Source organism: Hyperolius riggenbachi, chromosome 6 (genome assembly GCF_040937935.1).
Source record: "Hyperolius riggenbachi isolate aHypRig1 chromosome 6, aHypRig1.pri, whole genome shotgun sequence".
Lineage (NCBI taxonomy): Eukaryota > Metazoa > Chordata > Amphibia > Anura > Hyperoliidae > Hyperolius > Hyperolius riggenbachi.
In genome coordinates, this window is record NC_090651.1 from 343,407,683 (window position 1) to 343,479,771 (window position 72,089).

Consider the following 72,089-nt stretch of genomic DNA (forward strand, 5'->3'; position numbering starts at 1 on the left):
GCCTGCAAAGAGACTGGGGAGAATGTTCTTTCAATGGCGACCCATTGTTTAGTCGAGTTGGGGTTGCACCATTCGAAAAGTCTGCTGAGGACAGCCGCCTGGTGGTACGTCATCAAATCTGGGAGCCCCGCTCCCCCCTGAATTTTAGGGAGCTTAAGGATGCTATGGCGTAGTCGTGGGGTTTTATTGCCCCAGATAAATGCCGAAATCTTAGCTTGAAGAGATTTCAAAAATGGTTTGGTAAGAGCAATAGGGAGAACTTGGCAGACATATAAAAATTTTGGGAGTAGAGTCATCTTTACTGATGCTATCCGTCCAAACCATGACAGGTATGGTTTGTTCCCCCACGCAGCGATCTCAGCAGACAGTTTGGAGTGCAGGGGTTCAAAGTTTAATTTGAAAATAAGGTTAAGATCTCTAGGGATGTAAACCCCAAGGTATTTAATGGCCTGGCTGGCCCAGCGAAAAGGGAAGGATTTTTTACATTGGCCAAAAGAGTTTGGGGGCAGAGAGATATTCATTGCTTCTGATTTTTGAAAATTTATTTTGAAGTTGGATAGGATTTGGAATTCTTTAAAACGGTTCATAAGGGTGGGCAGAGAGATTGCTGGATTGGTTATGAAAAATAAAAGGTCGTCCGCAAAGGCTGCAACCTTGAACTCCCCCTGAGCAACCCTAACACCACCAATATCCGGGTCTTGCCTAATCATGTTCAGGAAAGGTTCCAGGGTGATTATGAAGAGGAGGGGGGATAGGGGGCACCCCTGCCTTGTGCCATTGGCAATCTCAAATGGGTCTGAGAGGAAGCCGTTAACCTTTACCCTTGCAGAGGGTTTGAAATAGAGAGAATGAAGCCAGTGTAGGAATTGAGGGCGAATCCCCAGGCCCCTAAGTACCGAAAACATGTAATCCCAGGCAATCCGATCAAAAGCTTTTTCCGCGTCTGTTGAAAGCAACATGCCTGGGATTCCATGTCTTCTGAGGTAGGCTATGAGCCCCACCGCTTTCATAGTGTTGTCTTTTCCTTCTCTGTCTGGGACAAAACCTGACTGATCTAGGTGTATTAGACTTGGAATGAATTCAATGAGACGGTTAGCTAAAATTTTTGCAAAAAGCTTTGCGTCCACATTGAGCAGTGATATGGGGCGGTAACTTGAACATTGCCCAGGATCCTTCCCCTCTTTAGGAATGACGGCTATGTGGGCACTCAGAAAGTGAATAGAAGGGTTAGTGTCTTGGTCTATGTCATTGAATGCATCAACAAAGCGTCTAGCTAGTATTCGTTTAAAGAGTTTGTAGTAGGCGACCGTGAAGCCGTCAGGGCCTGGGGATTTGCCTGGTTGCATAGTTTTTAGAGCACCCCAGAATTCCTCTTTAGTGATAGGGGCTTCCAGGCTGACTGCGTCTTCCTCAGAGAGCTTCTTTAAGCCAAACTTAGTAACAAAATCAGATAATATGGATTCCCTGTGAGGTGTGGTAAGAGAAGGGTTATAGGCAGGAGGGAGATTGTAAAGATCTTTGTAGTATTTACGAAATTCCTCTGCAATCTTGTCAGTTGAGTGAAGCTTACTTTGAGGCGTTGGGCAAATAACTTTAACTCGTGTCTGGGCTGACTGCTTACGAAGGGCCCTTGCAAGCAATCTCCCACATTTGTTGCCTGCTTCATAAAACACCTTTCTCGTCATCAAGAACTTACGTTTAGCAATAATATTAAGCTCGGAAAGTAATGAAGATCTGACTTGGGTAAGCTCTTGAAGGGTTTGGGCCGCTAACGTCTGCTTGTGGGCTGCCTCCAACTTCTTGATTTGAGACATAAATCCCTCTATTCTGGCATTTCGCTCCTTTTCAAGTCTGGAGCCCAGACTGATAAGGTGACCCCTCAGCACTGGTTTGTGGGCTTCCCATAAGACCATTTTGCTGGGTGCAGTGGCAGCGTTTAGATTAAAGTATGATTTGATTTCTTGCGCTATACCTGGCTGGTGTTCCAGATTAGTAAGGAGGTATGGGTTTAGATGCCAGTTCCACGAATTGTGAATTGTGTCTGGTAGTTGCAGAGTTAGGAAAATCGGATTGTGGTCAGTGAAAGTTTTGGCTCCTATCTCAGCAGATTTCAAGAGAGGAAGATCCCTTTGTTGCAAAAAGAAGTAGTCAATACGGGTGTGTTTATTATGTAAACCCGAGAAAAACGTGTAGTCTTTGACTGTGGGATGGGATAGCCTCCAGACATCTAACAGTGTCAGGTCATCCAACTTGTTTCTAATAAAACGCAAGTGTTTGTAAGGGATGGATGATGAGCCATTAGAAGTGTCAAGTAATGGCTCCAAAGAAATATTGAGGTCACCACCAACAATTAGAATGCCTTCCTGAAATTGTTGTAGATCGTTGAGTACTTTAGCAAGGAAGGAAGGTTGTTTCTGGTTGGGCGCATACAAGTTGGCTAAGGTGACACTTCTATTCCCAGCCTTCCCTTTAAGAAAAAGGAATCTTCCCTCTGGGTCTGCCTTGGTTTCACTGACCTCCAATTCCAGAGACTTGTGGACTATAATAGCCACTCCTTTCTTTTTGCCCTCAGGGGCTGTAGCATGGAAGATTTGTGTGTATCTATGATTCTTAATTGCGGGTATATAGTTTTGCTTAAGGTGGGTTTCCTGAAGGAAACCTATCTGCACCTTTTCTTTTTGGAGGAAGCCCAACAAGTGTGACCTCTTCTCAGGGGTATTCAGCCCATTTACATTGATAGACACAAATCTCCATTCCAGGGGGATTGGACGTGTAGCATCTATGTGGATTGGCATATGCTCAGACATATTCAATATCTCTTTAAGGACCTAGGGCCTCTACAGAGAGAAGTAAGAGGGAGGGGAGAGAGAAACAAAGAAGGAAAAATAAAAGAGTGAGAGGAGAGAGTAGCTAAGCTAGAGAGCTCAAGAAACGAGAAAAAGCCACCACACAGGGAAGTCCTAGAAGAAGATCCCTGTGGAGAATTTATGGAGGTATTTAGTGGTGTTGATCAATGTCAACTTGGGGGGAATTGAGGTCAGCAGAGGAGATTAAATGGGTCACAACAGGTTTGTACTCACTCCCCCCCGGCCACCTATATCACGAACTATAACAAAAGATTAATCAGACCAGGTTCCTCGTCCCAAGCCACCCCCAAGGACGGCAGGAACCCCTAAACAGGATCAACTTTTTAAACATATTAAACACATTATTTAGTAACCAACTTCGCTTTCAACAAAGTACACTCAGGGGAAATTAAGGCACTTGCATGAAGAGCATGAAGAACATATCAGCCTTTAATAGAGTCCGCCCCAGGAGAACGACCAGGGGGGGAGACGTCCCGCCATGTCCGACCCATAAAACTGGGCCAAGGGCAATTGGCGCGACATCCCCCCAGCCGTCGATCCCCCAACTTCCAACCCTCCTCCCCCACAACTCCAGGTGCTTTTTTTGTGATCCCAAGGGACGTAGAGTAAATGTTAAACTAAAACTTAAATATAACATTTGTGTGCTGACATATAATGATAATAACAAGCAAGGCCTGGCGTTTCTGCATACTACAGGCTGTCTTTTAGCCACATTACACTTAGAGAGGGTGAGGCTAGGGGGTCACATCAGAATCCCGTTCTGTGGCACTGACTTTCAACGGGGGGTCAATATGTGGGCGAGTGAGGGAGAGGGGGGCCCCCAAGGGGAGTCTTCTGCAAGAAAAAGAGGGGTAATTCAGGTATCTTAAGCAAGTCTAAGTTCACTTATCCATCTTGTGTCTTCTGCGTGTAGAACGGCATCGGGAGTCTTCAGAGGAGGAGGAGGAATTAGATTTAGATCTCTTGGGTGCCTGTGGGCTCACATTAGTACTTGCGAAGAAAGAGTCTCTTTCCTTGTAAATCTCTTCTGGCAGAAGGAAGTCTGCGTACCATTCTGGCACCTCCGGGCACTGGATTCCAAGAACCTGGCAGAAAGCATAGAGTTCATCCGGGAATCTAAGAGTTGCCGCTTTGTTGCCCACCGATGCCACAAGCGCAAAGGGGAACTTCCAGCGATATTGAATTTTCTTGTCCTGAAGGATCTTCAGCAGTGGTTTTAGTGCCCGTCTATTAGTTAAGGTAATCGGGGATAGGTCTTGATAAATCCCAACAGATGTTTCATTGAAGATTATGTCCTCTTGGTTTCTCGCAGCTCGCATTATGGATTCTTTGAGGGGGAAAGATTGCAGACAACAAATAACATCTCTGGGTGCGTCATTATCACTTCCCCTCGGTTTCAGGGCTCTGTGCGCTCTCACAAAATCTATGTGTTCCTCTTTAGGTTTCTCCAAGACTCCATTAAAGATGGCCGTCAGGGCTGGGACGATGTCGTTAGGTGAAACCGTCTCAGGCAGGCCTTTCACCCTAATGTTGCATCTCCTCCCCCTGTTGTCCAAGTCCTCAATCTGCCGGTTAGCTTCTATGAGTTTGGCGTTGTGCATACAAATAGCTCTGGCTGCTGCGTTTGAGGTTCGGGCCTGGTATCTGCTCTCTCTTTCCAGCCCGTCCACACGTCCCACAATGGCCGCCATCTCCTCCCTGATTTCTAGAGTGGCTGCAGCTAGCGCGGACTTAATCTCCGTTGCTAAGTCTCTCATGTCCCTTACCGTGAGGGAGCGGTTGAGAAGATCCTCTGTGGGGGGGTCCTCTGCTCGGGAGCTGGACTCGGAGCCTGGTCCCGGAGCGGGCGCCATCTTGGGTGTAGGCCGCGGTGCGCAGTGGACAGTCGGATCAGTTCCAGGTCAGCGTTCGGGTGGTCCGATGTGGGTAAAGCCAGCTCCAGGGGCTGTCCGGGGTGGCTAGAATTGCAAGTGTCTAGTCCGGTTGGTCTGTAGAGGCAGCGAAGGTGACCGTTGGGGGAGAGTCAGAGCGGAGCTCTAGCAATGTGCGTCCATTCTTCTACGGCGCTAAGCCACGCCCCCCCATTCTTACACTGTTAATGGCAGTGTGCTCAAACTTGGCACAGTTAGTCACTGGGTGATTGGGATTGATTGATTTTCAAGGGGATTATTTACATTGCTGCCCTTCATACACTCTTAAAGGGAAGGTCCAAGCAAAAAAAAAAAATGAGTTTCACTTACCTGGGGCTTCTACCAGCCCCATGCAGCCATCCTGTGCCCTCGTAGTAACTCACTGCTGCTCCAGTCCCCCGCTGGGAGCTTTCTGACCTCGGAGGTCAGGGCCGAATTGCGTACATTTTTACACATTCCCGCTAGTGCAGGAACATTAACGCATACATTTTTACGCGTTAGTGGTGCAACGCGTAAATTTTTGTTCCTGCACTAGCTGGAATGCGTAAAAATGTATGCAATGTGGCCCTGACCTCCGAGGTCAGAAAGCTGCCAGCGGGGGACTGGAGCAGCAGTGAGTGACTACAAGGGCACAGGATGGCTACATGGGGCTGGTAGAAGCCCCAGGTAAATAAAACTCATTTTTTTTTTTTGCTTGAACCTTCCCTTTAATGGCAGAGGACTCAAATCTGGTACAGTCAGTCACTGGGAGACTGGGGTTTAAATTCTCAAAAGGGGGCGGGCCACAAACAGCCAATCAGATTTGTTTCATTTCAGTGGGAAATTGCAACTGATTGATGCCAAGGACCCCAAAGCTCATAAACTTGGTCATTGAGTGACTATATGTCAAGGATAGAGACAGTGGGCGGAGCCAAAAACAACTAACTTTTTACATGGGAAAATATAAACCATTCTTACACTGTTAATGGCAGGGTTCTAAAACTTGACACAGTTGGTCACTGGGTGACTGGGATTGATATTCTAAAATGTGGGTGGAGCCTAGAACAGCCAATCAAAATTAATCTATTGATTTTCAAGGGGAATATTTACATTGCTACCATTCTTACACTGTTAATGGCAGAGTCCTCAAGCCTAAAACAGTCATTGGGTGACTGGGTCCAAATTCACTAAAGGGGGTGGAGCCATAAACAGCCAATCAGATTTGTTGGATTTATTTCAGCCATTCTGTTATTGGCTTGGTTCTCAAACTTGACACAGTTGGTCACTGAATGACTGGGATTGATACTCAGAAAAGTGGGTGGAGCCTACAACAGCCAATCAAAACTCACCTATTGATTTTCAAGGGGAATATTGAAACTGCTGCCATTCTTACAGTGTTAATGGCAGAGGCCTCAAACCTGCTAAAGTCAATCATTAAGTGACTGGGGTTCAAATGCACTAAAGGGGCGGAGCCACAAAAAAAACCAATCAGATTTCTTTTCTGGATAAAATGCTTCCATTCACACCATTTTGATGCCAAGAACCTGAAAGCTCAAAACTTGGTCATTGTGTGTCAAGATTACAAAAAGTGGGTGGAGTCAAAAACAGATTTCCCTGGGAAAACGTAAACTGCAGCCCTTCATCACTGTTAATGGCAGGGTTCTCAAACTTTGCACAGCTGGTTACTGGGTGGCTGGGATTAATATTCAGAAAAGTGGGTTGAGCCTAAAAAAGCTAATCAAAATTCACCTGTTGTTTTTCAAGGGGAATATTGAATTTGCTGCCATTCGTTAATGGCACAATACTCAAACCTGGTACAGTTGGTCATTGGGTCACTGGGGTTCAAATTCAGAAAAGGGGGCAGAGCCACAGCCATTTGTTTCATTTCACTGGGAAAATACAAATTATTGATGTCAAGGACCTCAAAGCTCAAAAAATTGGCAATTGAGTGACTGTGTGTCCAGGTTACAAAAAAAGTGGGTGGAGCCAAAAACAAATTTTACTGGGAATATATAAACTGCAGCCATTCTTACACTCTTAATGGCAGGGTTCTCAAACGTTGCCCAGATGATCATTGGGTGACTGATTAATATTCAGGAAAGTGGGTGGAGCCAAGCCAATCAAAATTCATTTGTTGATTTTCAAGGGGAATATTTAAATTGCTGCCATGTTTACACTGTTAATAGCAGATGTCTCAAACCTGCTACAGTTGGTCATTGGTTGGCTGGGGTTCAAATGCTAGGGAGGGGCAAAGCCACAAACAGCCAATCTGATTTGTTTAATTTCTATGGGAATATACAAATTATTGATGCCAAAGACCCCAAAGCTCACAAACTTCTGTTTGTGTGTTAGGGTTAGGAAAAGTGGATGAGGCCAACACCAGCTAAATACATACCCGGGCAACGCCGGGTCATCAGCTAGTAATGTATAATGCTCAGCTGCCACTCTACAGGACTGCCCCTCCCACCCACCGGCTCTCGGTCCCCCCAAGCTCCTGGGTCCCCCCACAATGGCTATTGTTACGCCCATGAAAACAAGTACATGGTAATGTAATGTGGGGCAGGCCCTAAGGATGGGGATTTGAATGCTAAAATTGTGGAAAGATGGCATGGTCAGGAGGGTGACCTACCTTCACTTGGATGATTAATGAATTATGTAATGGGGCAAACTTTTATTTAGCACAACATGTTTCGCTAGACACACCCATCTTCCTCAGGTTAAAGTCTTAATGTGTATATTATCAGGGATAAGTGCATACATGAAAAAAGCACCTGTAAAAAAGGGCGCAGGGGATTGCCGCTAGTAGAACATCGCTAAATTAGGGATATTCTACTGCTGGATTAGTAAAATATAGTTAATGTTTACCAATACTTTCCTATGGCTAAACCTAACCCTACTCTCACACAGAGCCCTCCCTCTACAGATGCCTAACCCCCACTGGTGATACCTAACCCTAAAACCCCCCTGGTGGTGCTTAATCCTATGCCCCCTCCCCCCCAATGGTGCTTAAAGTGAACCTCCAGACTAAAAATCTACTCAACATAACTGAAAAGGCTTGGTGTTTCTTCAACAGTTTCACAGCATCAGACCATTGTCTTTCTTATAGAAGTCTCATCTTTAGCTACATTTTTAGCTAAGCTCCGCCCCATCAAAGAAAACTGCCCAGGCTTTTTCCCCCTGATGCTGTGCAAAGCATGATGGGATTTACTATGTTGTTATTCACGTTGCCTAGCAACTGGGAGAGGTGATCAGAACACAGGAAAGTTGGAACTGTGTCTCATGCTCCCTGTCACCTTCTCTCAACCAAAAAGATGGCTGCCCCATGAAATCAAACATTTGCCTGTTCTTTTAAAACAGGGTGGGTAAGAGATTATATTACCTATCTATTTTATTTAACATAAATAATGTAACTTAATGACAGTATGTTTGTTTAGGCTGAAGTTCCTCTTTAAAATTACCATGGTGGTACTTAATCCTATGCTCCCCTCCCCCCCAATGGTGCTTAAGATTACCCTGGTGGTGATGCATTTACCTGCGGCAAAGAAGGGTACTCAGGAAGGCATAGTGTGCGCTCCGCACCTGCTGTGCAATGCCGCAATTTGCATATCTGCAAGCCCCTGGTGAAATTTAGCTTGTTTGCCGCTAATCGCTTTGCCGCATAGCGCGGCCAAAAGCTGTGTTTTGCGGGTTAGAAGCTACATTTTTACACCCAGAAGCACCTGATATTGGGCTCCACTGTGCGCCTAAATTTCTGTTCTTTGCTGCCAATTGCAGTTTTTATAATTGGTGCCTATGGCAGTGTTTTTTCCATAAGGGCCCCTGCATCCTTTTTCCCTGATTTGGGGCTAAGTACCTCTCCTTTGTTTCCTAATTGTTTTAGGATCAGAGCAATATGCATTATCATGATGAAAGATGTTTTCTCACATCCATGACAAATGTTCCCTGCTTGGTAGACATAACCTCTCCAAGTACTCATTTTTGTATCCCTATTACCTTCTGAAGTAAGAGTTTCATTCAAGGACAACTGACCTGAGATGAATATGGAGGCCGCCGTATTTGTTTCCCTTTAAACAATGCACATTGCCTGGCTGTCCTGCTGAGCCTCTGCCTCTAATACTTCTACCATAGACCCTGAACAAGCATGGAGATAAGATGTTTGACTTAAAGGGGAACTTCAGCCTAAACAAACATACTGTCATTAAGTTACATTAGTTATGTTAATTCAAATAGATTGGTAATATCATCTCTTACCCACCCTGTTTTAAAAGAACAGGCAAATGTTTGTGATTTCATGGGGGCAGCCATCTTTTTGGTTGAAAGGAGGTGACAGGGAGTTCCAACTATCCTGTATCCTGATCACCCCTCCCAGCTGTGCACGCTAGGCTTCAAATCTCGAAATTAAATAAAATGCGCCAAAACAGCAGAAGGAGAACAACAACATCAGAAATCCCATCATGCTTTGCACAGCAACAGGGGGAAAATGCCCGGGCAGTTTTCTTCTGTGCAGCTTAAAATGAGGCATGGGTAAGAAAAACAAAGTTCTGATGCTGTGAAATTGTTAAAGATACACCAAGCCTTTTCAGTGCTGCTGAGTAGATTTTTAGTCTGGAGGTTCACTTTAAAGAGGAACTGCAGTGAAAATAATGTAATTAAAAAAGTCCTTAATTTTTACAATAATTATGTATAAATGATTTAGTCAGTGTTTGCTTATTGTAAAATCATTCCTATCCCTGATTTACATTCTAAAATTTATCACATGGCGACATCTTTACTGCTGGCAGTTGATGACTGTGGAAGGAGATGCTGCTTTTTTGGCATTTGTAAACAGCTGTTATTTCCCACAATGCAACAAGGCTCCTATGGTGTGATGTCAGTACCATGGTCCTGACATCAAACTGTAGGAGGGGTTTCATCACATTATCAGCCATACAGCGCCCCCTGATGATCGGTTTGAGAAAAGGTGAAGATTTCTCGTGGGAAAGGGGGTATCAGCTATTGACTGGGATGAAGTTCAATCCTTGGTTACAGTTCCTCTTGAAATTTGACTGCATTTGCCACATGCTTGTTTCAGCTGTGTGATTCAGACAGTACTGAGGCATGAAAGATCAGCAGGATGCCAGGCAACTGGTATTGTTGATAAGTAAATACAGTAAATATATCATCCCCATACGCCTCTCAGATCAACCGCCCTGGAGTGTTCATAGCTAGAGAAAGGTACGATCGCAAGTGAATGTTTTAAACCGGCCTACAACATGTCAGCTGGGTGGGCTTTTAAACGGTGGCCAGGGGCGTAGCAATAGGGGTTGCAGAGGTAGCGACCGCATCGGGGCCCTTGAGCCAGAGGGGCCCCGAAGGGCCCTCCCTCAACTGCATTATTATCTCTCTATTGGTCCTGTGCTCATAATAATCACTTCTATAGATACTTTGAATATTGGTAATCCTTAACAAACTGTTACCCATCCCCTTTTTGCACCTGTGACACTGTAGTTGCCATTGGTAGATTTTGGTGCACTGTAATAATTGTTATGTATAGAGTGCTTGGGGGGCCCCATGTAAAACTTGCATCGGGGCCCACAGCTCCTTAGCTACGCCACTGACGGTGGCATTTTTAAGGGTGGAACAATCCAATGAACCAGAATAAGAATTCACTACATTGACTGACGGGGGCAGTACTTTAAAGTGTACCTGAGGCTTAAAGTGTACCCGAGGCGACATGTGACATGATGAGATAAACATGTGTATGTACAGTGCAAAACATATTAACCTTTTGGGGACCGACGTAGGTTGAATCAACATCAAGCAGGTGGTAGTACAGTTCTGACCGGACATTGATTCAACGTCCACGCTAAAGAACCGTCCCGACGCGATCGTGCGCACCGGAGAGGGGAGATTAAGCTGTCATATGACAGCTGGCATCTCCCCTCAGTGATCAGCAGCCATCGCATATGGCTGCTGATCATGTGATCACTACGATCACCGTTGGATCGTAGTGGTCACTTTGACAGCGGTGGCAGCAGGGGGGAAAAAAGAGGATCCACTCACCTCCCTGCTGTTCCAGCGACGATCGGCGCCCCCCTCTGCTCTGGCCGGCATCTCTGCTCCGTCTGACGTCAGCGCCGGGTCCCGACCCGACCTGAGCTTCATTTTGAGCGGAGATGTCGGCTGGAGAAGAAGGGGGCTACTTCGGCTCATTGCTGGAGTCTGGAAGGTGAGTGATTTCTGCTGGCGTAAGGGGGGACACTTGCCCCCATGTGGGGGGGGGACACTGCCCAGCCAGCCACAGACGGAATCTGCCCGCCTGACCCCCCCAAACGCACGCACCCCCCTCCACCACAAAATGCCCTGGTCCTTAAGGGGGGGTTAGGCGGCCGGTCACGAAGTGGTTAATAACCAGGCTGTTTTACCTGTTTTATCTTGCTGCCTGAAAGAGTTAATTTTAAGCATGGAAGTGACAGTTTCTGTCTTGTCAGTACCTTGTTGGGAATATAGTAAACATCACTGATAAGCAAATTACAGCCATAAAAGTTTTCCTGGCAGAATTCAATTTCTGATATCAGAGGGAGATAAAAAAAAAAAAGGTAAAAAGTTCATGTATTTTCATTTAGGTACACTTAACAGGCTGCCACTGAACAGAGGTTTAAAAAAAAAAAAACATTCATTGTACTTTGTAAATGCTTAAATTAAATGTTTAAATATAAAATAAATAAGACCATGGTATAGCTAAAAAAAAAAAAAGTAATTTTTGGGAGTAGGAGGATAAATACAATTGTTTATCTCATCAGTTTATTTTCGCCTCGGGCTCACTTTAACCTCTTGAGGACTGCGGTCTTAAACCCCCCTAGTGACCAGGCCATTTTTTGCTAATTGGGCCACTGCAGCTTTAAGGCCTCGCTGCAGGGCCGTACAATTCAGCACGAAAGTGATCCCCCCCTTTTCTGCCCACCAACAGAGATTTCTGTTGGTGGGCTGTGATTGCTCCCCCAACGTTTATTTATTCTTTAAAAAAATATTTATTTGTTTATTTTTCAATACATTTCTCTCTTTTTAAAAAAAAATGTAACCCTCCCTCCCCCCGGTCAGCCAATCAGCGTGATCGGCTTTCAGCCTATGACAGAGGATCACTTTTTTGCCGCCCAGGGGGACAGCCGTGTCACATGGCTGTCCTCAGTACAGCGCTGCCATAGATGACATCGCAGTCCGATGTAAATAGAAGGCGGTTTCGCTGTCTAACAGTCTCCTAGCAGTGATCGCTTCTGGGAGGCTGATGACTCAGCGGAGCTCGGTTATTCAAGCGATGCTGGTGCGATCCCCTTCAATCTTCGCCCCTAGCACTTCACGTCAATTGGCGTGGAGTGGTCCTGGGGCTGCCGCTTTTCTCACGCCCGATTGACGTTGAGCAGTCTTTAAGCAGTTAAAGTGAACCCAAGCCAAAGCTTGGGTTCAAAATCAGATACTTACCCTGAAAAGAGGGAAGCCTCGGTGGTTAGAAATCCTCCCCCCCGCCCCCCCCCGTTGCTGAGCGCAGCCTCCCTTCACATCGCAGCTCCTCTTCCGCATTCATGATCATGTAGTAGCCACACGAGCATGCCTGCGCATGCACAGTAGCACGGAGACCAATGGGGACAACGCAGTAGCGAGGGAAGCCTCAATATCATCCTGAAGTTCCTCTCTCTTGAAGTAAATATCTGATTTTGTACCCGAGCTCGGCTCGGATATACTTTAAAGGGAACCAGAGCTAAAGTAAAGAAAATATTCTATACATACCTGGGGCTTCCTGCAGCCCCATACGCGCTGATCGATCCCACGCCGCCATCCACCGCTGCCCGCATCTACGAGAACCGGCTCCCGTCAGTGACGTCATCGGAGCCGGGCTACGCTGGAGAAGTGCGCCCTCTACGCATATCTCCATACACTGCTGCAGAGATACGCAAAGAGCGCACCTCTGCTACGCTTAGACTGGCTCCGACTGACGGATCAGCGCGGAGCCGGTTCTCGTAGCTGCGGGCAGAGGTGGATGGCGGCGTGGGATCGATCAGCGCGTATGGGGCTGGAGGAAGCCCCAGGTATGTATAAAATCTAAACACTGTGAGATGTATATAGGTGGGTATGGACCAGACCCAACAAAATCTACTCAGATTCTTTTTATGAAAATATCTACAAAAAACTTTTATTGATTACTGTATCAAAACACAACCATTTAAAAATGTGAGCCTCCCAAACCTCCCACACCAAGCACCCACCCCACCTGACAAGCCCCTCCCCTGCAACCTACAATCTCCCTTACTCAAAAATAGCCTCAACTTAACCTATGATCAAAATTGCAGTGATGCATATGCATCTGCCCCACTGCAAGCCCACAGTCACCGGTATATCCGTCTGAGGTCAGACTCCCAATGTCCAATCAGCCTATGATCTTATCTGGTCCACACATTAATATTGGATCGTAAGACCGAATCCACGTGGAAAATATGAAAGTTCCAGTTGTAGACCAAACGGACAATTCAATGCAATAACATCAAGTATCATTGTGTTAGTTCATGTATTCCCAGTGTGAACACCATAGAAAGGAACATTGGGCTAGCAGATTGATATAAATTGTATAAAATCTTTTCTTTACTTTAGCTCTGGTTCTCTTTAAGGTAGAGGATCAGCAGTACACCCAGGCAATGTGTATTATTTAAAAGGAAGTAACCATGTCAACCTCCATATCCCTCTCACCTCGGGTTCCCTTTAAATCTTCAACCAGGGAATTCCCTAGTAACAGGTTGTTTAGTACAATAACAGTATGTATATATATATGCATAGTCTGTTATTGTACTAGCTACTGCTGCTAGGGGATTCCCTGGCTGGAGATCCATGGTTAATGAGGAATCACAGAGAATCATGCTCCTTCTAGGTTTTGCTGTGTTTGAGAGATGTGTTATGACAGCTATTAATGATTTATATAGCGCAGTAATATCCTCCGCCAGTCATTAGCCTGTGGAGATAGGGAAGAGTTTAATAAATTTCACTGTTTACGTTTTATAAGCTATCATAGAGACGAGGTACCTGGTGGATCGCTACCGTAGGAACACGCGCAGTAGGCATGTATGCATTTTCCACGTATCGACCTGCTTCATATATAAACTTTAGCCTTCAGCAAACAATCCAGACATAAAACTGCAGAGAGAATCTTTGAACAAACCCAACCTAATTATTTATGATTAGCAGAAGGAGAGGTGGCCCTCAGTCTGAAGCATGCTGGTGCTGGAGTGTCTTCTACATCTTAGTGTCTCGGAGTGGACTTCCCGTAGAGGTAGCAGACTGCGTGGTGGACTGAACTCTTCATCTTAAGGTTTGTATAGTTTTATTTTTATATTTAGTTAACTGTATCAAAAGAGCATTGATGTATTATCTCTCTTAACCACTTCAGCCTACAGCTTCGAAAATCTTATGCATCCGAGCAATGTTCACCTCCCATTCATTCGCTAATAACTTTATCGCTACTTATCAAAATTAATTGATCTATATCTCGTTTTTTCCACCACTAATTAGGCTTTCTTTAGGTAGTACATTTTGCTAAGAGCCACTTTACTGTAAATACATTTTAACAGGAAGTTTAAGATAGAAATGGAAAAAAATCATTATTTCTCAGTTTTTGGCCATTATAGTTTAAAATTAATACATGCTACAGTAATTAAAACCCATGCATTTTATGTGCCCATTTGTCCCGCTTATTACACCATTTAAATTACGTCCCTATCACAATTTATGGCGCCGATATTTTATTTAGAAATAAAGGTGCATTTTTTCAATTTGCGTCCATCACTATTTACAAGCTTATAATTTTAAAAAATTTAATAAGATACTCTCTTGACATGTATATTTAAAAAGTTCAGACCCTTAGGTAACTATTTATGTAGTTTTTTTTTTTTAATTGTAATTTTTTTATTTTATTTTTTAATACAAAAATGTATTTGGGTAATTTTAGTTTGGGAGGTAAATAGCCAATTTTAGATGTAATATAATGTATTTTTTTATTCAATACAGGTATGTGGGTGCAGTTTACTATTTGGCCACAAGATGGCCACATTCAAAAAATTCCTAGATGCGAACGATGTCTCATCTAGGAACTAAAATGAAGAGAAGAAGTTTCCTGGGGGCAGAAATACCACGCTCTCTGATGAGAAAGCGTCGGTATTTCTGCCGGGGACTTAGATCGGTGAATGGGAATTACATTCCCATTCACTGATCGGGGGGGCAGCGGGAGGCAGCGGGAGCGCGCACGGGCTCGCGCCCGATCGCGCGCACCACACGGCCGCAGCACCACTGCATATCTGGACAGATATATATGCGTCCAGATATGGCGAAGTGGTTAATTTTTGTTTTGTTTTGTATGGAAGATGTTGGTACTACACCATAAATAAAGAGATTAATAACTTCCTTAAACAATTTCTATTTTAAAACTCGATGTTCTTAAAAACATTGCTAGTAATAAACATTCTGTCATCAAGAACTTTGTTGGGAACACAATACTAATACTGGTACTAGTAGGTGCTCCCTTTGCCTTCAAAACAACCTCAGCTCTTTGCGGGTGGATTCCACAAGATGTTTGGCACATTCCTTCGAGATTCTGGTCCATGCTGACGTGATTACAGAGCAGCAGCCCTGACTCACTCCACTACAAAGCCATCTTGCACAATGAAGACAAAGAAAGGCCATGTGCCCTGAAAGAAGTGGTCAAGTCTATGCTCCCTCCAACCCCAGATCCACAGGTCCTAACAAGAGCCCAGATAAAATACACCACAGCCAAGAGCACAGAGGACTATGTAAATAAATGGAGGAGTGAAGTAAAACATGACAAAGGATAACCATATACCTGTCCCTACAGAGAGAATATAAAATCACCCCATACCTAGAAAATCTCCAAAACTCTCAAGAGAGGCAAATCCTGAGTGTCTACAGACTCAGAGTGCCCACAACCTCGAAATCAAGTCTGGGAGATACTGACAGACATACGAACACAGGAGGAGAGACTATGCCAACACTGTGAGCAGAGGATGGGATCCTCGAGATTGAGAATCACTTTCTGCTGCTCTGCCCCAAATATCCTGCAACCACTGAAAACATCTTTCAGTAAATGATGGAACTATTTACAGATTTTCATTATTTAAAGGATGAGAGAAAACTCCATATGCTACTGGGAGAAGAGGAATCCATAGTAACAATTGCTGCACACTATGTCAAAGCATGCCACACACTGAGAGAAGAAATCCATAGTGACAATTGCTGCACACTATGTCACAGTATGCCACAGACTGAGAGGAGCATAAATGAACTGTAAACTTAAAATTGTCCATGGACTGTATACCTTTTGTACCTCTATCCCACTCCTTCCCATGTCCCCTATTTCCCCTTGCTTTGGCAATGCCTGTATCTTGGTCATGTCAGTAAAGCTATTTTTGATTTGATTGCATCACACAGTTCCTGCAGGTTTGTCAGCGGCACATTCATGCTATCAGTCTCCTGTTCTATCACATTCCAATCCACCCACATACCAGCCTGGACAGCTGATACAAGGCAGGTTGGTTATATTGATTTCTGCAGTTATTGTCACAGCTAGGAGATCTTGGCATTCATTAGCCCACAGTCTTCACATGTCCACTGTTGGGGAACCTGCGCCTACTGCATGCAACCTCAGCTTTCTGTACTTGGCAGACAGGAGTGGAACCTGATGTGGTTTGATATGCTGGGCATTCTGGGAAGCTTTCCTGCTCACCACAATTGTCTGTGCAGAAAACTATGAGTTTTCTGCCTTGTGTGTTTCTGCATTTTCTGTACGTTTTACCACTTTGGTTGTGCGATTTTGTAGGTTTGCATTTGCATTTTTATTTTGTTCGCCTTGTGTGTTTCTGCTTTTTCTGTTTGGTTTATGATTTTCCATGGAGAAAACAAATTTTACATAATTGTAATTTTGCATTATAATTCGCAATTACAATGTGAAATTGTAATGCAAAATTTTGGGAAAACTCATAATGAATTTCATATGTAAACATAATGAGGAATCGTAATTTTCATCTAATTTAGTGCTAACTAGCGGTTAATAGTAAAGCCCCCATACATGCTTTCGTCACCAAAATTGTTAGTTACGTTAACCATTTCAGCCCGCTGGGATTTTTCATGTTATGCAACAGAGCAATTTTCACCTCCCATTTATTCGCCAATAACTTTATCACTAACTAGCTGATTGCCCAGCGATGCCCGGGTATGTATTTGGCTGGTGTTGGCTCCACCCACTTTTTCTAACCCTAACACACAATTGCTCAATAACCAAGTTTGTGAGCTTTGCCGTCTTTGGCATCAATAATTTGCATTGAAATGAAAAAATCTGATTGGCTGTTTGTGGCTCCACCCCCTTTTCTGAATTTGAACCCCAGTCACCCAATGACCAATTGTACCAGGTTTGTGGCCTGTGCCATTAACAGTGCAAGAATAGTAGCAATAAAATATTCCCCTTGAAAAGCAATAGGTGATGTTTGATTCACTTTTGTAGGCTCCACCCACTTTTCTGAATATTAATTCAAGTCACCCAGTGACTAACTGTGCAAAGTTTAAGAACCCTGCCATTAACAGTGTAAGAATGGCTGCAGTTTACATTTTCACAGTGAAATTTGTATTTGTCTCCACCCACTGATGACCCGGCATTGCTGGTGTATATATTTGACTGGTGTTGGCTCCTCCCACTTTTTCTAACCCTAAAGCACAAACACTCAATGACCAAGTTTGTGAGCTTTGGGGTCCTTGGTATCAATAATTTGTATATTCCCATAGAAATTAAATAAATCAGATTGGCTGTTTGTGGCTGCGCCCCTCTCCAGCATTTGAACCCCAATCACTCGACCAACTGTAGCAGGTTTGAGGCATCTGCTTTTAACATCATAAAAATGGCAGCAATTTAAATATTCCCCTTGAAAACAGGTGAATTTTGATTGGCTATTATAGGCTCCACCCACTTCCCTGAATATTAATCTCAATCACCCAGTGACCATCTGGGCAAAGTCTGAGATCCCTGCCATTAACAGTGTAAGAAGGGCTGCAGTTTCCATTTTCCCAATGAAATTTGTTTTTGGCTCCGCCCACTTTTTGTAACCTGGACACACAGTCACTCAATGACCAAGTTTGTGAGCTTTGGGGTCCTTGGCATCAATAATTTGCATTTTCCCATGAAATAAAACAAATCCGATTGACTGTTTGTGGCTCTGTCCCCTTTTCTGAATTTGAAGCCCAGTGACCCAATGACCAACTGTACCAGGTTTGAGGCTTGTGCCATTAACGGTGCAAGAATGGCAGCAATTTTAATATTTCCCTTGAAAATCAACAGGTGAATTTTGATTGGCTTTTTAGGCTCCACCCACTGTTCTGAATATTAATCCCAGTCACCCAGTAACCAGCTGTGCAAAGTTTGAGAACCCTGTCATTAGGAGTGAAGAAGGGATGCAGTTTACAATTTCCCAGAAAAATCTGTTTTTTGCTCCACCCACTTTTTGTAACCTTGACACACAGTCACTACGCAATGACCATGTTTATGAGCTTTTGGGTTCCTGGCATCAAAATTGTACTAATGGAAGCAGTTTATCCAGCAAGGAAATCTGGCTGTTTGTGGCTCCGCCCCTTTAGTGAATTTGAACCCCAGTCACTTAACGACCGACTGTAGCAGGTTTGAGGCCTCTGCAATTAACAGTGTAAGAATGGCAGCAGAGCAGTTTCAATATTCCCCTTGAAAATCAATAGGTGAATTTTGATTGGCTCTTGTAGGCTCCACCTACTTTTCTGAATATTAATCCCAGTCACCCAGTGGCCAACTGTGTCAAGTTTGAGAACCCTGCCATTAAAAGTGTAAGTTGCATTTTACCATTGAAATTAAACAAATCTGATTGTCTGTTTTTGGCCTGCTCGCTCCCTTTTCAGAATGTAAACCCCAATCTGCCAGTGACTGACTGTACCAGATTTGAGGCCTCTGCCATTAAGAGTGTATGAATGGCAGCAATGTAAATATTCCCCTTGAAAATCAAAAGGTGAATTTTGATTGGCTGCTGTAGGCTCCATCCACTTTCCTGAATATTAGTCCCAGTCACCCAGTGGCCAACTGTGTCAAGTTTGAGAACCCTGCCAATAACAGAATGGCTGAAATCAATCTAACAAATCTGATTGGCTGTTCGTCGCTTCACCCCCTTTAGTGAATTTGGATCCCAGTCACCCAATGACTGACTGTATCAAGTTTGAGGCCTCTGTCATTAACAGTGTAAGAATTGTAGCAATGTAAATATTCCCCTTGAAAATTAATTGGTGAATTTTGATTGGCTGTTCTAGGCTCCACCTACATTTCTGAAAATTAATCCCAGTCGCCCAGTGGCCAATTGTGTCAAGTTTGGGAACCCTGCCATGTAAATAATTAAGTTGTTGGTGCCGCCCACTTTTAATTTGTTGGTGCCAGTCACTCAATTATCAAGTTTATCAGCTTTGGGGTCTTTGGTATCAATACTTTGTATATTCCCATTGAAAAATAAACAAATCTGATTGGCTGTTTGTGGCTCCGCCCCCTTTTTGAATTTGAACCCTAGTCACCCAGTGACCAACTGTACCAGGTTTGAGGCATCTGCTATTAACAGTATAAAAATGGTAGCAGCTTAAATATTCCCTTTAAAAATCAAAAGGTGAATTTTTATTGGCTGTTGTAGGCTCCACCCACCTCCTAAACTCTTAATCTTATTCACCCAGAGACCAACTGTGCAAAGTTTGAGAACCCTGCCATTAACGGTGTAAGAATGGCTGCAGTTTATATTTTGCCAGTAAAATTTGTTTTTGGCTCTGCCCACTTTTTGTAAACTGAATACACAGTCAATGACAAGTTTGTGAGCTTTCAGGTTCCTGGCATAAAAAATGTGTGAATGGAAGCAATTTATCCACCAAGGAAATGTGATTGGCTGTTTGTAGCCCCGCCCCTTTAGTGAATTTGGACCCCAGTCACCCAATGACCGACTGTAGCAAATTTGAAGCCTCTGCCATTAACAGTGTAAGAATAGCAGCAGTTTAAATATTCCCCTAGAAAATCAATAGGTGAATTTTGATTGGCTGTTGTAGGCTCCACCCACTTTCTTGAATCTTAATCTCATTCACCCAGTGACCAAATGTGCCAAGTTTGAGAACCCTGCGATTAACAGTATAAGAATGGCTGCAATTTACAGTTTACATTTAAAATAAATTGCTGAAATTTGATTGGCTGTTTTATGATCCGGCCACTTTTCCTGGATTTGTAACCTCGGTCACCAAGTGACCAACTGTACCAAGTGTGGGGACTCTGGCTTGATTACTGTGAGAATGGCAGCCTTTTACATTTTTTCTATTGACAGGAATGGGTGAATTCTGATGTGCTGTTTTTAGCTCCACCCAGGTTTGCAGGGGGACACGAGACCCCCAGAACATATCATCCCAGGTAGTAAGGGATGCCAAGTTTTGTTCAAATCGGTCAAGGCATTTTCGAGTGATCGCGGCACATACACACATACATACATACATACATCTAATTTTATATATTTATTATAAGAATTATTTTTTTCTAAATGCATTTTAACACGAATATTAACCTATTTTGGTTCCTGGACGTAGAAACTACGTCCAGGAACCATGCGCGCTACCGCGCGCTCCCGGCCCGCGGTTCGTTAGCCAGGCAATCAGTGAATCGGGCTATGGTGCCCGATCACTGATTCCTCTCCCCCGCTGAAAAAGCGACAGCTTCTCTCGGAAGCTTCGCCTTTTCTGGATGTTACCTCCCCATGAGTCGCTCTAAGCGTGTGTTACGCTTAGAGTGACGTCATGTAAACAAACTCATGGCCGCCATCTTGTGGCCAAAAAGTAATACTACAACCAAAAGTAAAAAAAAATTAAAATCAACACACATTTACATTTTAAACCTATTGTTTACATCCCACCCTCCCAAAACTACCCAAATAAAATGTTTTATATATATAAAAAAAAAAAAAACCATTACAATACAAAAAAAAAATAAAAAAATATTTACCTAAGGGTCTAAACTTTTTAAATATCAATGTAAAGATGATATATTTCTATATTTTTTTTATTTTAAACTTGTAAATAGTGATAGATGCAAAACGGAAAAAATGCACCTTTATTTCCAAATAAAATATTGTCGCCATACATTGTGATAGGGACATAATTTTAACGGTGTAATAACCGGGACATATGGGCAAATACAATACGTGACTTTTAATTATGGAGGCATGTATTATTTTAAAACTATAATGGCTGAAAACTGAGAAATAATTATTTTTTCAGTTTTTTTCTTATTCTTCTTATTAAAATGCATTTACAGTACAGTGGCTCTTAGCAAAATGTACCCCCCAAAGAAAGCCTAATTGGTGGCGGAAAAAACAAGATATAGATCAGTTCATTGTGATAAGTTGTGATAAAGTTATAGGCTAATGAATGGGAGGTGAACATTTCTCAAGTGAAAACGACGGAACGCGAATGGGTTAAGAATTTTTTTTGAAAAAATTCATTATTTCTCAGTTTTCGGCCATTATAGCTTTAAAATAATACATGCTACCATTGTTAAAACCCATATATTTCATTTGCTCATTTGTCTCGGTTATTACACCGTTTACATTTTGTCCCTATCACAATGTATAGTGCCAATATTTTATTTGGAAATAAAGGTGCATTTTTTCAGTTTTGCGTCCATCACTATTTACAAGCTTATAATTTAAAAAAATGTTCATAATATACCCTCTTCACATGCATATTTAAAAAGTGCAGACCCTTAGGTAACTATTTATATTTTGTTTTTGTTTTTTTTTAAATTGTAATTTTCTTTTTTCATTTCATTTGGGTAATTTTTGGTGTGGGAAATAAATAGTTAATTTTAAATGTAATAATGTGGGTTTATTGTATAAAAAAATGTATGTAGATGTAGTATACTATTTGGCCACAAGATGGCCACAGTAAGATTTTTGTTTCTTAGCCCTGGAAGCGTACTCAGCGCGCATCAGCACAGCAGCAGCCGCCTGGATATGAGGATCACGTCCAGGTGGCATAAATGGTTAAAGTTGAAAAAGATAATGGATTTTGGAAATGCAAAGGAAAAAAAAATTTTAAACTGTAATTTTTCTGAAATTAAAAACCATTTTTCCTTTGGATTTTAAGATAGATTTTCTCAAAAACCACAAGGTCTTATTGAAAAGTTCTTTTTAGGCTTGTTTCCACTATTCCCTTTAACATACGTAGCTATTCTGGTGATGATAGCATGTACTGTATGGGGGCTTTGCTATTAACTGCTAAAGTCAAAACAAAATTATGCAAAATTACGAATGGATTATGCGAAAGCAATTGAATGTGATGACCACACAATTTAATATTCAATCAAGGAGTCTGGAACGCCATGGAGTATGCAGTAGTTAGATTACATTGATCCATCTGCACAGTGTATTGACAAAACAACATCTGTTCTGTGCTTCTGTTAGCCCAATATAGATAATTAGGGTCTGCTCAGAATAAAGACAGACCTAGACCTTTGTATTAATGAAGTAGAGGCAATCTTTCACCAGGGCTTGCAATGCACTACCGAGTTATCTAGGGACCTTTAAAAAAAAACGTCCCCTGGAGTGTACTTACCTCGGAAGAGGGAAGCCTCAGGGTTCCAATGAGGCTTCTCCCATCCCTGTAGGTGCATGCAATCCAGCGCTGGCTCCCCCGAAGCAACTTGCAATCCTGGCTCGACAAACCTGACAAGGCTTGCTATATTTACCTTCCCTGGCTCCAGCATGGGCGCTGTTGCAGGTCTCTCAGCATGGAGATAGACGAAAATAGCCAATCTCTGTCGGATCCGCTCTACTACGCAGGCGCAGGAGACTTGCGCCTGCGCAGTAGAGCGGACCGACAGCGATCGGCTAGTTCCACCTATCTCCAAGCGGAGAGCCGATACTGCGCCTGTGCTGGAACCGGGAAGGTAAATATTTACATCCCCGCTGTTCGGAGGGGCACAGTGAGACCGCCGTGGGACACAAGAGGGTGGGGGAAGCCTCAATAGGATCCAGAGGCTTCCCCCACCCAAGGAGAGTACCCCCCAGGGGACTTTCTCTCGTTACAGGTTTTCTTTAATGTTTTCCAGTTTGGTTGGTAAGAAACTAATTGTAGAGCATTGGGGCACCAACTGATGCCTTACAGCAACGAGTTGACTCACCAGATTTAATGAGCTCCTCGAGATAGCGGACTCAAACTCTTTCAATGCCTCAATGACTATTTCCAACGTACAAAACAGATAGATGAAGCTGTATGATTTCTGTCCTGATTAATTAAAAAAACTAACCATACTATTTATAATAAGGGTAGAGTTAATTAGCTATCATGCACACCTTTACACTTTCCCTTCGATGTTCCCCGTCTTCTCTTTGCTTTCCTCTCCTTGGAAGCTTGCATTTCCTTCCCTCCCTTTCCTGATATACTTTTCTTATCTCTAATCTTATGTAATATTTAATTAAAGAGGAACTGTAACCAAGGATTGTACTTCATCCCAATCAGTAGCTAAAACCCCTTTTCCCACAAGAAATATTTCCCTTTTCTCAAACAAATCATCGGGGGTCTCTGTATGGCTGATATTGTGGGGAAACCCCTCCTAAAGTGTGATGTCAGCACCTAGGTACTGACATCACACTGTGGGAGCCTTGTTGCATTGTGGGAAATAACAGCTGTTTCCAGCTGCCAAAAAAGGAGCATCTACTTCCACAGAGATCACCTTCCAGTAGTAAAGATGCCACCATGTGATACATTTCAGAATGTAAATCAGGGAGTGGACAGATTTTACAATAGGCAATTTAGACAAACACTGACTAAATCATAAATAAATAATTATTGTAAAAATTAAGCACCTTTTTCATTACATTATTTTCACTGCAGTTCCTCTTTAACTTCTTGCCGACCGCTCCACGCCAAATGGCGTGAACGCGCGGCAGCCCCAGGACCGCTCCATGCCGATTGGCGTGAACGGCTAGCAGGAGAGCGCGCACGTGTTAATCTCTGCTTGGAGGGCAGAGCTCAGCTCCGCCTTCAGTCTCCCAGTGTCTGACATGGCTGTCCCCCTGGGGGACACAGGAGCGATCGCTGTGATAGGCTGACTCTGGGTTGGAGGGAGGGGGAAAACAAAAATAAATAAAAAAATAAGAAAATGTAATAAAAAATAAGAAAATAAATATTTATAAAAAATAAATAAACAACCCTGCGGGCGATCTGACCCCAATAACAGAAAGCTCTGTTGGTGGGGAGAAAAGGGGGGCAGGGGGGGGGGGGGGGTTGTGATCACTTGTGTGCTGAGTTGTGCGGCCTTGCAGCGAGCCCTTAAAGCTGCAGTGGCCTAATTAGGGTAAAAAGGCCTGGTCTTTAGGTGGGTTTAACACCGCGGTCCTCAAGCGGTTAATTCTGATTGGAAAAAATGATGAGATTCTATGCCCAACACCAAGAGCGTGGTGATGAAGCCTATCAATATGGTTGGGCCTTCATAAGCCATTGCTAGACTCTGAACAACAACAAAAAATAACCCAATATAGATACTTATCATATTTCAAGCAATAGTTACAATAGCAATTCCATCATGTTCACTGTTATGCGCCCTGCAAGGGCCAATCTGCCACCCAATTTGCTGACTTATTGCTTGGACAAGGATCTTGATCTAAAATGGATGGAATGGATTGGTGGCATTGCAATTACGTTATTCCTGGAAACAGTGTGGTTCAAATTTTCAATTTCTATGCTGCTTTGATGGAGCACAAGTGTTGTTTTGTAATTACAATGCAAAAATAGATCAATAAAATTTTCCACTTCCTGCTCACTCCAGAGGAAGATGGTTGATAGACGGGGAAACTGGGGCTTGGCATAGAGGAACCTAATGTCTTAATGTTGGACATGTGGGAGGAGGGGGACTAGTTTAGACATGGGAGAGCAGGAGGTAAGGGTTAGGCACTGGAGTAGAGAAAGTTACGGCTATGAAGATAAAAGGAGGAGGTTAAGTTTATACACGGTAGAGGTGTTTTAAAGTGGACCAGAGAGAAAGCACCCTCATGTATTTCACCATATATATCAGTGGGAACATTAGAGAAAACACCTACCCTGCTCTCTGTTTCATCCTTCACTGCTCAGCCTGCTTGTTATCAGCCCTGATAAAATCCCAGACTGAGCATTCAGTTGGGCTTTGCTATAATGACTCAGCTATAACGGTTCCTGAGCAGAGCCAGAAGGGGGTAGGTTTGGGCTTGAAAAGACATCGGAGAACACAGACTCAGCTATAATAATTCCTGTGCAAAGCCAGACTCAATGCTCAGTCTGGGATTTTATCAGGGCTGATCAGAAGCAAGCTGAACAGAGAAGAATGAAATAGAGAGCAGGGTAGGTGTTTTCTCTAATGTTCCCACTGATATATATGGTAAAATACATGAGGGTGCTTCGTCTCTGGTTCACTTTAAGATTAGGCATTGAAAAGGATGAGTTTTGGTTTAGGCATTGGACAGGAGGTTAGGCATGGGAAAGGGAGAAGGTTAGATTAAAGTTAAACATGAGAGAGGGTAAGGTTAGAGTTAGGCATTGGAGAAGGAGAGGTTAGGGATAGTCATGGAGAGTGGAAGATTAGTGTTATGCAAGTCAGAGGGGAAGGTTGAGGTGAAGTATAAGAGAAAAGGAGATAAGGACTATGCATGGGAAAGTGGAAGGATTAGGTATGGAGACCAGTGTTAGGAATTAGATAATGAGAGTGATGCGGTAGGGGTGTCTCGGCACCCTGTAGGAAAAAGGTATAGGAGACAAAAGCGGGAGCCCAGTAGTGTAATATGTTGGTGTACAAGTAGATAGTGATAAATAAAAATGCTACTCACAAAGGAGGGTTGCAAGGGACAACCGACCGCAGAAAGCAGGTGGAGACCATAAACCCGACTTCACTCGGGGTAGTCCCAGCCAGGACATGGATGTGGCCGCTCTCTTAGGAAAAAACGGGGACAGGAGTCCACCATGGTGAGACCCACACAAGTTGTCTGTCGCCACCCCTCGGACACAGAGTGTGCGGGGGTAAAACACAATAGGGGGAAAGAGGCGCCCTGGTTGGATAAAAGCGTCTAAAAACAGCTTAAAATAAGTAAATAATATGAGGTAGATTACCTCAATGAGGAAATCTTTGTATTTAACAAAAGATTTTTTATTTAGCACAGGCACTGCATTTCGCGGGTCTGAGGAAGTGGGCTGATACACGCAAAACGCGTTGCCTGTGCTAAATAAAAAATATTTTGTTAAACACAAAGATTTTGTCATTGAGGTAAGCTACCTCATATTATTTTCTTATTTTAAGCTGTTTTTAGACGCTTTTACCCAACCAGGGTGCCTCTTTCCCCCAATTGTTCTTGGATAATGAGAGGATAAAGTTAGATATGGTGAGGAGGATGTTACCGTCAGTGGGAGAGGGAATAATTAGGGCTTAGTGTGGGAAAGGAGGAAGAATAACTTTGGCATGGAAGAGGGGGGGAGGTCAGTGTTAAGCTTAGGAGAGGGAAATATTAGAGCTAGGCATGAAAGAGGAGGTTAGGGTTAGGTATTGGAAAATGATTAGTTAGGACTAGCCATGGGGGAGGGGGAGGTTAGGGCTAAGCATGGGCGAGGGGGGAACTAGGGTTAAGCATGAGAGAGGGGGGTGTTTGGGTTATGCTGGGTACACACTATGAGATTTTCTGGTCGATTTACTGTCAGATCGATTATTTCCAACATGTTCGATTTGCTTTTCGATCGTTTTCCGAGCATTTTCCGATCGATTTCTGTGCACTTCAGTAGGAAATCGATTGGAAAATGCTCGGAAAACGATCGAAAAGCAAATCGAACATGTTGGAAATAATCGATCTGACAGTAAATCGACCATAAAATCTCATAGTGTGTACCCAGCATTAGGTATTGTAAAATGATTAGTTAGGGTTAGGCACAGGTAAGGGGGAGGTTAAGATTAGCCTCGGGAGATGGGAACCTTAGGGCTAAACATGGTAAATGGTAAATGTGTGAATATAGTAGAGAGGTAGGTTAAGGCTATGCATACAATAAGGGGATATCAGGGTTAGACCCAGGAGAGGGGAAGGTTAGGGCTAGACATGTAAAAGGGGAGACTAGAGCTATGAATAGAAGATAGGTAAGCTAAGGCGTAGGAGAAGTGAAGATCAGATTTAGTTATGGGAAAGGGGAGATGAGGGTTAAGCATGGGTGAGGGAATGATTAGGGTTAGGATTATGCGAGGGGAGAAGTTAGGAGTAGGCGTAAAGGGATACTGTAGGGGGGTCGGGGGAAAATGAGCTGAACTTACCCGGGGCTTCTAATGGTCCCCCGCAGACATCCTGTGTTGGCGCAGCCACTCCCCAATGCTCCGGCCCCGCCTCTGGTTCACTTCTGGAATTTCTGACTTTAAAGTAAGAAAACCACTGCGCCTGCGTTGCCGTGTCCTCGCTCCCGCTGATGTCACCAGGAGTGTACTGCGCAGACACAGACCATACTGGGCCTGCGCTGTGTGCTTTTGATGACATCAGCCGGATCGAGGACATGGCAATGCAGGCGCAGTGGTTTTCTGACTTTAAAGTCAGAAATTCCAGAAGTGAATCGAAGGCGGGGCCGGAGCATCGGAGAGCGGCTGCGCGGGCACAGGATGTCTGCGGGGGACCATTAGAAGCCCCTGGTAAGTTCAACTCATTTTCCCCTAACCCCACTACAGTATCCCTTTAAGTGAGTGGGAAGTAAGGGTTCTGAATTTCAGAGGGTGAGGTTTGGAATCAGCATAGAAGAGGTGAATATTAATGCTAGGCTTGTTAGAGTAGGAGGGTAGGTTTGGGTTTGGAAGATGGAGTTAGGTCTAAGTATGGCAGGGGTTAGGGAAGCTAGTCGTGCCAAAGGGGAAGGTTAGGTGTAGACATAAAAGAGAAGGTAGTCAGGTCTAGAAAAGGAAGAGAGGCAGGTTAGAGTTAGGCATGAGGGAAGTGGATGTTATTATTAAGCAAAGCTTGGTGTAATTTGCCTTCTTAAAACAGAAGGAAATTTGCAATAATTCAGCTATAAGTGAACATTTGTGGTTACCCACAATACACTACTACTGAATATGCAATTTATCCCTTTTCACCCTTAGTAAGCCAAGCAAGCATCCAGATCCGCTGGTGTATAGCAAGCCTATAGCTTTAAATTTTACACAGCCATATCAAACCCACATATGACAGCCTGTTTCAGACCTTTGGTCCTCATCAGTACATGGAAAGGATTGATGGCTGTATGAGATAGGGCTTGGACCAGTACAACAGAGTAACCAAGCAGCTCAGGGTGATCCAAAGTACTAAGAATGTATAGGGGGATAAAAGGGACCAAAAAGACCTTCTACTAAAAAAACGCACTGCTTGGTGTAATTTGCCTGCTTCTTCTGTTTTAAGAAGGCAAATTACACCAAGCTTTGCTTTTTTTTAGTAGGAGGGCTTTTTGGTTCCTTTTATCCCCCTATACATTCCTAGTAGTTTGGGTCACCCTGAGCTGCTTGGTTACTCTGTTATTGAGCAACATATGGAAGAGGGGAAGATTAGGTTTAACCTCTTGATGACCAGCTAACGCCGATTGGCTTAAACTGGTTGTCTGTGGGTATCCATGGAAACCGTTCCATGTCAGTTCACGGAGGGTGTCTCCGTGAACTGCCTGCGAGGCTCCGATTGCGGCTTGCAGGCGAAATGTAAACATGCGGGGAAGAAATCCCCGGTGTTTACAGTGCACGGCGCTGCAGCTGCAGCAGCGCCGTAAAGGAGATCGGCGATCCCCGGCCTCTGATAGGCTGGAGATCGCCGCCGTCTGATAGGCTGAAGCCTATCAGAGGCGGTACAGGACATAGCGCCGTCCTGTACCGCCTACAGAGCCAGGGAGAGGGAGGGAAAGAGAGGGAGGGGGGAATAGCGCTGCGGAGGGGGGCTTTGAGGAGCCCCTCCCGCAAGGCACAGCAGAGCGGCGGCAATCAGACCCCCCCAGCAGGACATCCCCCTAGTGGGGAAAAAAGGGGGGAAGTCTGATCGCCTTGCCTGCAATACGATCTGTGCTGGGGGTTGAAGAGCCCACTCAGCACAGATCAATAGGAAACCACTTGGTCGGCAAGTGGTTAAGAATGGTTGGAAATCAGATTAGGGTTAGATATGGAAGAGGGTTAGGGTAAGGCATGGTAGAGGGAATTATTAAGGCTAAGCATGCAAGAGCAGTAGGTTTGGTCCGAACATGGCAGAGAGGGCTTTTATGGTTAGGCTTGGGAGATGATAAGGTTAGGGTTATGCATGGGAGAGGGGGAGTTTAATGCTAGGCATGAGAGAGTGGAAAGTTAATGTTAGGTATAGGCATGGGAGAGGAGGGCATTAGGGCTAGGTGTTGGAGAGATGATGCATAATACGACACATGAAAGAGGGAGACTTTAGGTTTGGGGGTTTGGACTAAGCATGGGGGGGGGGGGGGGGTTATTATGATTAGTGTTGAGAGAGGGGAAGGTTAGTGTTAAGCATGGGAGAATGGCTTTTATGACAAGGCATGGAGAGTGGAAAGTTAAGGTTGGCATGGGAAAGGGGGAGGTTAGGAATAGGCATGGGAGAGGAGGGCATAAGGGCTAGGTATTGGAGAGAGGGCAAGCATGGAAAAGGAAGACTTTTAGGGCTATGCATGGGAGAAGGGAAATTAGGGTTAGGCATAGGGAAGGGAAGGACATTCACCAAGCATGGGAGATGATAAGATTATGTTAGGTCTAGGCATAGAAGGAGAGAAAGAAGATAAACATTGGGGAGGGGGAGATTAAGGCTAGACATGGAAGATGAGGAAGTGAAAGTTAGGTATGGAAGAGGAAGGGTTTAGGCTAAGAATTGGAGAAGAGGAGTGTAGAGCAGGGAATTGGGGGATGTTATACAGTAGTTAGGCATTGAGGTAGAGGAGATTAGCGTTACACAAGAGAGAGGCAGAAGTTAGGGTTAGGAATGGAAAAGGGGGAGTTTAGGGTTAGGCATAACAGTGGAAAAGGTTTGGGGAGTGGGGGAGGTTAGAAATAGGCATGGGAGAGAAAGAGATAAGGGGTAGGTAAGGCAGAGGAGGAGGATAGTGCTAGGCATGGGAGGCGGAAGTTGGGTTAGACATGGGAGAGAGAAAGGTTGAGTTCAGGCATCAGAGACGAGTAAATTAGAACTAGATCTTGGGAGGCAGAAGTTCGGTTTTATGTATTGAGGAGGAGATTACAGATATGCATGAGAGAATGGTTAAGACTAAGCATCAAAGAAGAGGAGGCTAGTGTTAGAACGTGGGGAGGGGGGAAGGGGAGGTTAGGGTTAAGCATAAGAGAGATGGATGTTAGGGTTAGGCTTGGAAAAGGGGGAGGTTAGGGTCAGGCAGGGCCGGCCCTAGACTTTTTGCCGCCTGAGGCAAATTTTAAAAAAATTGCCACCGCCGCCCCTTCCCCCCCCCCCCCCCCGAGAGGGGGGGGGGGCGCTCTGGGGGGCCGCCGAACTCGAGGGGTAGCTGGCAGGACGGGGGTATTGGGCCAGCGGCGGGGAGGGGGGTCGGACCCCCCCTCCCTCACCTGGGTCCCCGTCCTCCGCTCCCTTCCAGCCTAAATAGACGCAGCCGAAGTGTAAGAGGCACGGGCGGGGAAGACACTCACCTCTTCCTAGCGTGCGCTCTACTGACGTCACTTCCTGCAGCGTCCTGCAGGAAGTGATGTCAGTGGAGCGCACGCTGGAGCGAGGAGGAGGTGAGTGTCCTCCCCGCCCGTGCCTCTTACACTTCGGCTGCGTCTATTTAGGCTGGAAGGGAGCGGAGGACGGGGACCCAGGCGAGGGAGGGGGGGGGTCCGACCCCCCTCCCCGCCGCTGGTCCAATACCCCCGTCCTGCCAGCTACCCCTCCAGCTCGGCGGGCCGGCTCCCCGCACCCACGGACGGGCGGGTGCCGCACTGCCGCCCCTGGAAATTTGCCGCCTGAGGCAAAAGTTTCACCCCGCCTCATGAGCGGGCCGGCCCTGGGGTCAGGCATGAAAGAGGGGGAGGTGGAGGCTAGGCTTGGAAAAGGGGGAGGTTAGGGTCAGGTATCAGAGGTATCAGAGAGAAGTTTATGGTCCATCATGATAGAGGAGAAGTTATGGTCAGGCATGGGAAAGGGGAAGCTTAGGGACAGACTAAAAGGCAAGATTAATGTTTGCATTGCAATTATTCAGGTTGGAGTAAGCTTTAAAGTCTCCCACAATGCATCACTGCTGAATATGCAAATCATCTATTTGTTGTCCTTGATAGCTGACACATCATTGCTGTAACACTTGCGGAATTATTTCCGTGGTCAGCGCACAAGATGTGCGCTGACACTGCGGAAATCCTCCACAAGCGTGTAATTTAACAGAACCCAGCTATGGTGCTATGCACCTGTAGAGGGAAATTCCCACCGGCAGATGGAGCTGTGGAGTGCAGAGGAACACAGCCTCTGCAATGCCACAGATGCCAGATGGGAATAGTACGAGTTGAAGCAATGCAGGGCAAGATAACTCTTCGAGAGAGAGAGAGCACAGAGACAGAATGTATGTGTGTCCAACCAATCTAGTTGCCACCCAGCGACGGTGAACACACAACAATGGAAACGAAGTGGGAACGCAATCGCAAGAGTGGCGATTGCCAATAGTGACACAAGAACGATTTAGACAGAGCACAAGTGTAACAAGAAAGACATAGCAAATAACAATGATCAGAACGTCAAGGAAAATAACAAACGCTAGCTAAACGCGAACTCCGCACTCATTCGCAACAGCGAACGCGTTAAAGACACGATCACCGCGCGTTAGGCGCCCAGTGATAAGCGTCCCACCCTAACTAACCAATGTAACACAAACACGAAATAGAGAATGCGAACGCTTGCTAAACGGTTACCTCACCGAGCCTACAGCAAGCGTTCGTACCAGACAAGACAGAGAGAAGGAGCCGCCAGCAGCAACCACAGCTCTGGCCTACACTCTCAAACAGAGCACAGAAGGAACCACCGCCACTACCGCTAGAGCGGATGCGATCCAAACAGACAAACAGATGGAGCAACCAGTAGCAACCGCTGCTCTGACTTGCACCCCTACAGACAGAACGATTTCCTGTCGATCGCCGCCGGCGACAAGACAATCGCAACAGATAGACAGTTACAAGGCAAAACAGATAATACAACCTGACTACGCTAGAAGGGATGCCTAGTGCAGTCCCAAGGAATAACTCTAAGATAATCTTAGCAAACAATAGCAAAGGCTGTTACTCCAGGAGAGTTAGCAGGAACAAACCATCATGACCAGCAAGGAATTCTGGGAAGAAATGTTTTTTATACTGCAAGCCATCAGAGGAAGCAGCTAAGCAATTTGCATGACAAGTGTATGCAAATTCCTCACCAGCAGAGTAACTCTGAAACTTGCAAAGCGAAGACAGGTCTCTTTTCCAGAGATCTGCAGCCCTCAGACCTAAAGAATGGACAAACAGCTGTCTGCCCATGCAGACAGCTGAGCAGATCATTACAATTGCATTCCATTGGCTCTAGAGGTGTGTTTAGCTATCAGGGACAACAAATGCTGATTTGCATATTCACCAGTGATGCACTCCCAAATGGAAGCAGGAAAATTGTGTGCATATGAGAAGTGGACAAAGTGGGTGCTGCCATTGACTCTAATGTTAAACATCGGCTAGTGGGCGCAAAACTGGATGAATCGGACGCCTGTTAAACTGTTTTGCGCCTATTGTTATTTATCATTTTTACAATACTAAAACGGAAAACATTGTTATAAAATTAGTTTTCACAATTTTTTAAAATTATTGTTTTAACTTTTCAATATTTTGATATTTTCTTTTTTTAATCAATTTTACATTTGTTTTTAGAATTATAATTACATTAATTATGATTTTGACATGAAATTTTACTTTTTTATAATATTACATTCTTTTTAAGAGGTTTAATTTCTGTGGTCTTTCATCGAATTATAATTATTTTAATTATCATTTTGACATGTAATTTAACTTATTTAATATTTTTACATTCTTTTTGAGATATTTAATTTCAGGGTCTTAGGGTTAGGCACCACTGGGGGGTTCTTAGGGTTAGGCACCACCAGGGGGTCTAAGGGGTTAGGGATAGGTAGAGGGAGGGTTCTGTGTGAGAGTAGGGTTAGGTTTAGCAGTAATAAGTCAAACTTTAATTCTATGTTTTTCAATCACTTAAGTCAGTAACACTAAAATACCATTTGATTGATGGAAAGGTGTTATATTTAACTTAATAAATCAGCCACTAAATTTTTTCTGAAACGAAAATATATGATTAAGATTACAACTAATGTTTTGTACCGTTTAAATTATTCTTTACATGTATTTTTTTGCGGTAACATGTTGTTGATAGTTTCTGCTAAATGTCACACATACACACAATTAAACACGTGTCTCTGGAATAATAACAATCGTTAAAAATTAATTTTAAACTAAGTGATAATTTAAAACAAAATGTATTTATAAACCAATATTTTTATACTTATTATTGTAAAATAAGAATTTGTCTGTGTCCTGTGCTTTTTTTCATAGCACCTTGATTTCATGCACTCCTCTCAAATTCCTTTTGTTTTAAAAAGGCAAAATTTTGATTTGTATAGCGTTTTAGTAAGGAAGGCTTTTTTGATCTCTTTCAGTCCTTTAGGGCCCATTCACACTTAAGACGATTGGCGAGCGATTCCTGCTAATCGCTTAAGTGATAGCGCTTTTTAAAGAGCTAGTGCTTTGTTACCCTATGGCGGTGTTCTCACTGCCGCGATTGGTGCCGATTGTGGGCGTTTTGCGATTATTGCCGATCGCAAATGTGTTGCCTGCAGCATTTTCGGGGCGGTTGAGGAGCAATCGCGGTACAGTGCTTATAAAACGCTGACCACGATCGCTCTGAAATCGCGGACGTGTCCAGTGATTTTTACCATGCTAATCGTGGTAAAATCACTCATGCAAGCGCTAGGCGCTTCCGTTTTGCGCTTTTAGATGAGAACGGGGCCTTATGCTGGGAATACACTGTTCGTTTTTGAGGTGATTAGATAGTTCGATAGATAATTTCTGACATGCCGATCTCCTTTTTGATCCTTTCGCCACTCGATTTCTGATAGAAGTGAATGGAAAAAGATAAGGAAAACGAGCGGAAGATAAGAGAATAGACTGCAGAACCGAGCGGCAAAAACGATCGAGAAGAGAATCGAGCGCCAGAAACGAACCGTGTATTCCCAGCATTATGCTAGGTACACACCATACAACTTTCTGTTAGATGTTCTATTATGCTGGATACACACTGTAAGATTTTCCGTGCGACTTTCCGACCCGATTGTTTTTTCCGCACGATTCTGCACTCGATTTTGCGCTCGATTCCCTTATCTTCATTTGTTTTTCTTATCTTTTTCCACTCACTGCTATGAGAAATCGAGCGCAGAAACGATCAGGAGCAATATCGGCTATGACGGATTTTATCAATTGGATCCATTTATCGCACGGAAAATCTTGCCGTGTGTATAAGGCATTAGATTTACCTGCCAGGTAGATACAGTGGGGTGCAAAAGTTTGGGCAAACTTGTTAATTGTCAGGATTTTCCTGTATAAATCGTTGAATGTTACGACAAAAATTGTCAGTTGAATATATCAGTGGTTCCCAACCTTTTCCGGCCCGGGGAACACTGCCTGACCAAATTTTTCCCTGGGGAACGGCGCGCGCGGGGGGGGGGGGGGGGGGGGGGGCGGCGACGGGCAGAGTTGCGGCTGCATAGCTAGCATAGTTGCCCCAGTGTAGGGAGTTTAGTTGCCTCAGTATAGCCAGTATAGTGCCCCAGTATAGCCAGAATAGTGCCCCAGTATAGCCAGCATAGTGCCCCAGTATAGCCAGCATAGTGCCCCAGTATAGCCAGCATAGTGCCCCAGTATAGCCAGCATAGTGCGCCAGTATAGTGCCCCAGTATAGCCAGAATAGTGCCCCAGTATAGCCAGCATAGTGCCCCAGTATAGCTAGTATAGTGCCCCAGTATAGCCAGAATAGTGCCCCAGTATAGCCCCCCAGTATAGCTAGTATAGTGCCCCAGTATAGCCCCCCAGTATAGTGCCCCAGTATAGCCAGAATAGTGCCCCAGTATAGCCAGCATAGTGCCCCAGTATAGCCCCCCAGTATAGCTAGTATAGTGCCCCAGTATAGCCCCCCAGTATAGCCAGTATAGTGCCCCAGTATAGTGCCCAAGTATAGCTAGTATAGTGCCCCAGTATAGCCAGAATAGTACCCCAGTATAGTGCCCAAGTATAGCTAGTATAGTGCCCCAGTATAGCCAGAATAGTACCCCAGTATAGTGCCCCAGTATAGCTAGTATAGTGCCCCAGTATAGCCAGAATAGTACCCCAGTATAGCTAGTATAGTGCCCCAGTATAGCCAGAATAGTGCCCCAGTATAGCTAGTATAGTGCCCCAGAATAGTGCCCCAGTATAGCTAGTATAGTGCCCCAGAATAGTGCCCCAGGATAGCCAGTATAGTGCCTCCCGCCCGTCCCCACGGCCAACGCTGTTATTACCTTAACAGCTGCCGCTCTCTCCTTTCTCCAGCGCGTGTATATTCTAGCAGCGTATCTCCGGCTGCTCTGTCTGTGTGATGCGGAAGGAAGCATCCGGGCAGCGGCTTCCTGTAACGGCGATATGTATCGCCGTTACTATGGGAACCGAGCCCTCCCTCCTTCCGCATCACACAGACAGAGCAGCCGGAGATACGCTGCTAGAATATACAGGCGCCGGAGAGGGGAGAGCGGCCGCTGCTATGCTAATAACAGCGGCGGCACGGGCGGGAGGGGGAGAAGAGGACGGCACACCAGGCAACGTTCCGCGGCACACTAGTGTGCCGCGGAACACTGGTTGAAAAACACTGGAATATATCATATAGGAGACACACATAGTGATATTTGAGAAGTGAAATGAAGTTTATTGGATTTACAGAAAGTGTGCAATAATTGTTTAAACACAATTAGGCAGGTGCATAAATTTGGGCACTGTTGTCAATTTATTGATTCCAAAACCTTTAGAACTAATTATTGGAATGCAAATTGGCTTGGTAAGCTCAGTGACCCCTGACCTACATACACAGGTGAATCCAATTTCGAGAAAGAATAATTAAGGGGGGTAAATTGTAAGTTTCCCTCCTCTTTTAATTTTCTCTGAAGAGTAGCAACATGGTGATTAACAAGGTTGCCCAAACTTTCGCACCCCACTGCAATTTCCAACTTGTTGGAAATTATCTATCTAACCATCTATCTGCCTAGCAATTAAGCATTGTTCTACTCAGCAGGAGATAACCAGAAGACAATGCACCAGAGATAATGACCAGTCTCTAGTCTACCAGTATTTTACAGAAAATAATCTAACAGAAAATCTAATAGAAAAATCTAACAGAAAATTGTATGGTGTGTACTAGGCATTACACGCTCCTAGGAGTTCTGCTTCACCATGAGCTTGCTGGGCAATCTGTGACTTCCTTGTCAATAAAGATTTCCACTTATCACTCTCTACAAATCATTTATACCCTGCAGTGAGGTCACAGGCAGATCTTATCTCTGTCACTATCACATCCACATCCGTACAGTTTATTATTAGCTTGTTGAGGCTAAAATTAAAAGACCTCATGGAAAGAGCCTATGCTTGGTTACACAGCAAGAGGCAATAAACAACATACTGAGGCTGGTTTATGTTATCCCTATTCATCACCTGTCATTTTAACACTGATGACCAGGAAAAGGCAAAAGAAAACAACCCTGGAACTGCTGGGCTTTCACTGGGAGTTACAGATCAGTCAGTTTACACTATTTTTTGGCCAGGGTCGGACTGGGACACTGGGGGCCCACCAAAGAAATTTTAACCTGGGGCCCACACATACCATGATTGCGGTGAAAAAATGGGCATGGCCATGAACCGGAAGGTGGGCGTGGTCATGATGTATTATGGACAGGGCCAAATGTACATGATCTTAGCCGTATTGCAATTCAGAGACACTGCTGCCCAGCAAAACTTTGCATAGAGTCCCCTCCTTTAATATATAGTAATGTCCTACTTTGCAGAGGTTGCGACCGCAGAGGTTGCGACCACATTGGGGCCCTAAAGGGCCCTCCCTCAACTACAGTATACCTCTCGATTGGTCCTGTGCTCATAATAATCACTTCTATAGATACTTTGAACAGTGGTAATCATTTACAAGCTATTTCCCATCCCCTTCTTGCACCTCCGACACTGTATTTGCCATTGGCAGGTTTTGGTGCGTCATATCAATTGTTATGTATAGAGTGCTTGGGGGCCCCATTGTAAAATTTGCATCGGGGCCTACAGCTCCTTAGCTACGCCACAGCTCTCAGCATGAGTGATTACAGCACTGAGAAGAGAATTTTTGTGCTGCAGGCAGCGATTGGAGCTCTGTCAGACAAGGAAGGGGGGGGGCACCACAGACCTGGAGGTGGGGCCCACCGAGGGTAAAAACTGTACTACTGTGGCCCAGTCCGACCCTGTTTTTGGCTATTCCACGGACTGGCGCAGGTGTCGCAATTTGCAGGGGCAGTTAAGGGGCTCTGGGGAAAACTTCAAGGACCTCTGTCACGAAAATCTTAAAATGTAACTCCTACACAATCGCTGCATCGTGTATTTAGGGCCCCCTGCACAATGCTTCACAACCAGGGGCGTAAATACACGTACCCGCGTTGTTAACCTCGCCGCTCACTATCGCTGCACTTTCGCCGTTCATTTCCGCCGCAGTTCCAACGATAAGGTGATCAGGGACTGGGAACAGCTTGTTCCCATCCCAATCGCTGTCCCCGCGATGAATGAAAAGCCGGCATCACGCTGATGCTGGCATTTCATTCATGTGAACAGATACACTAACTACTTCCGAGTACTGTTTACTGTACTCTTAAAGAGACTCTGTAATAACATTTTCATCCTTATTTCTTCTATCCTATAAGTTCCTATACCTGTTCTAATGTGCTATGTCTAACTGCAGCCTTTCCTATTTGCACAGTGGCTATATTATCTCTGTTATATGATCTAATCTTCTCTCCTCTGTCGGCTCTGTCGGGCTGAGGCTGGAATGTGTGGAATGTGCTGTGCTGCTTGTGATTGGCTAGAAGGTATACACACCCTCTCCAGGCCCCCCGCACACTCTGTATGACTCACACACTCTGCTCTTCTCAGCTTATCAATTGCTATGTCTTTTGTTTGTAAACACTGGATAAAAATGGCAATTACAAGCCAGGATTGCAGCAGGGAGTGGCAGAAACAGCACAGAGGGGCCCAGGAGAACATAATGAATAGAATGGTATGCTTTTTATTGTAAGAATTTTAGAGTACAAATTCTCTTTAAGTTAAGTGTAGAGCCATCTTGTGGCCAAAAAGTAAAATGCACTCAAACATACACACACATACACACACATACACTTTATATATAGTTATACATACTTTTAATTATATTTTAAGTCATTACACTCCTACTCTATAGTTACCCAAATAAAACACTTAAAAAAATAAAAATAAAAAGAGAATTTAAAAAAACAACAACAAATTGTTAACTTATAGACTTTTTATTATGTATGTATGTAATGAATATTACTGTTAATTTTGCAAATAAAGGAATTTAATAAGATATATAGAATCAAAAATCACTAAACTGAAAAAATGCACCTTTAATTCCAAATAAAATATTGGCGCCATACATTGTACTAGGGAAAATTTTCAAATGTTGCAATAACCGGGACAAATGGGCAAATAAAATGTGTGGGTTTTAATTGCAGCAGCGTGTTTTATTTTAAAACTATAATGACTGAAAATTTTGAAATAATTAATTTTTTCATTTTTGCCTTATTATTCCCTTTAAAATGTTTGGAACATAAAATAATTCTTAGCAAAAAGTACAACCCAAAGAAAGCCTTATTGGTGGCGAAAAAAAACAATATATAGATAACTTCGGTGTGATTAATAACAATAACATTATTGGCGAATTAATGGAAGGAGCGTGATATGAAAATTGCTCTGTTTTTTAAGGGGAAAACCTGTGGTTGGGAAGTAGTTAAGATGCATGTAAACACATACAAATAAGAAGTGAGTTTCTTCCAGAGTAAAATGAGACGTAAATTACTTTTCTCCTATGTTGCTGTCACTTACAGTAAGTAGTAGAAATCTGACATTATCAACAGATTTTGGACTAGCCCATCTTCTCATGGGCTAGTCCAAAACATCCTCATTATCTGTTTGAGATAAGGTAAAGACTTTTTGTAGGAAAGAAGGGTATTAGCAAATAATCAGGATGAAGTTCAATTCTTGTTTAAAGTTCCTTTTTAAAATGTACCTGAAGCAATTTTTAGATGTTCCGTTAAGTAAGCCTCTTGATAGTCCAGAGTTTTCCACAATCATCCTCAAGCTCTCTGTTCCAGTTCTGGGTCGCTCTGAACATTTTTGACATGTAAAGCTTTGTACCACTGCACATCTATGGATTGTAATGGCACATGTGCAGTACGGCCCTGCTTGAACACGGACAGGAGAGCGGCCGAAAAGAGGAAGAGGGTCTGGTGGGACAGCAGTGGTGTGCTTCGGAGGATCTGGGCAGCCTCAGGCTTTGTAAACCAGGGTTCTGCTGGAAGCCCAGGGTTTCTTGAGGACATTAAAAAAGCAAACAGTAAAACTCTTGCGCTAGCAATAACTATTCTGGCCCTTTAAAGAAGTCTCCGGCTCCAGGCTCTGCTCCCACTGCTGGTGATGTCAGTCATCTGAATGTAAAAAACACAAAGGGAGAAGATAGCGCTCCAATGGTGCAATAACTTCTTTTTTATTCTCACAAACACGCTATAAAAGTTGCACTTACACTCCACGTGCAAGTTAAGCATGTGTAAGAGGCTGCCAGCGAGTTCTCTCCAACTCCTGAGCCTGGCCAAGACTAACAGGGACAGTCCAAGATGGTGATGTTCACCATCTCGGACGGTCCCTGTTAGCCCTGCATGCAAAAAAATTGCACTGCTTTTAGACCCTAAAATCTGGAAAGAATCATAACGCCAAGGGGGTTGACGCAAAGCCCCAACTTTTGTAAACACTGGACAGAAGATGGACATGTCATAGATAGAATGCTGTCTATGACATATCAGTTTCAATGGACACCCAAAAAATCCATGCATGGACACATCAGATTCCCCAGAAGCATTGAAGGAGGCCAGGTACGCTCTGAAACGGGAAATGCGAGTTGCAAAGAGAGCCTACTCCGACAAGCTGGGACTCCGCCTCCAGTCCAACAACCCGAGGGAGGTATGGCAAGGCCTTAGGGCAGTCACGAACTTCAAACCTCCTCCTCAGCAGGTGATCCCGAGCACGCAATTGGCCGAGGAACTCAATGAGTTCTACTGCAGGTTTGAGAAACAGCCACAGCAGCTAGGGGCCCCGAGGTCAACAATGACAGCGACACCCTCCACACTGAAAGACCGTGACATTGCTGCACCAGTCGAAGTACAGGAAGCGGAAGTTCTCAGGCTGCTACGCATGCTCAACCCCAGGAAGGCCACAGGCCCGGATGGTGTCTCATCGAACTGCCTTAGGACCTGTGCGGATCAGCTGGCTCCGGTGCTCACCTCTTTGTTCAGCAAGTCACTAGCGGAAGGCACGGTCCCCTCCTGTCTCAAGAGGTCCACAATCGTACCTGTCCCCAAAAAGCCAGGCACAACAGACCTCAACAACTTCAGACCTGTGGCTTTAACACCTACCATAATGAAGGTTCTTGAACGGCTAGTCCTCACTCACCTCAAACGCACGACCGATGCACTGCTAGATCCACTCCAATTTGCATACAGGGCCAACAGGTCCATAGAGGATGCCTTAAACGTCAGCCTGGCTTACATCATAAAGCAGAGGGACACCAAGAGCCCCAATAGTGTAATTCGTCTTGGGGACAACAAAATAAATGAGAAGTTAAAATTATACTCACAAACCAGGGTTACCAATAGGCAACCACTGTATAGGCAGGTGGGGAGAACAATCCTGACCCCACTCAGGAATAAAAAGTCGCTCTCTGTAGACAGGAAAATAGGGTAACAACCCTCCACCCAGGGTGGACTCAATGTAGTGTACAAGATACAGAGGCGCCAAAAGAATAAAAGGTAATTAAATGAACTTAAAAAACCAACTGGTTAAACAGAGGAGGCAGCGGTGGTCTTACCCCCTCCAAACAGACACAGGCAAGGACTGCGATTCAGACAGTCAACAATTTATTCGGAACTCCAAAAAACAATGCAACGCGTTTCACGGGCCATACATCCCGCTTCCTCAGGCAAAATACAGTAGGAGTCACAGCATCTGTATTATATCAGCGAGCTCGGAGCACCTTGACAAGCCTGACTCCTACGTTAGAATCCTGTTCCTGGATTTCAGCTCGGCCTTCAACACGATCTGCCCAGACACCCTGGTCGATAACCTGACGCAGCTTGGTATTGACCCCATACTCTGCGCATGGGTCAAGAACTTCCTCTCAGACAGGACACAACGGGTCAAGCTAGGTATCTGCTCCTCCAGCGAGAGAACTACCAATACAGGGGCACCTCAAGGATGTGTACTGTCCCCGCTTCTGTTCTCCATGTACACCAATAACTGCACCTCCTCTTCGGAGTCCGTCAAGATCATCAAGTTTGCCGATGACACAACCATCATCGGCCTCATTGGCAGCAATGGAGAGCAAGACTACCGCAGTGAGATAGAGAGAATTTGCAACTGGTGCGAGAACAACAACCTTGTCCTTAACGCAACAAAGACTGTAGAGCTGATTGTTGACTTCAGGAAAAACCCTCCCACTCCCCCACCAGTCCACATAGGTGAGACCGAGGTCTCCAGAGTACCATCAGCCAGGTTCCTTGGCACAACCCTATCCACTGACCTAAGATGGGGGCAAAACACCATCAAAATCCAAAAGAAGGCACAGCAGAGGCTATTTTTCCTGCGGCAACTTAAAAAATTCGGCATGCCCCGGGAGCTGCTGACCAGCTTCTACACCGCCACCACGGAGTCCATACTTTGCTCCTCAGTCATCGTCTGGTATGCTGGCGCGACGGCCAGCGACAGACACAAACTGCAAAGAATCATCAGTGAGGCAGAAAAGATCATTGGATTGCCCCTGCCACCTCTTGATCTCCTCCACACTGCTAGGATGAGGAAGAGGGCAACCAAGATCTCCAGAGACCCCTCCCACCCTGGCAGCCTCTTCTTTGAGCTCCTCCCATCCGGACTGCGCTTCCGAACTATCCGTTCCAAGACCAGCAGGCGCAGGAACTCTTTCTTCCCCCAGGCAGTTCTACTGCTCAACAACACCGACCCCTGACTCCTCTCTCCTAGTCTGTAATCAACATGCGTGCCATAGGTTCTGCCCTTCCGCCCTCTCTTCTAGACCTATAGCACACACTATTACATAGATGTTATCGTAATGTTAATACTGTGTAAGTGTAACTGCAGATGTAAATGCATTGTTAATGTTGTCAATATGTGTAATTTTGCTGTATATGTAATGTGTGTATGTACAACTGTTGTCGTGTACTTGCCAAGCCATGTGTACCACAAGCAATTCTGAGTACGGCACCACCGTACTTGGTGAATAAATCTATCTTGTAAATCTTGTAAATCTTGTAAATGTATCAGACCCATTAAGACCATGCAAATCTGCTCAGTTGCGACCTCTGTACACCAGCAGCTCTGGATGTGTGCAGGGTCGGTGCTGAAATTAAGGCAAAGGGAGCCCCAGGGCCACTAGACCACCCCCCAGGTGGCTTCCCCGTGACCCTACATGTTGGGCAGTTCAGCTGCTTTGAATTTATTGCACCTGTCTTGGCGGCTGCTCCATTCTCATCTCCGTCTTTAGCCACGCTGCCTGAGTGCCTCTTCTCTGTGTCTGGCATGTGTGGATGGAGAGGACACAGGCAACTGGGCTAGAGATGGAGATGGCACAGCCAGTGGGACAGGGAGCCACTACCGATCTACCGAATGGGCGCCCTGGGGAGGAGTCAGGGTAGGCCACCTGGGTGTCCGGGCGCTGACTTTTATAAGGGTGGGGGTTACCCAAGTTACTTTTGCCCCAGCGCCCCCATGTGTCTTAAACTGGCCCTGAATAAGTGCCTCGCTTTTCAGGTACATAAAGGAATGACTTTCATATCTCTCAGAACTCAGCACTAAGCAGTGGTGAATTATGGGAGTTCCTTTTTGGCGATATAAAACTGAATAGTTGAAAATACCTTTTGTTTAAGAAGGTAAAAGTATGGGCTTTGCAAAGATCCCCTTTGGAGGTGTGATCAGGTAGACCCATGGAGGATCAGCGTCCATTTCCTCAGGAAGCTGATCCTCCGTGAAACACGTTGTCTGTACCCCCCTTTACCTTGTATGCCCTTGAATGCCCAATAAATCTTTCCAAGCCACTCAGCATTTCCCGCTGTTTGAATATTTAAGTCGGCGCGGCACTGCCTAGTAACTGCATGATGCCCATTACCCTGCCTACAGCTGCTAACAGCTATAGCTAGGAGTATTCCGCTCCCCATTACTGCCACACCTGGGTTAAGTCGGCATCCCCTATACATACCTGGACCCACGGCATCCAACGAAGGAGTCTGTGCTGCCTCCACTGGAGGACTCTACATTTGGCCGCCTCTGTCAGAGCTTGTTCCCTGGCTGGCCTGAAAGGCACACATGTCTTCTCTGGCTGGTTTCTGCAAACAGCCACAATTGAATCAGGTGAGACCTGTCCTGGACAGGACAATATACAGATTGACATATCTACTAGGGCGTTCTCTTTTATTTTTTTTGTCTTTTGTTTAAGAAGGCATATCTATACCCAGCTTTATTTTTTTCGGGTGTTTTTTTTAAAGGGACTCCGAGCTCACGAAAAAAAGAAAAGTTGTACTCACCAGGGGCTTTCTCCAGCCCAGTGCTGGTCGGGAGGTCCCACGCCGGCGTCCTGGCTCCTCTCCTTCTCCCCGCTCCGGTATAGCTGACAGGCCGCAGCCCGGGCGACACTCGGTGGAGTGTCGGGCTATAGCTTCCGCGTATGACGCGGATTACGTCACACGCCGGCCGCCTCGCGTCATCACGGCGGCCGGCGTGAAAGTACTGCGCATGCGCGATTAAAGCGCGCATGCGCAGTACTTTCACGCCGGCCGCCGTGATGATTTTCGTGAGCTCGGAGTCCCTTTAAGGGGGGATGGGTTTTTACAAAATCTCCTATTTCCCAAGTCCTGCCCATATAGCCATATTAATCCATGACGTTTACATCACAGGAGCCTATAGGCACCGATGTTCTGGCACCCTAGACTTCACCCTCCATGAACCTACAGACACCCGCTGAAGTGCAGCCCAAGTATGCTGGCTGTCCCAGCTGTCACTTCTCCCTTACTTGGCCTGCCCACTATAGGTAGCTACAGATGCCCCTTAATACTGAGTGTACCTTTGGCTACCTAATACTAAGTAGCTAAAGGTATTAGGTAGCTATAGGTGCCCCCCTACTGAAGGGAGATCTCGTCCGTGGAATGCAGAGACCCAGGTGAGTAACCTCTTATTTACACTTTCATCACGACTCTGCAAAAGGAAGGAAGAAGACGAGAGGTGCTTGAGGAGGGGAGTGAGCTGCCTTTCCATCATCAGGCGCCTTTAGGCACATGCCTACAGTGCCTTATGGTAAATCCGTCCCTGGATGGCTGCATACAACTGCTGTCGGCAAGGTATGTGCAGAAGTCCCGGTTTGGTATTGCTCTGATTGGCATGTTCGATAAATGAGTTGGAGTGATGCATCATGGAAGTTCACATCAAGCTGAATAATTGTGAATGCCTTCTGTTTCAAGAAGTCACATTTATATTTAGCAGTGGAGGGAGGTTGGCAGGCATGGTCGGAATAGCTGATTTCCGTTCCCGGCACAATTCCGCATTCCGCTACCGTTCCATATTCTCTCTCTCTCTCTCTCTCTCTCTCTCTCTCTCTCTCTCTCTCTCTCTCTCTCTCTCTCTCTCTCTCTCTCTCTCTCTCTCTCTCTCTCTCTCTCTCTCTCTCTCATCCAATGCAGTAGGGAATTGCAGATTTTCAAAACAGCTTATATACCATAGCTGGGATTTGAACCCAGGACCTAGTGTGTAGTAGGTATCTGTCTTACCCTCTAGACCATGAACCACACTGCATGGTAGTAGGTATCTGTCTTACCCACTAGTAAGGCTGAGGCTGGAGAGGCTGCAGCCTCAGGGCGCAGTGTAGGAGGGGGTGCACAATTCATTCAGCTGTCATTCCCAATTGTGTTTGAAGCAGAAAGAAATAAGAAAAGGTGATGCATGGCAGCGACAGCAAGCCAGATAAGTAGAGATTAAGGTGTTGGGGGTGGGGGGGGGGGGGTGGGGGCCCTGGGGCACCTCTTAGTGTAATAGCAATCAGTGTGTGACAGCTGGGGTGGGAGGGATGGGGGGGCGCACTTTGCTGTTTCAGCCTTGGGTGCTGAAGGACCTTGTCCCACCTCTGACCACACTACATGCTAAAGCCTGGCCCTGAGTGTGGTTGATGGTCTAGACGGTAAGACAGATACCTACTACACACTAGGTCCTGGGTTCAAATCCCAGCTATGGTATATAAGCATGCTTTTCAAAAAGTACAAATCCTTAATCATGCTACTTTTTCTATCGAATTGATCATAATGGAAGTATGGTTTATGCTACCGCCAGCTTTAGCACGTAGTGTGGGTCATGGTCTAGAGGGTAAGACAGATACCTACTACACACTAGGTCCTGGGTTCAAATCCCAGCTATGGTATATAAGCATGCTTTTCTAAAAGTACAAATCCTCAATCAAGCTACTTTTTCTATCGAATTGATCATAATGGAAGTATGGTTTATGCTACCGCCAGCTTTAGCATGTAGTGTGGGTCATGGTCTAGAGGGTAAGACAGATACCTACTACACAACTAGGTCCTGGGTTCAAATCCCAGCTATGGTATATAAGCATGCTTTTCAAAAAGTACAAATCCTTAATCATGCTACTTTTTCTATCGAATTGATCATAATGGAAGTATGGTTTATGCTACCGCCAGCTTTAGCACGTAGTGTGAGTCATGGTCTAGAGGGTAAGACAGATACCTACTACACACTAGGTCCTGGGTTCAAATCCCAGCTATGGTATATAAGCATGCTTTTCTAAAAGTACAAATCCTTAATCAAGCTACTTTTTCTATCGAATTGATCATAATGGAAGTATGGTTTATGCTACCGCCAGCTTTAGCATGTAGTGTGGGTCATGGTCTAGAGGGTAAGACAGATACCTACTACACACTAGGTCCTGGGTTCAAATCCCAGCTATGGTATATAAGCATGCTTTTCAAAAAGTACTAATCCTTAATCATGCTACTTTTTCTATCGAATTGATCATAATGGAAGTATGGTTTATGCTACCGCCAGCTTTAGCATGTAGTGTGGGTCATAGTCTAGAGGGTAAGACAGATACCTACTGCACACTAGGTCCTGGGTTCAAATCCCAGCTATGGTATATAAGCTGTTTTGAAAATCTGCAATTCCCTACTGCATGAGATGAGAAGAGAGAGAGAGAGAGAGAGAGAGAGAGAGAGAGAGAGAGAGAGAGAGAGAGAGAGAGAGAGAGAGAGAGATTTGTGTTATTCCGGAAAATTCCGTCGGAATTATAAAATTTCCGCGGAATTCAGTTTGAGAGGTATAGGAATTCCGATTTGATTATCGGAATTAACCTAATTCCGGCCGGAATCACGGAATTTATAATTCCGCGGAATTTTCCGAGCATCCCTAGAGGTTGGTTTCAAAGTCACTAAGCTGAGCTTTTATCAATCAGTGCTCAAGAAATACATTTGTTTTTTAACCTCCTTGCTGGTTATCCCGAGCTCAGCTAGCTGGCTGCTAGCTGCGTGCATATTCCGATCGCCGCCGCTGACCGCCGATCCGCCGCTACCCGCCGCGCCGCCCCCCCCCTCCAGACCCCTTGCGTAGCCTGGCCAATCAGTGTTAGGCAGCGCTGAGGGGTGGATCGGGTTTCCCTCTGATGTCCCGACGTCCATGACGTCGGTGACGTCATCCCGCCCCGTCGCCATGGCGACCAGGGAAGCGCAGCAGGAAATCCCGTTCTGTACGGGATTGCCTGCTTACTCTGATCGCCGGAGGCGATCGGAGTGGGTGGGGGGATGCCGCTGCTCAGCGGCTATCATGTAGCGAGCCCTGGGCTCGCTACATGATTTAAAAAATAAAAAAATAAAAAAAAAGTGCTCTGCTGCCCCCTTGCCGCAGCAATTGGACCGGCAAGGGGGTTAAGGGGATAAATGCACTTTGTTGGGTATGCTAACATTCAAATCCCTACACAACCTAGGACCCGGATACTTGAAGGATGTGTTGCAACTGCGTCACGCCTCCCACAACCTCAGATCAAGAAAATAAGAAATAAAACATTATTAGCATAGATATGAGTCTCATATTGTTTCCAGCACTGGAAAAGTAAAGAAACTTCAGTTGCTATCTATGCAAAGCAACTTCTCTGAGCTCTGTGACTTTATAAAGTCTTGGACAGCACCGTCTTTTGAAGCTCTTATCTCAACTGTCTCTCATTGTTTCTTCTTTGTTTATGGTTTTCCTGCAGAGAAAAGTTCAAAGGGTCACTAGCCTGCTCTGTGAAATCCTTTAAAATTCTGAGTGTATTGTGGAGACTGCAGTTATTAGAGAATGATGCAATGTTATAAAAAAAAGCTCTATGCCTGAAAATAAAAATATGACACTATTTTTTTCTACTAATGTTCTAGTAATTATCCGTATTACACAACCAATTCATTATATCATGAGGTTGTTTTTTTTCGCTTCAGTGTCACTTGAACCACTTCCCATCCAGACCTTGTTTCCCCGCTATGGACCAGAGCCGTTTTGACATTTTAGCTATGTCCCTATTTACAGTAATCAGCAATAACTTTATCCCTACTCCCAACACTTAAATGATCTACATATTTCATTTTTTTTCAAGACAAACTAGGCTTTCACTGGGGGGTATATTGTCCCAAGAAAAATGGTGTTTTCCATTAAAGTACATAATATTCAATAAAAACACATTTTTCTACTTTTTATATGCCATACGATAACCATATTTGCTTTTGTGCATAAGAATTATTATTCATTTAGAAATTACAGTTTTTTTTCTCTGGGAGCTAACTTTCCATTTTATTCATAACTGATTTATTCATCTTGAATTTTGAGCAGAAATGCTTTCTGAGTGGTTGTGTTCAGGAGAGTCTGCACAGTCAGATAATGTGTCACATTCCTCACTTGATACAATTAAGTAAACACAAGATAACATTATCTCCAGTTCGGATGCGTCCAGCTTTCTCTGCAGGGAACTTGTGTAAGTCCTGTGTTTAACTAATTGAATGCTGTCCTAGTAAAAAAAAATGGTGGTAGTATATAATATGCTGTAAATAATCTTGTAGAGCAAAGAAGAAATGCTGGGTTTCATTCTGCTTTCATACTAATGGGAAAAATGCATTATTTCTCAGTTTTTACCAGTTCCAGTCCAGTTCCACTTCACCAAGGGTTTTTCCCCTTAAAAAAAAACAGAGCAATTCTCGCCTGTCAGCGTGCGTTACATTCATTCTCCAATAACTCTATTACTACTTATCACAACAAATCAATCTATATCTTGTTTTTTTTTTTTGACACCAATTAGGCTTTCTTTGGGGGGGGGGGGGGGGGTACTTTTTTGCTAAGAAATATTTGATGCTAACAGCATTTTAACAGGAAAAAGTAGGAAACATGAAAAAAAAAACATTGTTTCTCAGTTTTCAGCCAATATAACGTTAAAGAGAAACTGTAACCAGGAATTGAACTTCATCCCAATCAGTAGCTGATACCCCTTTTACATGGGAAATCTATTTCTTTTCACAAACGGATCATCGGGGGGCTCTGTATGGCTGATATTGTGGTGTAACCCCTCCCACAGGGAACTGTGAGGACCATGGTCCTGGCAGTTTCCTGTCTGTGAACCTCGTTGCATTGTGGGAAATAGCTGTTTACAGCTGTTTCCAACTGCCAAAAAAGCAAGCAGTAGCTACTTCCACTGACATCACTTGCCAGCAGTAAAAATGTCACCATGTGATAAATGACAGAATGTAACTCAGGGAAAGGAAAAATTGTACAATGGGCAAACACTGACTAAATCATTTCTACATAATTATTGTAAAAATGAAGCATTTTTTAATTACATTACTTTCACTGGAGTTCTTCTTTAACCACTCAAGGATCGTGGTGTTAAACCATCCTAAAGACCAGGCCATTTTTCATAAATTGGGCCACTGCAGCTTTAAGGGCTAGCTGCAGGGCCACACAACTCAGCACACAAGTGATCCCCCCCCCCCCCCTTTTTTTTCTCCTCACCAACAGAGCTCTCTGTTGGTGGGGTCTGATCGCTCCCACAATATTTTTTTTTCTTTACAAATATTATTCTTATTTTTTTTAATTAAAATGTGTATATTTTTAATGATTTCCCCTCCCTCCCCATCAGCCTATCAACAGATTGGCTGTGATAGGCTTCAGCCTATCACCACCGATCACTTCTGTGTCCCCCAAGTGCAGCGCTGCCTCAGATCGCAGAGCTGTACAGGTATATTAGACGGCAGTTTCACCGTCTAACAGTCTCCGAGTAGTGATCGCCGCTGGGAGACCGAAGGTGGAGCGGAACCCCGCCTTCCAAGGGGAGATGCACTCGAATCGGTGCGCGCGCTCTCCTGCTAGCCTCATAGAAGGCTGTTCATGCCAATCAATGTGGAGCGGTCCTGGGACTGCCGCTGTGTTCCGAGGTGGCGTTAACTACTAATCCCCCTCTGAGTTGTCGCAAGGGAAATGTAATTCGGGGTCTGGCAGCTGACAGAGCCCCAAATTACTGCTATGCGAGGTGCGCATCATAGCATTGCTGCTATGATGGTGCCCAGTTTCTGCGCCCGGCTCTCAGAGCCGTGCGCTGAAATCAGCGGATTCGTGTTCAGGAAGTGCTGTTGAAAACTAAGAAAACCCTGCGAATCCCCCACGAGGAGACGGACTGGCCCAAACCCTGTCGGTTCTGTCAGATTTTAACTGCCTACTTTCTTTACAATAGTGGTCCCTTAAAATAATATATGCTACCTTAATTAAAGCCCACAAATTTTATTAACCCATTTGTCCCGGTTATTGCAACATTTAAAATTTTTCCCTAGTACAAAGTATGGCGCCAATATTTTATTTGAAACTAAAGGTGCATTTTTTCAGTTTTGCGTCCATCACTAATTACAAGCCCATAATTTATAAAGGAACAGTAATATACCCTCTTGACATACATTCAAAAAAGTTCATTCCCTAAGGTTTTTTTTTAATTGTATATTTTTTTACAAACATTTTTTGGGGGTAACTATTGGGGAGTATGGGAGGTAAGGGGTGAATTCTAAATATAAAAAAAATTCTGTTCATGGTAAAAAATGTGTGTAGATGTAATTTTACTATTACCATAGGATGTTCTTGCGCATAACTTCCTTATGTGTAGTATTACTACACATCAGCGCTGCGTAATATGTTGGCGCTTTATAAATACAATAAATAAATAAAATAAATACAGGAAGCTTTGCGTGGATGTGTAAGTATCGTTTTTTGTGAATGGCGGTGGCGTCTCATAGACGGCGGTGGCCATTCACATGGGGACTTAGATCAAAGAATGGGAACTGTGTTCCCATTCACTGATCTCTTGGCCAACGATCGACAGCGGTAATGAGCGCGGGAATGGTGGGGGGGGGGGGGCGAGCGGGACTGCGCAGCAGCAAGGAACGTAATAGCTATTGCCTTGCAAGAAGATATGGTGATTTGCAAGGACATAGTTACCTGTCTTAGGGGAGGGAAGGTGGTTACAAATAAAAAGTGCTATTGTGATAAAAACCGTGCCACCAGTTTTATGTCCCCTCAGTATAAATAGCCAGCTGTGTCCCCAATATCAGCCCCACAGTATATATATATATATAGCCAGATGTGTCCCTAGTATCAGCTCCCCCATAGTAAAGCCAGATGTGTCCCCAATATCAGCCCCCCCCCCCCGTATAGTTAGATGTGTCCCCTGTATTTGTCACCCCCCAGTATAGATAGACAGATGCGCCTCCAGGATTAGCACCCCTCATTATAGCCAGATGTGTCCTGAGGATTAATATTCCCCCATTATAGCCCGATGTGCCTCTTAAGTTTAGTGCCCCCCCCCCCATTATAGCCAGATGTGACTCCAGTATTGCGTCATGACCGCCCAGGAGCACCAGATGTGCTGCATTATTAGACCCCGCTCCCCCCAGTTAGCCAGCTGTCCCCCAGTGATCTCAACAACCCCACTTTATATACCGCCCCCAACCTAGAATCGACAGCCAGATGTCCCCCCAATCAGACAGCCCGCTCCGTGGCCAGATCATTTAAAAAAAAATCAGCAGCAAGCAGCTTTTCTCACCTTACCTCGTTCCTATGAACTTCCTGCAGCCCGAGCCTCTGTTTGCTGCTCTGCAGTCAGCCCCCTCATGCCAAATACCCAGGTCCAGCTTGATGATGTCATCAAGCCGGGACCCAGATATTCGGCATGACGGGGCTGACTGGAGAGTGGCTAATGGAGGCTCGGGCTGCAGGATGGTCGCAGGAACCAGGTGAGGTGAGACAGGCTGCTTGCAGCTTCTTTCCTCTAGCGATCTGGCCCCAGAGGGGGAGAGCTGAAGGATTGCAGCAGTTGGCTACTGCAGCAATCATACATCCGAGGGAGGGGGGACTAATTGGCTACATGTTCCCTTTCACTAATTAGTACTGCAGCTGACAGTGCTGGGGGGGGGGGGGGGGTGCACTCTGAAATGCGCTCGATCGTGCACAGCTGGGCTGCAAGCTGAAATCATATATCTACAGCATCGTGGCTTCGATGAAGTCACCGAGGACATAAATATACTGTAGCAGTGGAACAAGTGGTTCAATCAAAACTGAGAAGCCACCTGTTTATTCTGGTATTTATGATCACATAAGTTTTTCCCCTGCACACATAAATATGTACTGATCTGAGACAAGCTTATGAGTTTGGGTCCTACAGGAGAAAAGCACTTTACGAAAGTTTGTTCTTTTTGTTTTGCAAAGCTGTTTAACAAGATTTCCTTTCTGTTGAAATTTATGCTAATAATTTTCATTTTTGTTTCAGCCTATCAAAGAGATCGTGAACAAGGGAAATCAGAGGCTACTAGACAAAATTGTAACTATCTGATGTTATTTGGGATGAAGTTCTGAGCCAATCACCATGAGCTATTTTCCTGGATCAGATCAATTATTTTTGTTTGTCTACCTTTTTACTTTTATAACAGGTCTTCCTCTGAACATACTAGCCTTGTGTACACTCATTAAAAAATTTAGGCAAGATTTGATCCCAGTAGACATTTTGCTGGTCAACCTGACTATATCTGATTTGCTTCTGTTGATGTTCCTCCCTTTCCGCATGGTGGAAGCGGCATCCGGAATGGAGTGGAGCATGCCCTATGTTCTATGTCCCCTGTCTGCATTTATGTACTTCAGTAGCATCTACATCACCTCGCTCTTCCTCATGGCCATAAGTGTGGAAAGATATTTGGCTATCGCCTTTCCTATCAAATACAAGATTTTCCGAAGACCAATCTACTCTGTGGTGGCTTGTGTCTTCATTTGGAGTGTTGCTACAGTACACTGTAGCATTGTCTACATTGTAGAAAATGCTGTCCCTAGCAATTTTACAGAACCCAATAACACAATGTGCTATAGTACGTTTTCTCCAGCCCAACTGGAAGTCCTTCTGCCAGTTAGGCTAGAAATAAGTATCTTGCTCTTCTGCGTTCCGTTTGTGATCACCGTCTTTTGTTACATGCGCTTCATCAAGATCATCATGTCTCAGTCCCGTCTGGAGAGGAAGAGGAAGCTGAGGGCTATCTGCCTGGTGGTAGTAACCCTCACCAGTTTTGTCCTTTGTTTCATGCCCTACAACTTATCGCATATTGTGGGTTTTTTTCTCGGTGAGAGTCCATCATGGAGAGTCTATGCTTTGCTCTTGAGCACCTTCAATGCCTCATTGGATCCCATCATATTCTACTTCTCTTCTACCTCATTCAAGAAGGCATTTTTAGAAGGACTGGTCAATGTTCTGAAAACCCTGCATTTTGGAAGCTGGTACTATAGAATTTGTATTTCTCCTTGCGAGAGAGAAACTAGGACCATTAATGACTCTTCTTAGGATCACATGACAATGTTGTATAATGCTCACAGATGTCAGATCCTTTTGCAACCCATTTTTTCCAAAGAAAGGCATTTATCAAAATTTGTGTTAAACTAGTTTTTGGAAATATGAAATGTGATTCAATTTAGTATATTTGAAGCCCAGCTATATATACGGTAATCATTTGGGTATTCTTCCTTTCCTTTTGTTTTCCCTACCTAACCTAAACAGGTGCCACACTTGCTCACTATCCATGTAAAATAGCACCCCCCCCCCCTCTCCGTTCCATCTACTGCCCCCTCGTCCATGTGTAACATTCAGGTTCTGCACCCCCTCTCTTTGTGTACAGCTCAATTGAGCAGAATCTCTCCTCTTCCATATGTTGTTCTCCATTTGCAACTTCCCTTTTCTATTCGTTGGCTTCTTGGCAGGGATGATTAAGGTAGCCTGGGGCAGTGTGGGGTAAATATGGCAGGGACAGTTAAGGTTAGGCATGGGGTAGAAAGGGGTAAAGTTGGCGGGGAGGGTGGGCGGTTGTGGCAGGGACAGTTAAGGTTAAGTGCGGAATAGGAAGGGTTGGCTAAGTTTAGGTGTGGGGGTGGTTTAGATATCGCTAGTGGGAGTGTTCAGTGTGAGAATAGGCTTAGGTTTAGCTATAGTAAAATACCAATATTTAATAGTGATATTTTATGATCGTTTTGTACACTTGAATAGTAGAATATCCATAAATATACTGATATTCTACTATCAAATTTCCAGGGCTCCCAAATTTCGGGGTGCACTTTTTTGACGTACGCATACTTATGTCCATAACATCACGGTGGTGAAGTTTTCCACCTTGGTGGCCGATAACTACAGACAAAGCCGGATTTATACTTTGTCCACCCCTGCGCCAACTTTCTCATACCAATTTCCAGCAGCACTTCCAAGTGTAGCATCCGTGTCCAGCAACCCCTCTCTTTCCTTGTGCAGCAGCAACCCTCTTCCAATTCCATATGTTGCTCCCCGTTTTCAGCCGCCCTTTTTCATTTACAGCCTCCTATTCCAGAAGCAGCAACTCCTCCTCCATGTCTAGCCATATACTGTATATATACTATCTTGCTGTAGTCGCTGATATCACATTTCCTATCAGACCTATATGCATGGTACCTTAAAAAGCATACTTGTGCTGTATCCAATTGATTTACAACTTTATATTACCTTATTCTGTTTTTTCATTGTTATGTTAAAGGTGCAAGTGGTTGTACATGTAGGGACATGTGATTGTGATATATTTATATTCCCTTTACAGGGGTTTTCAGTGGTCTTTTCATATTTACAATATAAATACAACAACACACTGTACATTAAATGTTTATTTATAACATGCATATTTTACCAAATTAAAATGGTTACATGAAATGTTTATTTATGACATTGTAACGTGCATATTTCACCAAAATAAAATAATTATATTAAATATGTATTTATAACATGCATATTTTACCAAAATAAAATGATTTGTAAGCTTAAAGAGTAACTGTCAGGCTGCAGAAGCTAATTTAAACCTCTATTCTCCTGTGTTAAACAGTTTAGAAGGAAGCCAAAAAGGCATTAGTGAAGATAAAAATCTCTCTTACCTTTGATGTGTGCTTATCAGCAAAGCTGTTAGACCCAAGAGGACGCAAGCCGCATACTATACTGCAAAGCATTCTTGGGCCCTCCCCTCGGCTGCTAATGAGACGTTACAGCAGCTTGTAATCAGTCCAGCGCGTAGCACTGATAAATCTCTGGGCAGAGTACACTGCAGGAGTCAGCTATTGTTCCTAGCCACATGGCTCATTAATATTCACTGCACACTGTGTTATTCAGTACCAGCTTATCTGTGATCAGGAAGCAGGCAGGACATGACGACACATTTGACAGAAAAACATGGAGCCTGCCATGAGCTGTCAGGAGCATCTATCTCTGCATATACTATATACAAATTCTGTGAAATCCAAACGTGGACAGTGAAATGCATATGTAATGTAAGTACAGCCAATCTTTAGCTACTGATATATGCGTTTATTTTCTCTGAGACCTTATACCTAACAGCTCCTCTTTAAAAAGAGAAAAAAAAGTAATAAATTCATTTTAAAAATACAATATTTATAAGTGAGTTCAAATGGGAGTCAGAACGGCGTGCTTTTTCAGGTAGTTCAGCGTCACATCTGCCACCCACGAGCGCCATTCGAGTGTGATTAAAATGTAGCCTAATGGCAGCGGTTGTAACACCAGGTGTGTCAGCCCTTTACCTGGTGGTCGAGAACCGTGACGTGTCGCACCTGAGCATGGCTGCAGCCAAACTCACATGTGACTCCATGGGGAAGGGGGGCGGTGCCTGTCCAATGGCAGTACTGCATACTAACAAGCAGTGATGAGAGAAAATGTTGTGTTTTTGTAATTACAATACCAAATGTGCAATTACAACACAAAATTGTAATTCGTGATGATCAGAAAAACTGTAATTTGTAATTCCGTAACTTCCTGTCAGAATTTAGCGTTAAATGGTAATTTCGTGTTTCATTCCTAATTCCATAATTTAGCGGAATTATGAAATTTATGAAAAAACAGAAATTGGAACTTCTTCTTTTACACAAAATTACGGGTAACACGAGATCGTTATTTCGTGTTCTACATGGAAATCGTCCCAAAAGCGATCATAACTATAGAAACAATCGAAGTTATGAAAAAAATTGTGTATAGTAGTCCTAATTAGTCATAATAGTCATAGAAATTTTGTGAAATCGTAATTGCACATTACTATCATCACTGCTAACAAGCACCTGGCTGGTGCGCCGCCTTCTGCTACCCCAATGAAAGAGCCCTATGCCTGGACTCACACTCCTAAAATAATTCTGTACCATTTTCCAGACAGCAGGCCAGCAGTCAAATAAACATGTTGATGGATTCAAAGTTATTAATGCGCACATCCATTTGAAATGTATCCATTGGCTTGGTTTTTTTTTTTTTAAAAAGTATGGCAAAGTCCCGACCTGCACGATTTTTTAAGTGAATCTGAAGCAAAAATGAAACTAAAAAACAGATACTTATCTAAGGAGAGGGAAGGCTCCGGGTGCTATAGAGGCTTCCTGCTTCTCTCCTCATCCCCCTGCAGGCTCCTCCGTTTAAAGAGGAACTGTAACCAAGGATTGAACTTCATCCCTATCAGTAGCTGATACCCCCTTTCCCATGAGAAATCTGTTCCTTTTCACCGATGGGGGTATCCGCTACTGATTGGGATGAAGTTCAATTCTTGGTCACGGTTTCTCTTTAAAGGGAACCAGAGACGCCATGGTAATAAAAAGAAAAAAGATTTTATACATACCTGGGGCTTCTTCCAGCCCCATAATCCTGCATCCCCTACACGCCGCCATCCTCCGCTTCTTGATCCGCCGGCACCGGGTCCCGTCACTTCCGGCGGACGCGTCCAATTGTCCGCATGAGCAGGGGCTCCCTCCATACCCTTACGCGTGCGGCTGCGCAGAATGCAGCCGCACGCGTAAGGGTATGCCGGGAGCCCCTGTGATGCGGACAATTGGCCGCTGCATGCTGCCGCCGACTGGCTGACTGGCCGAAACTACGGGACTCGGTACTGCCGGATACAGGAAGCGGAGGACGGAGGCGTGGGAGCGATCCGTGCGTATAGGGCTGGAGGAAGCCCCAGGTATGTATAAAATCTTTTTTCTGGGGCCTCTGGTTCCCTTTAACCACTGCGCACAGCAGATAGTGCTGATCAGACCCACACAGATTGTCCATTTGCAGTGCTTTCCACCTTTGCAGTGCACATCATAGTGCCACAAGCCTTTTTTAGCGAGCAATAGATACGCTTTATGGCATCACATGAATGGCATCTGTAGTGTAAAGGATGTGCTGCATTGTGTTAAGGTACTTCACTGAATATAACTTAATGAATAAAATGACTTATTTTTCACAATATTCATTTACAAATCATTTAGTCAGTGTTTGCCTATTGTAAAACTTTCCTCTCCCTGATTTACATTCTTAAATGTATCACAGGTGGTGACAACTCTAGTCCTGTCAGATGATCTCTGCGGAATGTATGTTTATTTGTGTTCCAGAGTGGGCAGAAACACAACCTGGTCTCCATAAATACTGTGGGTCAGAAGGCTGTATGGTGTACGTGAAAAACGGGTGCCAAGAAAAATCGGTCACAGGGAAACTGCCAATAGAAGAATATCAGTACATTTACCGATATTCTACTATTTACAGTGTTCATTTTCAATAGCAAAATATTGGTAAATGTTATGGTTAATATTACTATAGCTAAGCCTAACCCTACTCTCACACAGAACTCTCCCTCTGAGGCTTAACCCTAACCGCCTCCCACCTGCACAAACACCCTCCCTGATGCATAACCCTAACCCCGCCCCCAGACAAACACCCTTCCTGACACCTAACCCTAACCGCCCCTCCACACAAAAACCCTTCCTGACACCTAACCATCCCCCACACAAATGCCCTTCCTGATGCCTAATCCCAACCACCCCCCTCCGCACAAACACAAAAGCCCTTGCTGATGCATAACCCTAACTGCACCCCTATCACAATCACCCTTCCTGGGGCCTGACCCTAACTGCCCCCCCCCCCCCCTGCACAAGCCTCATTCTTAACTCCTAACCCCAGCAGGAAATTATAATTATCAGGTGCCAAATCATGCGCTGCCGAGGACTCGAACTATGCTGCAAAAAATGAACCCCTCCCTGCAAAAATCAATACCAATCAGACAGGGCTGTTTGGTCGGAGTCGAGGAGTTGGAGCAATTTTGGGTACCTGGAGCTGGAGTCCGTGGTTTCAATAAGCCAAGGAGTCGGATAATTTTTGAACCAAATCCATAGCCTTTGTAAAAATTAGACTAAGGAGTAGAGATGTGGCGAACGGTTCCCGAACCGTTCGCCGGCGAACATCTCCAAATCCTTGGGGCTCTTACTACTTCCGGGTCACACTGACCCGGAGTAGTACGCCTGCGCTGCCCGGCGGAGCGCATTCTAGATCGCACTCGTTACCGGGCACTTTCTGTGCATGTGCGTGACGTCATGAACGACATCACGCTCATGCGCAGAGAATGTCCGGCAACAGGAGCGCGATCTAGGATGCGCTCCGCCGGGCAGCGCAGGCGTACTACTCCGGGTCAGTGCGACCCGGAAGTAGTAAGAGCTCCAGAGATGTTCGCCGGGCGAACAGTTCGCCACATCTCTACTAGGGAGGAGTCGAAGTCAAGGAGTCGGAGCAATTTTGGGTACCTGGAGTCGGAGGGAGGAGTCTGAGTCGGATGATTTTTGTACCGACTCCACAGCCCTGTAATCGGACACCACCTGGTGCCCAAATTTCCTCATTTGGTTCCAGCCTGACGATATTTTCAATGAAAGTCAACGGAGGTGCCTGATTTGCCCAGGAGCTGCATACACCCGATTTGTCTGATACCGGCTGTGTGACCTCATACTCTAAGCTAAACATCACTGGCGGGATTACATGCCAATACTCAGCAATATATACAAATTGGAAATATTTCTGATGCTAAAACAAGGATAATTCATGTAAAATTTGGCATCCTGAATGAAGTAGTACATTCAACTCTATGTTGTTAAGATGCCTTTTTAAAAGTGATCACATCCCACAGGGTAGCAGGACAAAAAAGAGCGCCGGCTGAGGGTGGACGAAAAGGGCGCCGCCATAGACTTTAATGCAATTATCGTTAATACGGTGAAAAAAAGCAGAAAAGGGGTGCTGCGATAAATATCAGAGTCAGAATCAGAATCAGAATCAGAATCAGAAATCTTTTAATCGCCACGCACGACTGGGTCGTGCACGGAATTGGGTTTGGCACATACAATTGCTCAGAGAGAGATTGAGAGTAGTATCAACATAAGAAATTTGCATAGTATCAACAAAGAGAAAAAAAACAAAACAAAACGTAGTCATACAATCATACATTATAAGGCATAGTCATACAAAAACACACAGTATACTCAGTGGTACATATTAGTAGTTAGATGTGCAGCGGTATAGCGGTAGTCTGCAGGGTGCAGTTTAAACAGATTTAAACTAGACAGTCCTTCAGTCAGCAACTGTAGCATTTGGGGGGGGGGGGGGGGGTGGCATTAGAGATGAAGGGAGTTCAGAAGGTTGACGGCAGAGGGGAAAAAGGAGTCTCTATGCCTCGAAGTTCTGGTGTAAATGGCACGAAACCTGCGGCCTGAATGGAGCCGGCTGAAAAAGCGGTGGCCCGGGTGTGAGGGATCGCTGGCAATTCTCAGTGCTCTAGAGTAGTGATGGGCGAACACCTGGATGTTCGGGTTCGGGAAAGTTCGCCGAACATGGCCGAGATGTTCGGCATGTTCGGGCCGAACCCCGAACTTCCCGAACATCCCTATTTTGGGGGCCCTATGGGGTCGCAGGCATAAGGGGGGAGCATGCCCCGATCGCGGGGGGGGGTCGGAAATTCCCCCCACCCCCTCCGCTAGCGCTCCCCCCTCTGCCCGCTTCCCCATTCAAAAGTTTCAAGAAGTACCTGTATAGCGGATGGCCTGGCAGTGGGCGGCACTGTGGAGTGAGGAGGAGGAGGAGTCCGGAGAGTGACGAGTTGAGGGAGGCCGGGCAGCGGGCGTGAGGTCAGCGAAAGGGCGGAACTTCCGCCCTTTCTCTGACCTCACGCCCGCTGCCCGGCCTCCCTCAACTCGTCACTCTCCGGACTCCTCCTCCTCCTCACTCCACAGTGCCGCCCACTGCCAGGCCATCCGCTATACAGGTACTTCTTGAAACTTTTGAATGGGGAAGCGGGCAGAGGGGGGAGCGCTAGCGGAGGGGGTGGGGGGAATTTCCGACCCCCCCCGCCATCGGGGCATGCTCCCCCCTTATGCCTGCGACCCCATAGGGGGGCCGTATTGCGGCCTGTTCGGCCGAACAGGGCCCTGTTCGCCCGAACAGGGGCCCTGTTCGGCCCTGTTCGGGGGCATACAGAAGTTCGGGGCGAACCCGAACTTAAAAGGCCGAACACCATGAGGTGTTCGGCCGAACTCGAACATCACCCGAACAGGGTGATGTTCTGCAGAACCCGAACAGTGGCGAACACTGTTCGCCCAACACTACTCTAGAGCGTAATCTGGAGTTGTGGAGGAGGTCGAGCGAGGGGAGAGGTCTACCGATGATTCTCTCCGCCGATCTAATGACCCTCTGCAGCTTGTATCTGTCGCTGTTGGAGGAGCCAGCGTACCAGACTAGGATGGATGAGCAGAGGACGGACTCAATGGTAGCTGTGTAGAAGTTCATCAGCAGCTCCTGGGCTATGCCAAACTTCTTCAGTTGGCGGAGGAAAAACAGCCTCTGTTGTGCTTTCCTCTGGGTCAAGGTGGTGTTTGCCTTCCAGCTCAGGTCCCTAGAGATGGTAGTGCCCAGAAGGCGGACGCTAGCCACTCTTTCGACCTCTGTGCCATCAATGTAGATTGGTGGTGGAGTGGGCGCCTTCTTCCTGAAGTCCACTATCAGCTCCACGGTCTTGGCTGTGTTGAGGACCAGCCTGTTCTCCTTACACCACTGACAAATTCTGTCGACCTCACGACGATAGTCCTGCTCATCATTGTTTGTTATAAGGCCAACAATGGTGGTATCATCAGCGAATTTGATTACTTTTACCGAGTCCACATTAACAACCTTAGAACATTAGAGTTTTTGAAGTATGTTATCCTTTTAGAAGCTTGCAGCGTTGTAGTTTTTGTCATATTATTTTGTATGTATGTACAGGTTTTACGTTAACAAAGATAATTATGTTTCTATGTGGAAAATGGTGTTTCTGCAGAGGGAGTGGTTAGGGTTAGAAACCACCAGGGGGAGTGGTTAGGGTTAGGCACCACACGGGAGGCGGTTAGTTTTAGACAACACCAGGGAGGTGGTTAGGGTTAAGCACCAGCAGGGGGGTGGTTAGGGTAAGGCACCATTGGGTGGTTAGGATTAGGCATCGGGGGGCTGGTTAGGGATAGGCAACACCAGGGGAGTGGTTAGTTTTAGGCACCACCAGGGGAGGGTTCTGTGTGAGAGTTGGGTTGGGTTAAGCTGTATAGTTGAATTACGTAATGATATTTAACGTTAATATATTTTCTTATTATTTCTCGTCTGTTTTTACAATGGTGTTTATCGTTAACCAAGTTCGACAACAATGTTTATCGTTATCAGATTTCGTTATCCACCGGTGTCATTTTGTTACCAAGTGGGGTCCTTTTTTCACAGTGCCCTTTTTTCATGCACGCTCCTACAGGCACAGCAACAAACGACACTTGTGTGAGTACAGTAGCCATCATAAAAGCAGCCACTAGAGGGGAGTATTTGTATTTGAAAAAAACAATTCAATTGTTTTAGACTGCATGTAACACGCTGATTACTGAAGCCTCATGGCAGCTGCTGGCTCACTCAGGCATAATAATATCAGTGTTTGAGTCGTGCCTCCCAGCATGCACTTCTCTACTACATCTGACAAATAATTATTCAACCTTTGCTCTCAAACATTAGGACAATGCAGCCATTGCTTAACAGTTGGCTCAGAACACATAAATATTAAATATTACTATTACATGTTTGCTCTTGTGTAGCCAGAGCTCAGCACTGACTTCTTGGGAAATGTCGGGTGATTACTCACTGCCTATCTTTTACTGTTGCTGGAGAATATTCATTTTCTTCACAACCTGCCATGCTGGAGGATAGCCAGGGCATGTCCTGAACTCACACGCTTTACCCACCAGTCTCAACAATCTCTCCTGTGACCCTATAAAACAGGATACAGGGCTGTCCATTCATCCTGAAGGGGAAAAAAGTGCGTACATAATAAAAGGGCGCCAGGAAATGTTGGCGCCCAGAAAAAGCCGATAGTAGAATATCGGTAAATTTACCAATATTCCAGAACCCTCCCCCTGATGCCTAATCCTCACCTCCAGATGCCCAAAAGTCCGAACAAACTCCCTACCTGATCCCTAACCTCTCCCCCCCCCACCCCACACACATGCGCCAAACCTGATGCCTAAAGCTAAACGCCCCCTCCCTGCAAAAATACCCCACCTGACCCATAAATGAACCCCTCACCACCCCCCCCCCCCCACCCCACACACACACAAACACCGTACCTAACGCCTAACCTTAAATACCTCACATGCCTAACCTTAACCACCCCCCACTGCCACGCCTAACCTTAACTACAACCCCACACCTAACCTTAACCACTTACCCACCACCAATTGCCGCCCCCTGCCGCCAACCATCCCCCAAAAACATACAAACCGTAATTTTTTGACCACTGCCATAGGCTCTCATTGAAATAGTGGCATTGAGGGCTAATTTGGGCATCCAACAAGGCCTGAGGCGGATGCTTCAGTTACCTTGTGGGTAATCCAGCCCTTTTGGAGCCACGAGGTCCCGTGAACATACAGCTGTACAGCATTTACAGGCCTATGTCAGTCCTTAGTGTGACTCGACCGATAACAAAAAACCTCAGTCAAAGGCAAACACTGACACAGAATGGAGGAGAGTGGCTCGACTAATCGATAGCTTTATGTCACAGAAAGATATAGACATGAATTCTGCTAACATCTCTCCAAGGAAACATTTACTGTATTTAACTACTCAGCACTAGTCGTCAGGAACAGGTTCCAAAAGTTTAAACTCTGAAAATTATCATTAAATAATATCTACATCGTAGTAATTTGAGCAATGGTACCCAAAACTATCTGTAGTCTAACTAGCCATTAAACTCTTGCATGGCAGCCAGGCAACTGGTATTGTTTAACAGGAAACAAATATGGCAGCCTCCATGTCCCTCTCACTTCAGTTGTCCTTTAAAAAGGTCAATAGTTCAAGATTGTAGCTGTAAAAACATTAAAAGACTGTGTCATTCAGCTGAGACAATAAAAACATTGAACGTATGTTTTCAACTTTTAAACTCAAAATAAGACTGTAGGATTCTAGGAGAGTTCTTTTTAGAATTAAGACTAAAGATATTTTATCAGCTGATTTTTAATTCAGGCTTGCTTTAAAATGAAATCGAAGTTGTATTTAGTCTGTTGTACATTCATTTGTCATTTGTGTCACAAAGGGGTATTCAGAGGCGTAGCTATGGGTGGGCAAGGGGGAACATATGTCCCAAGGCACAGCACTGTTAAAGGGATACTGTAGGGGGGTCAGGGGAAAATGAGTTGAACTTACCCGGGGCTTCTAATGGTCCCCCGCAGACATCCTGTGCCCGTGCAGCCACTCCCCAATGCTCCGGCTCCGCCTCCAGTTCACTTCTGGAATTTCAGACTTTAAAGTCTGAAAACCACTGCACCTGCATTGCCATGTCCTCGCTCCTGCTGATGTCACCAGGAGCGTACTGCGCAGGCCCAGTAATGGTCTGTGTCTGCGTAGTACGCTCCTGGTGACATCAGCGGGATCGAGGACACGGCAACGCAGGCGCAGTGGTTTTCAGACTTTAAAGTCTGAAATTCCAGAGGTGAACCAGAGGCGGGGCCGGAGCATCGGTGAGCGGCTGCGTGGGCACAGGACTTCTGCGGGGGACCATTAGAAGCCCCGGGTAAGTTCAACTCATTTTCCCCCGACCCCCCTACAGTATCCCTTTAAGGCGCTCAGCACAGCTTCTGCAACCCCATGCACGTGAGAGGCAGCTTGCTGACTGCCCGAATTGCCCCTGCTTTTCTCCCCATCTCTGCAGAGGAGTGCAGAAACATCACAGCAGCATGAAAAGCGGGTACATCTGTCTATATAAACAGGAGGAAGGGGGCACATTTGGCTATCTAAAGGGGGCACATGATCATTTGGCTATTTAGAGGGGGCACATGCGGCTATTTTAAGGGGGCACATCTCTCTATCTATCTGGAAGGGGGCACATGTATCTAAACAGTATTTGTCCATCTGTCTCCACCCATGACCACGCCCACATTCTGATGCATGTCCACGGCCATTTTGTCTGGGTGGGGCAAAAATTGTCTTTGTCCCCGGGCACTGAAAACCACAGCTATGCCTCTGGGGGTATTATGTTTGCATATAATATGTACTTAAAGAGACACTGAAGCGAGAATAATTCTCGCTTCAGAGCTCATAGTTCCCTGCTAAAACGCCGCTATCCCGCGGCTAAACGGGGGTCCCTTCACCCCCCCCGCAAAATCAAAGACCAAATTGATCGTAGATTTTGCTGCTCCTAGAGGCAGGGCTAACGGCTGCAGCCCTGCCTCTAGTCGCGACTATCAGCGGCGCATCGCCGCCTCTCCCCCGCTCCTCTCAGTGAAGGATGACTGAGAGGGGCGGGGATAGAGGCGGAGATACGCGCTGACAGACGCGCGTGGGGCAGGGCTGCGGCGGTTAGCCCTGCCTCAATCCGGAAGAGATCCCCTGGCTGCTCGGAGGGGATTTGTGAGGTAAGGGACCCCCGTTTAGCGGCGCGATAGCGGCGTTTAGCAGGGGCACACGTGCCCCTGCTAACTATGAGCTCTGAAGCGAGATTTATTCTCGCTTCAGAGTCTCTTTAACAAAAAGCAAGTCAAACCTCTCCCCCCCCCCCCCCACACACACACGTACACACAAACACACACACACACACCTTCCTAAGAGGCTAAGGAAGTGCACACCACTCTCCAAATGCCTGATTGCAGATTGTGGACACGTACTTCCATGTGTGATCTTCTTATGTGGTTAATTTACAACATCATAAAATAGAATTGCAAAATGCATGTGGTGCACTTTTAAAAACAACAACAACAACACAAAGCATTACTGTGAACACTCTCCTGGGTCTCTATAGAAAAATGCTCTTGTAAAATGCATACTTTTTTTTCCATTTTTTTTCTTTTTTGCCCATTAAAATGCATAGAAAACAAAATTGTTTGAGGGAAAAAAAATGCCATATGATGAAAGCCTTGTTTGTCTTGAAAAAAACTATATATATTTTATTTAGGTGTCAAAAATAGGGATAAAGTTATTGCTGAATAAATAGGGACATAGCTAAACTGACAAAACTGCTCTGGTCCATAAACAAGGGTGAGTGGGGGAGAACAATGCTCTAGGATGTTGTACGGCTGAAGTGATGCGGATAGCTGGCCGAGTGACCAAGAGGGATCTGAGGCTACAGTACCCACACGCTGGATCCTCGGCAGAGGCGCCCATTATCAGCTCTGCTGACTTTCACAGAGTGTGTATGGAGTTTAAAGGGGCACTATTGCGAAACATTTTAAAATTTAAAATATGTGCAAACACAGACAAATAAGCAGTACTGTTTTTCCAGTGTAAAATGAGCCAGAAATTACTTTTCTCCTATGTTGCTGTCACAGTAGGTAGTAGAAATCTGATAGAAGCGACAGATTTTGGACTAGTCCATCTCTTCATAGGGGATTCTCAGCAAGGCTTTTATTCTATATAAAGATATTCCCTAAAAAGGGTTAAAACTATGATGCTGGCCAGCTTCCCTGCTCGCTACACAGTTTTTTGGCAGTTGGACAGAGCAACTGCCATTCATGAAGTGCTTTTGAAAATAAATAAATCACTGAGAATCCCCAATGTAGAGATGGACTAGTCCAAAACCTGTCACTTCTGTCAGATTTCTACTACCTACTGTAAGTGACAGCAACATAGGAGAAAAGTAATTTATAGCTCATTTTACTCTGGAAAAAAACATACTTCATATTTGTCTGTTTGCACATATTTTTTCGCCATAGTGCCCCTTTAAGGAGGCACCCTAGCAACATAAAGTAAAATGAAGTAAATTAATTATCCACGATACCCACTTTTATGTTACATATCCTAGTTTCAGTATCAGAAACACTTCCTGTATCTATATATTACTGTAGATTGGAAGATTGCCCCGCCCTCCCAGGGATGTCACAGCCTGTGCTTTTTAGCTATATATAATTCTCCTCCTAGAGCATTCTGGGAAACCTGGTATTATTTATACTGACTTTAGAACTTTCAGTAAATAAACATTCCGCAGAGATTACCTGACAGCACTAAAGATGTGGCCACCTGTGATAAATTTCAGAATGTGAATCAGGGTGAGGAAAGATTTTACAATAGGCAAACACTGACTAAATCATTTCTAAAGTAATGTATAAACATAAGCAATTTTATTCACTACCTTATTTTCAGTACAATCTTCTTTAACCACTTAATGACAACCAGACTTATTAAAAACGTCCTGCTAGAGACTCTTAACGGCTCTCATTAGTCACAGAGATTAGTGAGGAAAAAAACACCATAGGAAGAAGACACCTTTATTTCCAAATACTACATTGTCACCATACTTTGTACGCTCCCCCGCCTGCGTCCCTCCCCTCCTCCCATAAGCTGATTGGAGGAAGCTTACAAAGGTGGGGAGCGGAGCTATAGAGGAGGCGGGGGAGGGGCGGTATGCAGAATGTGCCTCTGTGTCCTAATAGGATTCTTCAAACCCACCTCGGGTTCTATTTAAAGCAGAGCTGAACTCAGAACTGCTGTAAAAGATGGGCAACAACACAGGGGCGTCGCTAGCCCTGTTTTAGGGGGGCACGTGCCCCCAATCTTTCCTGGGGTGCCACGGATCTCCGCCCCGCTGCCCCCTCTGTCAAGACAGCGGCTTCCTCTAGCCGCCGCGTCACTGACACTCGTCTCAGACCTCAGGATCAGGCGGCGAGCCGGCGACCAATCGTGCGGGCGCTAGGACCCAGCGCCCGCACTGATATGCGGAAGTGACATCACTTCCGCATATCGAGCGGGTGCGTCCAGCGCCCGCTCGTACATCTGGTCGGGTCGCCGCTGATCCTGAGGTCTGCTGAGAGGTAGGGGGGGAGCGACGGCGGCTAGAGGGGGGGCCTCCCTGTCGCTCACTCACTCCCTAAAGGGGCTCCCTGTCACTCACTCACTCCCTAAAGGGGCTCCCTGTCACTCACTCACTCCCTAAAGGGGCTCCCTGGCACGCACCCACTCCCTAAAGGGGCTCCCTGGCACGCACCCACTCCCTAAAGGGGCTCCCTGTCACTCACTCACTCCCTAAAGGGGCTCCCTGTCACTCACTCACTCCCTAAAGGGGCTCCCTGGCACGCACCCACTCCCTAAAGGGGCTCCCTGGCACGCACCCACTCCCTAAAGGGGCTCCCTGGCACGCACCCACTCCCTAAAGGGGCTCCCTGGCACGCACTCACTCCCTAAAGGGGCTCCCTGTCACTCACTCACTCCCTAAAGGGGCTCCCTGTCACTCACTCACTCCCTAAAGAGGCTCCCTGGCACGCACCCACTCCCTAAAGGGGCTCCCTGGCACGCACTCACTCCCTAAAGGGGCTCCCTGTCACTCACTCACTCCCTAAAGGGGCTCCCTGTCACTCACTCACTCCCTAAAGGGGCTCCCTGTCACTCACTCACTCCCTAAAGGGGCTCCCTGGCAGGGGCTCCCTGGCACGCACCCACTCCCTAAAGGGGCTCCCTGGCACGCACCCACTCCCTAAAGGGGCTCCCTGGCACGCACTCACTCCCTAAAGGGGCTCCCTGTCACTCACCCCCTAAAGGGGCTCCCTGGCACGCACTCACTCCCTAAAGGGGCTCCCTGGCACGCACTCACTCACTAAAGGGGCTCCCTGGCACGCACTCACTTCCTAAAGGGGCTCCCTGGCACTCACTCACTCCCTAAAGGGCCTCCCTGTCACTCACTCACTCCCTAAAGGGGCTGCCTGTCACTCACTCACTCCCTAAAGGGGCTCCCTGTCACTCACTCACTCCCTAAAGGGGCTCCCTGTCACTCACTCACTGCCTAAAGGGGCTTCCTGTCACTCACTCACTGCCTAAAGGGGCTCCCTGGCACTCACTCACTGCCTAAAGGGGCTTCCTGTCACTCACTCACTGCCTAAAGGGGCTCCCTGGCACTCACTCACTACCTAAAGGTGCTCCCTGTCACTCACTATCGGGGTCCCTGTCACTCACTACCTAACTGGAGGCGCCTGTCACTCACTAGCTAACCTGGGGGTCCCTGTCACTCACTACCTAACTTGGGGGGGCTACCATATTAAGGGGGCATTCTGCCTATTTATGTGAAATGATGTCTATTTATGTGCCTCATGACTGCTGAATGTGTCTTGTTGGGAGCCTTATGATTTGTTGGGGGCCTCATGATTGCTGAATTTGTCTTGTTGGGGGCCTCATGATTTGTTGGGGGCCTCATGATTGCTGAATTTGTCTTGTTGGGGGCCTCATGATTGCTGAATTTGTCTTGTTGGGGGCCTCATGATTTGTTGGAGGCCTCATGATTGCTGAATTTGTCTTGTTGGGGGCCTCCTGATTTGTTGGGGGCCTCATGATTGCTGAATATGTCTTGTTGGGGGTCACATGATTGCTAACTGCGAGACTTTGGGAAAAGCTGAATCCTTATCAGAGCCGGGACAAGGTCCTCCAGCACCCAAGGCTGAGACACCAAAGTGCGCCCCTCCATCCCTGCCACCCCAGCCATCTTACACTGATTGCTATTAGACGAAGAGGCGCCACAGGGCCCACAACCTCCCCAACACCTTAATATCTAGTTATCTGACTTGCAGTCACTGCCATGTATCCCCTTTTCTTATTTATTTCTGCTTCAAACACAATTAGGAATGACAGCTGAATGAATTGTGCGCCCCCTCCTACACTGCGCCCTGAGGCTGGAGCCTCTCCAGCCTATGCCTCGGCCCGGCCCTGATCCTTATCATATGAGACAATAGCATTAGCGTTTTAAAACAGAAAATAAAACTGGGAGGTTCTAAAAAATTGAATACATTTTTCAGGAGTAGGATGGATGAAATTGTTTATCTTCACAGTTTATTTTCAACTTGGATTTTCCATAATGTTCATGTATGAGTTAAAACGTTTGTACAGTATTTAGTTTAAATTGCTGTTGCCACTTTGCGATAGATACCGGTAAGTGACTTTTGGGTTGCAGTTTGGGCACTCGGCCTCCAAAAGGTTCGCCACCACTGTCCTAATCTGATGTCCCACCATTGCTAGGTTCATGTAAATTTGTCTCCACCCGTTACCACACCTATATTCTGGTCCATGGCCCACCCATTTTTTGGTGCGGCGCGATAAGCACGCCGCACAACGTGATCGTCATATTTTTGGCACGCTAGCTGCAGTGTGCTGAATTCTGCTGCCTACAGTATGTACAGTATACGCTGTTCTCTAGTGCTTGCACTGTGTGCTGATTTACCTCCAGTGTGTACAGTGTAAGGTGTTACTCTGTGCCTTTATTGATTGTAAACCAGCTGTATTGTATGCTGATCCCTGCTACTTTCAGTATGTACAGTATTAGCTGTAAAGCCTGGTACACACATGCAATTTTGATTAGCCAATTTTAGCTCTGTTCATAAAATTCATTGTCTGTTGGCCCACTTACTGCACGGGGGTGGGAAATTGGGGGTCAGTGATTGACCAATCAAAATTGTATGTGCGTATACATCTTTGATTTATGCCTATACTGATTGTAAATGATCGAAATAAAGGACAGGGGGCTCCGTCCAATATTTCGATGGGCAGGCCCGTTATCCGTAGCTTACACCGCTGCTAAGTTCATGTACATTTGGCCCCACCCATGGCCACGCCCACTCACCGCATGGCCACGTATGTACCTCCCCGCCTGGTGCCCACAGGTGCCACTGATCTCCAAGGACCCTAGAAACGCCCCTGCAACAACATATCAACCTTTAAAGAAAAAACATTTTTGTTACAGCTGATACAAATCCTGCAATAAATGTGCAGTATGTCTACTTCCTGCTTTCATTGAAGCAGACATAGGGTTAACATCCTATGTTTACCAATTAACTGCTCTGCCATGGCAGCCAGCTGACACAGCTGAGGGATCAAATTACAACTGGTGCACACCAGAGCGGTTCTGAAGCGTTTTTTAAAACGCTTGCAGGGGGAAAACCGATTAGCTAATGAAAGTGAATGGGATGGTGCACACCAGAGCGGCTCGTTTTTTCCACAAAGGCAAACTCGGGGGCTGCATCATTTTTTAGATTTCTGAGACATTTCTGCCTCAATGTTAACGTATAGGAAAGTGGAAAAACGTTCTGAAAAACGCTAGATCAGAGCGGTTTTCCAGGCGTTTTTGTTACAGTAGTTGTTCAGTAACAGCTTTTACTGTAACAATATGTGACATCTGCTACACAAAAACGCTCCAAAAAACGCTAGGCATGTTTAGAAAACCTCTCTTAGGGCCCATTCACACTTAGAAACGCAAAACGCTGGCGATTTTTGCCTGCGTTTTGCGGGACTGATTTTTCCGCGATTTCATATGGAAAAATCACTGAACACTGCAGAGATTTTTCCGCGATCGCGTTTAGCGCTTCTATAGCACTGAAACATGATTGCTGGGAAATCGCCTGAAAATGGTGCAGGCGAGGCGTTTGTGTTTTGCGTTTTTGGGCGATTTGCGGCAATTAGAGCAAATCGCCCAAGTAAGAACAGGCCCATAGACTTTTATTACACTAGCGTTTTTAAAAGCGCTAGCGTTTGAGCGTTTTGCCAAAATCGCCAACAAAACCCTCAAGTGTGAATGGGCCCTAAACATGCCTAGAATCGCTCTGAAATCTGCTTCAAATACCTCTAGCGTTTTGCAGATCTACTAGAGGTTTTTGGTGTGCACTGGGCCTAAATACACACAGAGTGCGTTGCTCTGTATTCCTTCTGTCCTGTGCAAGAGTACAGGTCCACTTTAACAAACGTTGGAGAAGCAACCTATATGTTGAGTGTACTGTATATTAGTTATGCTGTTTATTTACATGCATTATGTAGTTTACGTAACTTCTGGTAAACTTTGCGTGTGCTGCCTACGCACTAAAGGTACATACACACGTCTGATTTTTCCAAAGGACCGGTCGTTTGTTTGCGGAAATATGGCGTGTGTATGCGGCTTTAGGTTACCGTACTTTTCAACATACACTCCAAAGAGAGGTATTGCCTGAGAGAAGACAGATAAGGAGAGATAAATCATGCAAAAAAACGTTTTGTGAGGTAAGCCCTTGTTTTGGCTGTTTTTTCCAGTCCCAGCTGCAGCTTGGCTATCTCACAGACAGTGCAACGTCACTTCCGCTCAGCTGAAAATAAAGACTTGCTTGTGACTGATGACAATCAGAGATGGTGAATGAGAGGATGCCATGTTATACATCTAGCGATGATTTGAAGATTCGACCAAGAGACAAAATCTCTCTCTGATCGAATTTGATTAGAGAGAGATCTGTCTGCTGCCCTTACCACACAGGCCGATTCCTGATCAACTTCAGCATTATATCCCTCGGCAATCGGCCTTTTCATGCCGCATCCGCCACCTCCCCGCTGCCCCCCTAGTGTATAAATGTGCCCCCCGTTTGTGCATTTATACTGTACGTTTCCTGTCCCGTGTCGCTCACTGCGCGGTTCCCATCCGTCTTCAGAATCCTCCCGCTCTTCTGTTAGCACTATAAAAGCCACCGTCATAAAGCATGCAGCATGTGTGATGTCACATACGCGCCATGCCGGCGGCGTGTATTCCACTAACGGAACAGTGGGGGATTCCAAAGACGGATTGGCCCCATGCGGTGAGCGACACAGGACTGGTAATGTATGAATTTACACACGGAGGGGGAGGGCAAGTTTACACACTAGTGGGGCAGCATCGGGGGTTTCATTGCGTAAGTCACTCATCCCGATATCGCTCGCCGCTGCCACCGCACATCCGATTGACCATGATGGCCCGACATCTTGCACAATACCCGATCAATACATGCAACCGATTTCGGTCCAGAATTGGTCGCATCATCGATCCGACATGCTCTTGGCGGCACCGATTTTAATCCTATTCAATAATAATCATCTAATAGGATGGTCGATTGGCTGCCAAGTCAAGAGATGTATGGCCTTTATTACAATGCCTGGTACACACAATGCAATTTTCCACCAAAGTGACAGTCAAATCGATTATTTCCAACAGGTCCTATCTGACTTCTGATCTT

The 72,089-nt window shown here is 45.3% G+C and overlaps 1 protein-coding gene across 1 annotated transcript; it reads left to right on the forward strand.

Annotated features, from left to right (window-relative positions):
- Positions 1 to 13,675: 13,675 nt before the first annotated feature.
- LOC137522236 (free fatty acid receptor 3-like) lies at positions 13,676 to 53,112 on the forward strand. The gene is made up of 3 exons (XM_068242268.1): positions 13,676 to 13,843; positions 13,967 to 14,090; positions 52,057 to 53,112. The coding sequence occupies exon 3, from the start codon at positions 52,153 to 52,155 to the stop codon at positions 53,110 to 53,112; it is 960 nt and encodes a 319-aa protein (XP_068098369.1). The 5' UTR covers positions 13,676 to 13,843; positions 13,967 to 14,090; positions 52,057 to 52,152.
- Positions 53,113 to 72,089: the final 18,977 nt, after the last annotated feature.

What these genes read in the sequence shown, in the direction of transcription:
- LOC137522236 (XM_068242268.1), top strand. Translation starts at nt 52,153, where the DNA reads ATGAGCTATTTTCCTGGATCAGATCAATTATTTTTGTTTGTCTACCTT.